The sequence below is a fragment of the Neofelis nebulosa genome, chromosome 10 (genome assembly GCF_028018385.1).
Source record: "Neofelis nebulosa isolate mNeoNeb1 chromosome 10, mNeoNeb1.pri, whole genome shotgun sequence".
Lineage (NCBI taxonomy): Eukaryota > Metazoa > Chordata > Mammalia > Carnivora > Felidae > Neofelis > Neofelis nebulosa.
In genome coordinates, this window is record NC_080791.1 from 100959479 (window position 1) to 101031567 (window position 72089).

General features: G+C 36.5%; 6 protein-coding genes across 7 annotated transcripts in view; 5 read left to right on the plus strand and 1 right to left on the minus strand.

The window, feature by feature from the left end:
* Positions 1–317, minus strand: part of LOC131486655 (olfactory receptor 4P4-like) — a 939-nt gene extending 622 nt beyond the window's left edge. Inside the window, exon 1 of the mRNA XM_058686549.1 lies at positions 1–317. This exon is cut by the window's left edge and continues 622 nt beyond it. Within this exon, the coding sequence (XP_058542532.1) occupies positions 1–317 (317 nt within the window).
* A 15163-nt stretch (positions 318–15480) lies between these two features.
* Positions 15481–23955, plus strand: LOC131488807 (olfactory receptor 5D13-like). The gene is given in 2 exon segments (XM_058690647.1): positions 15481–15496; positions 23033–23955. Coding segments are annotated over 2 exon segments (939 nt in total).
* A 6408-nt stretch (positions 23956–30363) lies between these two features.
* Positions 30364–36625, plus strand: LOC131488808 (olfactory receptor 5D13-like). Of its 2 annotated transcripts, XM_058690648.1 has the most exons (2): positions 30364–30388; positions 35709–36625. In XM_058690648.1, the coding sequence occupies exons 1-2, from the start codon at positions 30364–30366 to the stop codon at positions 36623–36625; spliced, it is 942 nt and encodes a 313-aa protein (XP_058546631.1). The 2 variants fall into 2 exon arrangements, with proteins under 2 accessions (XP_058546631.1, XP_058546632.1); XM_058690649.1 differs by lacking the exon at positions 30364–30388 and having other exon boundaries at positions 35681–36625.
* An 8092-nt stretch (positions 36626–44717) lies between these two features.
* LOC131488809 (olfactory receptor 1165-like) lies at positions 44718–45668 on the plus strand. The gene has a single exon (XM_058690650.1). It carries the CDS (start codon positions 44718–44720, stop codon positions 45666–45668), a length of 951 nt encoding a protein of 316 aa, XP_058546633.1.
* Positions 45669–58278: 12610 nt separating this feature from the next.
* Positions 58279–59220, plus strand: LOC131488810 (olfactory receptor 5D13-like). The gene has a single exon (XM_058690651.1). It carries the CDS (start codon positions 58279–58281, stop codon positions 59218–59220), a length of 942 nt encoding a protein of 313 aa, XP_058546634.1.
* Positions 59221–66273: 7053 nt separating this feature from the next.
* On the plus strand, positions 66274–67245 carry LOC131486656 (olfactory receptor 5D13-like). The gene has a single exon (XM_058686550.1). It carries the CDS (start codon positions 66274–66276, stop codon positions 67243–67245), a length of 972 nt encoding a protein of 323 aa, XP_058542533.1.
* The last annotated feature ends 4844 nt before the right edge of the window (positions 67246–72089 follow it).

Here is a 72089-nt window from a genome sequence, read left to right on the forward strand (position 1 = left end):
CCAAAGAAGTGTGTGGTAAACAGCTGTGCCATGCAGTTTTGATAGGAAATGACCTTCTTCCCTGTCAGTAAGTCAGTCATTAGTTTGGGTGTCACAGTGGAGGTGTAGAGGAGGTCTGAGAGGGCAAGGTAATTAAGGAAGAAGTACATGGGCTGGTTAATTAGCTGACTGTAGGTGATAGAAGCCATAATAATCAGATTCCCCAACCAGATAGTGAGGTAACAGAGTAAGAAAAATAAAAAGCAGAGGATCTGGACTCTTTTACTCTTAGAAAGTCCCAGGAGAATAAATTCAGTAACATTATTCCTATTTTCCATGATCCGATGCTCCAGAAAGGTATCTGAGAGGACAAAAGTAATGAAGCAAATAATTGATGAGACAATGGAAATCTAATATTCAATTAAAATGGCCTGATGCATATTTTAAGACCTTAGCCATTTGGAGATCCACTGAAATCACTCATTCATTTAACAAAATCCTTTTAAATATCTAGTGCCAATACTCGTCCAAAAACTTTGGATAGCATGGTGAATTAAACAAAGTCCGAGTTTTTGTGTAGTTTACATCCTTTTGTGAGAAGACAGGAAATTATGCTCCCTAAGAATAAAAGGGGGATATCTAATAGTGTTAAGTATTTATTCCAGTACTAAGTCAAAGTATATGTATTAATGTAAATAGTGTTAAGTGTTAATTCCATCAATGTTAAGTAAATATAATGCGTAATTTTAGGAGGTAAACTGGAGAATTTACTTGAACAGATGGTTTCTAATGAGGTCACAAAAACGGTGGGAGGGCATGTGAGTGATTTATACAATGCATATAATCAATGTTAAATAGATACTAACTAAAAAAAACTGGAGTCGCTTGGGTGGCTCAGTCGGTCAAGTGTTCTACTTCAGCTTAGGTTGGGTCATGATCTCACGGCTTGTGAGTTTGAGCCCCGCCTCTGGCTCTGTGCTGACAGCTGAGAGCTTGGAGTCTGCTTCGGATTCTGGGTCTCCCTCTTTCTCTGCCCCTCCCCTTGTGCTCTGTCTCTCAAAAATGAATAAACATTAAAAAAAAAAAAAAAGAAACAACTGGCAAGTACACAGTTTGCTAGAGGCTTAAAGGAATAACAAGACTAGAAATGACCATTAATCCACTAATCAAGTAATTCATGATAGAACTAAAGAGGAAGTTATTTTTCTAATTTGCCCTGTAGTTTTGAGGGGTTTATAAGAGAAAATAAGTATAGAAATTACTCCATGAAATTTTTGTATTACTTAAGAGTTCTTTGTAGCATAATGTAGCTATGTTCTGCTTTTCCTATTTCTTTCTCTTGCAGGATTATAAGAAAACCAACCTTACTTTTAAAATTTTCTTGTTGGTTCAATAATTTTTATTTTATTCTTTTAAATGTTTATTTATTTATTTTGAGAGAGAGAGAGAGAGATAGGGAGCACCCGAGCAGGGGAGGGGCAGAGAGAGAGGGAGAGAGAATCCCAAGCAAGCTCCATGCTGTCAATGCAGAGCCTGATGTAGGGCTCAATCTCATGAACCATGAGATCAGGACATGAGCCAAAATCGGGTTGGATGCTTAACCAACTGAGCCACCCAGACGTCTCTGGGTCAGTGATTTTTAAATGAATTAAAACATGTTTATACATCACTGATATCTTCTGCTTTTCTGTTAAATTGGATGTATTCTACTACAAAAGAAATTAAACTTAACAATAATTAAGAGCCATGTAATTGAAAAATATTAATTTTAGAATTAATACTTAGGAGTCAATGGTGCTTCCTTATAAGAAATATATATCCAAAGTGCAAACATTCTTTAGTTTATATCGTTATGTTATATCCAAGATAAATTAATTTAAATATTTGAGTAAATTATTAACAATGGCTATTTCATGATAATTACACTACACAGATTTTAGTTTTCCAATTTATACTTTTTTTATTACCCAAAACTTTTACCATGAACTTCTATTCATTTTTAGAAAAAGATATATTTTATAAATAAGTGTATTTTATACATCTAATGTTTATGATGTAAGTGAGTTTGAAAGTGTCTTTGTAAATTTATCCTTTTATCCTGTCCATTTATCCTTTAAATGTAGTTTAAAATATTGAAGGATTATGCCCACTAGATTCTGGAAGCCCACTTAGATTTTTATAGGAAATTGAGGCCAGGGGTCACACTGAAAATTATTTATCCTTAAGTGAGAATTTATTGAGAAACAAAAATGTTTTGATTTTTATCAGGTTTTTTTTTAGTTGAACGATAACACCCACAAATTTGCTAAATAAAAGGAATGTTTCAATTCTGTGTCAATAATACCAAAGATCTTGCAATGTCAGACAAAGAAATAAGGATTCAGAAAATGCCAAAGCATTACACAATTTTAAATACTGTTGTCACAAGACTGTGACTCAGCATGGGATGAAGAAATGATATGAAGGGCGCCTGGGTGGCTCAGTTGGTTAAATGACTGACTTCGGCTCAGATCATGATCTCACGGTTTGTGAGTTCAAGCCCCGCGTCGGGCTCTGTGCCGACGGCTTGGAGCCTGGAGCCTGCTTTGGATTCTGTGTCTCCCTCTCTCTCTCTGCCCCTCCCACGCTCACGCTCAGTTTCTCTCTATCTCTCAATAATGAATAAACATTTTAAAAAATTTAAAAAAAGAAATGATAGGAAGATCAATATAAATTTCTTTTGAATAACTCCATATTTTTTCTACTTATCAACCCCTTCAAAATAAGCAGTGTTTCAGAAAAGTTATTTGAATTGCCTTTTTTCAGGTGATCAATTATGGTTGCCTAAGTTGGAAATATACAAAAAAGTGGGCTCCTTTTATTTCAAAATACGTCCTCAATACTTTAAAATAATGGAGTTGCTTTCCTCCATCATTTTCTTCCTTACCTTCTTAGAGAATCTGCCCACACAAGTGGCATGATTCTAGAAAATGATTTCTTCACATTCTGTCAAATAGAAGCAGTTATACCACATTCCAGGTAATTATCTGGTAAGTGCACTGTACCAATAGATCTTTCCCCATTCTGTTAATTGCTTATTCCCTACAAATCAGACTCCCATGCATACAATAAAGAAGTTGGATTAGATAATCTTTGAAGATAGATAATCTTTGCTCCCCTGACTTTGACTGTATGACTCCTGATTCATCAGTAGTTTGGGGAAGACATCTGTCTGCCTCCCTCATGCCTTCCCTGCTCCATTGGATACATTGAAACTACAGAAAATATAGTATTAGCAAGTTCACTACCATTTCTGTGCCTCAGTTTCCTTCTCTGTAAAATTGAAGAAACAATAATACCTCCTTATAGGCTGACATTTTGAAATAATAAAGTTAATAAGTGGGAAATTTCTTAGAGCAGTGTCTGGAAAGTATTAGACGTTTAATAACTGTTAGCCACCTTCCACAATGACTGAACGTAAGATCAAAGCCCTAGAGAAAAATGTAAGTAGACCAGATCAGAAACTGTTATCTGAGACTATCCCTGCCTTCACAATATTAGGAATAACAAACTTTGGAGATGGACCCTAGTTCTTAACATAGCCCTGATACTTAAATGCAAGAGTCTTCACTTCCTTGAACATTTTCTTCCTTCTTCCATAAAATGAACATTGCAGTGCCTAACTTACAGAATTACTGAGAAAGTCAAGTAAAATAATGCATATGAAGCTCAATGTTAAAAAACATTCTAGTTGCTCCCGTTTCCTCCTTGCAACTTCCTGTAGTGTTATAAACGTAGGAGATACTCAGGATATTCAAGCGGTAGGAGATCCCACTAATTAAGAAGTTAAGTTCTGGAGCTATATAAAATAAGATATAGGACTTGGCTCCAAAATTCATGGAAAAATCTCGGGAAAAATATGTAACCTCATTTCCTTCATTCACAAAATGAGTAATACTGTAACTCTGAGGTCTATTGTAAAGAGTTGATGAGTTTATTTATGTAAAAGCTTAGTACAGAACCTGGTATGTAAAAGTTAGATATTTGATAAATATTGTTAGCATTAATATTTTCATTTTTGCCATTTCGGTGGACATAAGTATAAATTAAGAATAATAAGTCAGATTATGATTCTTATTACAAATTGTGAATAGCTTATTAAAAGCACATATTTCAACACGGGCAAATGAAGGTTAAGTAGATAAGACATAGCATAGTTTCCCTGCCATAAACAATCTGTTTTTTTTCTTACCTGAGGGCTGGGGTTTCTCACATCAGGGTTAACATTCCCATGACATTAAATACAAAATCTTTCCCACCTTGTCAGCTGACCTTCAACCCAGAAACCTGAAGGTCAACTTCTCGCTCACTACAGTCATTTAATGCTTCTATTTTCTTTCCTTTGGATTCATCAGCCTTCTGTAAATTAGATGGATGTTCAATTCCCTTTTCACCTCGAAAAAAAATGTCTATATTAAACCTGGACAAAAAGAAGTGTACCCCTTAGATATTATACAATGGAGCAGGTTGATTGAAAATTTTGCCATACACTTTTGCTTCTTGAGTCTTAGAATCATATGGGTATTTTAGTGTTTAATCATTTTATATTCAGCTCTTTTACTGAACTTCTGTCCAGGGACCTCCTAAGCCAGTAAACCCCTCTCCATATTCAATTATCCTCGACTATGGAATATCAAGGGCTAATGAATAACTACATTCATGATATTCTAAATGAGGCCAAACAGATAAACCCACAAATACTTTGATAGTTGTTGAGGATGCGGCACTAATGACTAGAGCATCCGACACGCATATCTTCAGCCCACATAGCTACCGTGTGTTATAGATGGAAAACAAGGCGGAACTTTCCCCAGATCGTAGAGGTTGTATTTTCAATGGTTATGGAAGTTTTCCCATGCAAAGATTTCTTAAAAACATCAGATACAAATTGCATTCGGAATGACTGGTGTATTCCCTTGAAGTAAAATGACTGGCGTCTTTATGAGCTGGATTTAACTTACCAGCTGCTTCGCTCAACAGACAGATTTCTCGTAAGCTGAGGCTTCACACCTAAGATAAAATTGGAAGAGAAAAAAAATTAATGTTGCTTTGCAATAATAAATCTTAATTGCATACAGTCTTATGGCATACAGTCTTATGAAGGAACTCTTGTGATATATCAAGAGAGATACCATTGTAAACTGAGCCAGATGTGAGATCTTTGCAAATTATTTTTTCATTTCTGAAAAAGAAATGTGTCTCTCTGACATTCATCTTACCTTCTAAAAACTTACATATATACTAAGTATATATATACTTTTTGATATTTATATATTAATGTATTTTTATATATTGTATATCACATATAATATATATACATTATATATACATTATATATATATATATTTGATATAGGTATCGAATTGGTATTTAAAGCAAATTTTGAGAAAAACATGTTATATAGAATAGCTCTCAACATCTCTGAGGGTTTACAAGTTTCCCATCAGTATACTTTGCCACAAATATAAACCATTGCTTAAATTTCTCTCTAGTAACAAAGTTAATAATTATATTTCCCTCATGCATAGTATCCAAAGCACTGAGATTAGATGTGGGACACGGGACTAGAGGGAAACGTCGAATGCAATGTTCGTATGTCAGTACAGGGCAGAAGTGGGTGACTGAGGGAATAGGAGAGCTAAAATGAGAAGCACCAGAGAACCTTATGACCCAGATGAAAAGTACAGACTGTAGACCAAGGTTAAAGAGTTATTTTTTTTTTCCCCAGAAAAACAAGCCTATTAAGGTGTTGGGATTTCTAACTGATGCTTGGAAAAGACTCCTTTCCTTTGCCACTATTCTTTCATGAAGATTGTCTGCTCCCATGGGTTCTCTTGCTTGGTGTGCATGTAGCTTAGAAGTTTGTCTCTGTATGACAACCTCCTTTATTAAATTAAATTCTTTTATATTGTTATATGATTATATTATTAAAATTTCACATATGTGTATTTTTGAAAACACAGAAGAATATTATAATAAATAAGATGGTTTCCTCAATTTCTTCATTTAAAAAATATTTACTGTCACCGGGGTACCTGGGCGACTCGGTTGGTTGAGTGTTCAACTTTGGCTCTGGTCATGATCTCATGATTCATGAGTTCAAGCCCCATATGGGGTTTACTACTGTCAGCACAGAGCCTGCTTAGGATCCTCTGTCCCTGTCTCTCTGTCCCTCCCTGCTTTCACCCTCTCAAAAATATTATGGAAAGAGCCTAAATGTCCATCAAATGATGAATGGATAAAGAAGATGTGGTTTATACATACAATGGAATACTACTTGGCAATGAGAAAGAATGAAATCCTGCCTTTTGCAACAACGTGGATGGAACTGGAAGGTATTATGCTGAGTAAAATAAGTCAGGCAGAGAAGGACAGATATCATATGGTTTCACTTATATGTGGATCTGAGAAACTTAAGAGAGGACTGTGGGGAAGAGAAGGAGAAAAAAAATAGTTACAAATAGAGAGGGAGAGAGGCAAACCATAAGAGACTCTTACATACAGACAACAAACTGAGGGTTGATGGCGGGAAGGAGGGTGGAGGAGAGAGGAAAATAGGTGATGAGCATTGAGGAGGGCACTTGTTGGGATGAGCACTGGGTGTTGTATGTAATTAAGCTAATTTGACAATCAATTATATTCATAATAAATTAAAAAAACATATATGTTTACTGTCACCTACATCTAAAAAGTGTGAGTTGGATAAAATTCAGTATAAAGAATGTATATATTGGTGGACAAGACAGTCTCTGCCTTTAAGGAGGCTAGAGACTAAAAGAAGAGGCAGATAATAAACCAAACAAATATATGATTACAAACAGCATATTCAAAAGCAAAGAACAGGGAACTGCAATTTTTTTTAAACATATGGAAACTTTATTAAACAGTAAATCTTTGACTTTTCTATGTTTTTTGGCTACTGCAACTTGGTTGTCTCTTGAATTTGCATTGAAGTAATTCTACAAGACAATTGTATTTTCTCATCTTTTTTACATCTAAAAAGTCTTGTCTTTCTATCTGTTCTAAAACTGTGAAGACACGATTAAATTAACAAAAAATTTACTTTCTCCTTACCGTCTGCCTGAAAGCTTAATAGAAATTGTCATTATTATTGAAATTGTTTTAAACAGCATATGTCTATGAATGCATCTATTTTTATAGATTGTTTTTTACTTTCTAACAATATTTTAAGACATCTGCATGCTCCAAATATTAATGTTCATGTTTTCTTCCTCATTTCAAGAAAGTTACGTTCAGTGGGAAATTCCTCTAATCTATTTGTGTTCTGAAAGTAATAAAAGAAAGAGTTACAATTATATTAGTATGTCTCAATTTCTATTTTTGAAATATTAATTATAATCTACTCTATGTAGGAAACAGGTGTATGTTTGAGAGAAGGTGGGAGGCTCTAAACTCAGACTGCCTGGTTTCTTTCTTTCTTTCTTTCCTTTTTTTTTTTTTTATTTATTTATCTATTTTGAGAGAGAAACAGAGCATGAGCAATGGATGGGAAGAGAGCGAGAGAGACAGAGAGAGACAGAGAGAGAATCCCAAGCAGGCTTTGTGCTGCCAGCATGGAGCCTGATACAGGGTGTGACCCCACAAGCCAGGAGATCATGACCTCAGCCAAAGTCAAGAGCCAGACGCCCCTCAGATTGCCTGGGTTTAAAGATCACACGTTCTACTGGTTCTGAGAGACTTTACTATAGGCTTAAAATAATAAATGGATTTGACATCATAGTAAAATATTTTAAAACTCTACAATACAGCAGAGGCTGGTAAACATAGCCTACATTTGAATCACCCCAGACTCCTTGATGATAGGATTAAATTCTCAGTTTCTTCAAGTTTATTTCAACACTCTAAGTTTACCAGGTGTTACATTGTTAAAACGCCTTCCTTGTTTGCCAATTTAGCCTGTAGTCTCTTCCTTTCAAGCTGAAATTTTCCTGGAGAACATTTTAAATATGCCCATATGCTCCACCCGTAAAAAAGGCATTTTATAAAATTACAATATTAGGCTTTCAGCCCAGAAACAATTTATCTCATACATAGCTTTATTTATTTTTTATTTTTTATTTGTTGAGAGAGAGAAACAGAGTATTAGCAGGGGAGGGGCAGAGAGAGAGGGGGGGACACAGAATCTGAAGTAGGCTCCAGGTTCTGAGCTCTTTGCACAGAGCCTGAGGCAGGGCTCGAACTCACAAACCGCAAGATCATGACCTGAGCTGAAGTCGGATGCTTAACCAACTAAGCCACCCAGGCACCCATAACTTTCTCTAAAGCAACCAATGGCTGCAATGATTTCATGAAGCATGCCCCAAACTGGGAATTAAAGATAATTTGTTTGCTATTAATTTAGTGAGATAGATGCTAAAATTCTGCAAGACAGCTTGATTCATCTATAAAATGGAGTAGATTATACTTCTATAAAAATGGAAAATGGGAAAAATGGTAAAAATATCTAGAATTAATAAGAAAATTTGTAAGGTAGCTAAATCTAAGATATGTATACACAAAATAAATAGATTGTATTTCATCTAGGAATAAAAATAGAGAAATAGAAAAATTATTCACAATAATGAGAAAACAATGTTATTTACAAATATATTTTACTAAGAAACTCTGGATCGATAGGAATAAAATCACATGACCTTAAGTAAAGCCATATAATAAACACTGACAGAATCAGATCTCAAAGATTTAGATCAGGAGATATCATAAAAATAGCCATTTCCTGAATTAATATATAAATGTAATTACGTTTTCCATTAACATCCAAGGATATTTTGTTTTCGTTTTGATAACATAATCCTAAGGTTTCTGAAGAAGGATAAGTGCTCAAACCCAAAAACAAAAAACCCCAAACCCAGATCTCTATTAGTTGAAATTTCCCTCAGTTAATTGGGAACTATTCCCAACTGTTAATAGAAAACAGGTTAGGAACTTAAGCAAGTATTTCTTAATGTAATAATAAGTCAATAAAAACAGCATATGCGCACAAAGATTGTATTTAAAACCACGATATAGTTGATTGAACGATGTAGTTGCTGATCTAGTCGGGACCCACAATCCTTCTAGATTCTTGCTCCGCCATGTTTTTTGTGAAGCACTTGTCCCTCTGGTTGTAAAATGGCTGCTCCCCCTATAGCTTTGGAAGATGCCGTCTCTATTTACAGGCTAATAAAAAAGTTTAAGTTCAACAAGGTATAATACATTTGTCATAAATCCCATAGATTTGAAGCTGGCCCTAACTGGAAGGCTCACTGAGTCGAATAGTGGTTTTCATAATATGGATGTCAAATAATGTGCAATTTACACATGAATCAATATATTTTGTTTCTAAACATGAAAACAAAATAAGTCCACTCTGTAAGGAAAAAAAAACAAAACAGCACCAGTGGGGCACCTGGGTGGCTCAGTCGGTTGAGCGTCTGATTTCAACTCAGGTTATGATCTCACAGTCTGTGAGTTCGAGCCCAGCGTCGGGCTCTGTGCTGACAGCTCAGAGCCTGGAGCCTGCTTCGGATTCTGTGTCTCCCTCTCTCTCTGCCCTTCTCCCGCTCGTGCTCTGTCCCTCTCTGTCTCAAAAATAAATAAACGTTAAAAAAAATTTTTTTTAATAAAAAAAAAAAAAAAAAAACAGCACCAAAGACAAGCTGTGTTAACTTTTGACAACTGTTCGGTCGTATTCACGATGGATACTGTAGAAGAGAATTTAAGGGGCTAATATGTAATTACATATACACATACACACAGCCCTCACATTCTATCAAACATTTTTTTCTCGGGGCGCCTGGGTGGCGCAGTCGGTTAAGCGTCCGACTTCAGCCAGGTCACGATCTCACGGTCCGTGAGTTCGAGCCCCGCGTCGGGCTCTGGGCTGATGGCTCGGAGCCTGGAGCCTGTTTCCGATTCTGTGTCTCCCTCTCTCTCTGCCCCTCCCCCGTTCATGCTCTGTCTCTCTCTGTCCCCCAAAAAAAAAAAAAAAAAAAAAAAAAGTTGAACATTTTTTCTCAGCTATTCTGTCTGTGTGCGCATTTGCATATTTTTCTTTTTTCCCTTTTTAATTGTAATGGCTTTGCAACAGTTCTCTCCTTGTCTGTTTGGTTTTGTCCTAGAAATTTGAGGGTTGAGAGTTTCTTTCCCATAAATGTGAAGATATAAAACCTGCTTCTCTTTCAGTTTATAGCTCTTGGCTCATCCCCCAGAGACCATATATTTCAAAATGAACTTTAAAAAAAAACACGTTTATTTTGTTTTTAGAGAAGAGGTGTGAGTGGGGGAGAGGGGCAGAAGGAGAGAGAAAGAATCGCAAGCAGCCTCCATACTCAGTGCAGAGCCAGATGCAGGACTTGATCACATGACTCTGGGATCACGACTTGAGCCTAAATCAAGAGTTGGACACTCAACTGACTGAGCCACCCAGGTGTCCCCTGAAATGAACCTTTAACTGGCTATACTTTCTAAGCATCTGACAGGAAAGCTCACAGTAGCATCTGAAGAAGAGTGTTTTTGTATAGACTTCACAGACCCAGGTGACACAGGAATGAAATGAAAAGGGAACTGACTTGTGTATATACCGATGCGGGGCTCAAACCCACAAACCTAGAGATCATGACCTGAGCAGAAGTCGGATGCTTAACGGACTGAGCCACCTGGGCGTCCCAACAACTGGCTCTATTAATGTCTCTTTGGTATAACCATTAAGCCTCAGGACAGAGAAATACTTTTCTAGTGATAGACTTTCAAGCGCCATTGATAGGCTAAGGAAGAATTATTGAGAAGCAAGCTAAATACACACTTGTTTTAAAGATTATAAACACATGAATGCATCCAATCCAGTTCGTGAGAAAGATGGAAAAAAAAAGATGTGGACAGGACCTACCATTTAATTTACCTTTTGAAATACAAAATCTGTGTAGTGCATGACTCAAAAACTATAATCTATGTTCCTGAACACTTCAAAGTATTAGTTCCCTTATTGTCAAGTATTTCTATAAAAAGTTGAGAAGCGATGACTCCTATTTTCTACAAGACTCATTCTGCATTTTTACAGCATAGATAATAATACCACTGCATCAGTAGATATCCCTTAAAACACTGGGCTGTTTGTAAAACAGAACAAAACATTATCTCCTTCATCTGGATGCATTACTTCTTAACTGGATGATTTTAATATGCTGTATTCCTTTTATTCAGTTTCACCCTAAGTGAACTGGAGGGGCAGGGGTGGTGTTAAACCAGATCTTTTAAATTTTTTTTTTTCAACGTTTTTTATTTATTTATTTTTGGGACAGAGAGAGACAGAGCATGAACGGGGGAGGGGCAGAGAGAGAGGAAGACACAGAATCGGAAACAGGCTCCAGGCTCCGAGCCATCAGCCCAGAGCCCGACGCGGGGCTCGAACTCACGGACCGTGAGATCGTGACCTGGCTGAAGTCGGACGCTTAACCGACTGCGCCACCCAGGCGCCCCAAACCAGATCTTTTAAGGACGCGTCTTCTGGGCCTGACCTGTCTGTGATTCTGACCTCCCTTAGGAGGAGTCAGCAGCTGGCTACTGATGGCTGGTTGTCTTTCTTCCAAACACATCAGAATAAATGAATAGCTTCAGCTGGTTGTCCCTCTTATCTCCTTGAAGGGCAGTTGAGTTAATTGTGCAATCAGAACAAAATGGCCTTTCTCCCCAAAAGAAGCAGGATCCATCATAGTCTGCTACTTTCAATTCCCTAAACACAGTTTTCTTTATGTACACCCGTATGCCGAAATCTCTAGCAGTGTCTGTAAGCTTAAACTTAAGTATCTTTTCCTGGAACCCCGAAGGGCTCTCTGCAGTACCGTAACTGGACCTTTACCATTCCCAATCAGGCCCTGTTCAGTCCTGCTGGTCAATTCAACTCCTCTTATTTCCAGAGAGATTTCACAGACTCCTGCAGCCCACCATGCAACGCACACTCAAATATTCCAAATCTTTCCTATTTAGAACTAATGATGTTCCATTTTGTTTATGTTTTTATTGTTTTTTTTTTATTTTTTTACATTTATTTATTTTTGAGAGACAGAGACAGAGCACAAGTGGAGGAGGGGCAGAGAGAGAAGGAGACACAGAATCCGAAGCAGGCTCCAGGCTCCAAGCTGACAGCACAGAGCCCGACACGGGGATCGAACTCGACAAACTGTGAGATCATGAGCTGAGCTGGAGTCGGATGCTTAACCGACTGAGCCACCCAGGCGCCCCTAAACATTTTTTTTTAATGTTTATTTATTTTTGAGATAGAGAAAGTATGAGTTGGGGAGGGGCAGAAAGCGGGGACAGAGGATCTGAAGCAGGCTCTGTGCTGTAAGCAGAGAGCCCCACATGGGGCTCGAACGCATAAACTGTGAGATCATGACCTGAGCTCAAATCAAGAGTCAGTGGCTTAATCGAGTGAGCCCCTCAAGCACCCCTAGAAAGGTCCTTTTGATTTCCACCACTACCTTATTTGTCAGTAAACATTATTTGGTAATCACGTAAATCTCAGCTCTGTGATATTCCCTCCTTCCTTGCTTAGTCCATTGGCTTACTGTGGAGATGACACGGTTGGATGTAGTCTTATATGTTAACACTTGTGTTACTTTCCCGAAAACCACTGGTCTCCTCCCTTGTGGTCCCCAAAACGCACAGATGTAAACCTGGCTGTGTTTTATTCTCCACTCTTTCACCCATCCTCAAGGAATATTCAGATTTTCTTTATGCACTTCCTATTGTTGAATTTATTGTGTTTTACTCATGGGCTAAAATATACTCAGTTTTTATAACCACAATTGCAACCAGGTGCAATTGAAAAAAATATATTTTCTGTTAACTGGAGTTCTGTGCGATATTTGGGATTGTACAGTTTGCGATTGTAGCATTAGCAAATGCTTGCTGTGTTTCTTTTCTCTTGAATTAAGAGTCTTTCTCTACTTCTCGTCTCTTCTAGTTTCTGCTTTATGGAAATTGTTGCTTGATCATTAGATATATAGATATTAATAACTGCTGTAAAGTCATTGTGAATTCTAGCTTTTGTAACTGAGTGTTTCTTACTTTTACTACAGTTAAAGCTGCACGGGGGCACCTGGGTGGCTCAGTCGGTTGAGCGGCCGACTTCAGCTCAGGTCAGGATCTCACGGTCTGTGAGTTCGAGCCCCGCGTCGTGCTCTGTGCTGACCGCTCAGAGCCTGGAGCCTGTTTCCGATTCTGTGTCTCCCTCTCTCTCTGACCCTCCCCTGCTCATGCTCTGTCTCTCTCTGTCTCAAAAATAAATAAATGTTAAAAAAAAAAAAAAAAAAAAAAAAAAGCTGCACGGCCTGCATTCTCCTTTGTCACGTGCCATCATTTCGATGTGGAAATGTTTGGGGTCAGAGCCCAGGGACAAGAAACAATTCTTGAGATGTCTTCAGTGCAAAAAGTAGTTTTATTAAAGCACAGGGACAGGATCCATGGGCAGAAAGAGCTGCACTGGAGTAGTGAGGAGTGACTCCTTATATACTTTAGAGCTGGGGGAGATAAAGACAAGGGAAGTTTCCAAAAGGATTTTCGTAAGCTAAAGAAGATTCACGAGATCCTGGAGGCCTGGCTATTGTCAAGCTAAGATTGTTTTTCCCTAATGCCATCCTCTGCCAGCCTCAAGTATTTGTCAATGGGCTGCAGGTTATAAGGAAATTTAATTTTATTTACATTTCCCTTTTGCCTTTGTTCCCCACAGCAATTTTGGCACATTGTTTCTTTTTTTTTCTTTCTTTTTTTTTTTTTTAATGTTTATTTATTTTTGAGACAGAGAGAGACAGAACATGAATGGGGGAGTGTCAGAGAGAGGGAGACTCAGAATCTGAAACAGGTTCAAGGCTCTGAGCGGTCAGCACAGAGCCCAATGTGGGGCTCGAACTCACAGACCGCGAGATCATGACCTGAGCCGAAGTCAGTCGGACACTTAACTGACTGAGCCACCCAGGCGCCCCACATTGTTTCTTTTTATATGCTTAATATCTTTATTCAGTTTTAAATGTTTTCTTTTTTTTTTTTTTAGGTTTTTTTTTGTTTGTTTTTTTCAGATGGATTTATTGTTTTTTTTTTAAATATAATTTATTATCAAATTGGCTAACATACAGTGTGTAAAGTATGCTCTTGATTTTGGGGGTAGATTCCCATGGCTCATCGCTTACATATAACATCCAGTACTCCTCCCAGCAAGTGCCTTCCTTAAGGCCCATCACCATTTGTTCCATCCCCCTACCCAACAACCCCACCAGCAACCCTCAATATGTTCTCTGTATTTAAGAGTCTCTTAGGGTTTGCCTCCCTCCCTCTCTGTAACGATTTTAGCACGCACATAGAAAAGGCTACTAATAACACCAACAATTTTAACAAAATGAACACACATCTGTAACCAGCATAGAGACCAAAAGCAGGACGTTAACCAAACGCAGAAAAATACTTGCTCTTTTCTCATTTACTAGCCCCCTTTCACCAAAATTCAAATTCAAATTTGTAATACCAATATTTTCTGTTTTTAACTTTATATAAGTAAAACTGTACAGAATATAACTCTTTTATTTGTTTTCCTTTTTTGTTATCTGGCAGCTTTTGATCAATATTGTGTTTATAACATTTATTCATCTTGTTGTCGCAAATTCCTCTACTCTTTTTGCTGTATGATACTTAATGTATGAATATACCCCAAATTTTATACATAAAGATGTTGATGGCTTTCTAAGTATTGTTTTGTTCCATTTCTTACTTTTCAGGTATTATAAATAATGGCATTTTGAACAATCCTGCATATTGTTTGGTGAACATAAATATTTCTGTTGGTTATATATTTGGGTAAATTTTCTGGTAAATTATGCGTGTGTTCATCTATTTTAGATTTTGAAAAAATATGTACAAAGCAAAGTCTCTCTGAAGAAAGCTCATGCAGCTATGATAATATGAGACATTGTAGGTTTTAAGTAAAATAAAATCACTAAAGATAGAGGATTATTTCACAGTGATACAGGGATTTACCTAATAAGAAGAGATTACAATTCAAATGTCCATTCACTCAACCAGAGGCCTTCAAAATAAGTAAAGGAAAAAACCAGAGCTATAAGAAGAAATAGACAAGTCCTTCATCATTGTGGGAGATTTTAACATACTTTTTTCAATTAATGAATAAATAAGCAATATGATGTCTAAGCTCTAAATGACATAATTTATGTATTTGACCTACTTAACCTATATAGAATACGACTATCAACAAAATCAGAACATATGTGTTTTTCTGTGCATGTAGAAAATTTACCACAATTGAGTATTTCGTGGATCATAAAGCCAACCACCACAAATTTCAAAGAACTCAAATCTTTCAGAATATTTTCTGTGAGAAAATTAAACTAATTTAGAAATCACTAATTTATTCTTTAATTTTAACTTTCCTGAATCTTTTTGCTTATGTTTCTCATGTTGATAGCACAGTGTTAGGTTTAACTTTGTCATTACATCTATTAATATAATCAATGTGTTCTGCTTCCATTTTGTTATATTTTATGTCATACATATGATATTTTACATCATGTATATGCATATGTATAGATATGGCTATGATGTGTGTATGTAAATAGATAAATGTTTTTTTCACCATTTAGCTTTGGCTTGAGTAAGGTTTGTATTTTTGTAAGGATTTTTATCCTTATAATAAAATCCTTATATATTATTAATCCCCTTTTGATTTGTGTATTTACTCATTACAAATAAATTACGATGGATTGTTAATGTTCTTTATTCCTCCAACTGTGTGATTGTGTAAGTGACCGAAAGCCGACCCACATTATTTCTAGCTCAAAATTAATCCATGTGAAAACAAAGATAAAATTAAAGGGGAGTCAGTGTTTGAATGTGGTCAAACGATTTACCATCTTTGAATATTTGTTCCCTTGTCTCTGAAATTAAGGTATGTGGAATGAATAGTCTTCAAGGTATATTCAAGCTATGAATGTGTTTTCTATTGGTTTCCGTTCCTCTCTTTAAAGCAAATAATACACAGGGATTTTAATGTCTTGATTCAAATTTTGGTATCGCCCTGCCATCTAGTGGATATTCTATTTGTATCACTTATAAGAAAAAGACAACTCAGACTATTTTGACCACATGAAAAAAATCTACCAATTACAATGTAATTTCGTTGAAAAAACACAAATAGATGATAATCAAATCTGCGATGTTGGGGGTAATTGAAACCAACATTTCATTCTCATTACGTCAAACTAGGATAAACTTTTTAAAAAATTAACTCTTGTGTAATAAGAAATAATACTGGACTGGGATTTAAGAGATTCATTATGAAGTCTACCTTAACTCTTTCATCTTTTCTGAAATATATGCCATACTGGAGACTCAGCTTAGATCAGGGAAAGATGAAGAAAACTGCCTGTAATTACATTAATTGAGATTTATCTTAGATACAGAATATTAGTCACGGGCATATAATTTATACTTTTTGTTCTATATGCCTGTATATCATAGATGGATATTGGAGGCTATTTTGAACTGAATTTCTAACTTGTTATGATATGCCATATTTATACACTTACATGTGCTTGCTTGAATAGTCCCCTCATTTATAGATAATAAGTAACAGAGATTGAATTGAACCAAATCCTTAAGGTAGCAAGGTTAGAAAGTGTCTATTTAATTATTATAATAGTTACTTTTATTGGAAGGGCAGTTAAGCCAACCTGTGAGATAGGTATAGGTTATGGGTTTTGAGAAGCATAAAGACAATTTAAAAACAACAGAGTATTTTGAGAACTCCACAAATGAAGTGATCTTAGTGAGAGCTCCTACCCAAAATGAGGATTAGTCACAGAATAGGACAAATACAGAAGGACGTTATGGAGTTTTATCTGCATTCTTCCTCTTGAATCACACCCTTCATTCTACTTACATTAAAGTTTATTTATTTATAGTCCCTACTAATACCCTATTAGTGAAATTGAGCAACCCAAGGACTCTAAAAATCATTCATGCTATTCTGGTTTTGGACAGTATAGAAAGTTCTTATTTTTTTTTTGGTTCTAAAATTGTTTTCCCTGTGTTTTTCAAATTAATGGAATTAATTTTCTCTCTTGAAGACGCAGGAAACAAAGCCAGTCTTTTATTTTTATTTTTATTTTTTTACACTTTACCCTTGAAATATATAAACATCATTGGTCAGAGTCCCCTTTTATTTTTCTTCTGTATTTCAGATGTCTTCAAGCCCTTGACTGGCTTATGATATATCTATCTATCTATATATATATATATATATATATATATATATATATACACATACACACACACACACAGGTATGTATATATGTATAGATGATATAGATATAGATTTATAGATATCACTGTTAACTACTTGACTTTGTAGAAACCTATACAAATACCAATGATTATTGGGAAATGATGGCCTACCTGCATTGAAATGCCATCAAGAGCATTCTGCTCCCTTCCAAACTAGAATGAAAACAGGAATTACCTGTATCTGTCTACATGATCTATTAGTGCAGCCAAATTGAATGCTGTGATTATATTAGAACTACGTCGGTTTCATTCACAATGCTTGTACCTTTTTACAACCAAGCTCTTCATTATTACACTCTTGTCCTATCAGCATGGAACCCTATTACAAGGTTCAGTGACCTACAGTGATTCCAATTGCATTCTTTATACCATCTGGCCCCTCTGATTCTCCAATCTCATCTGATACACTACCTGCATAAATTCTATTTCTAATTGATAGAAAGGTAAGCATCCAAATTCCTATCTTGGCTCAGGCTACCTCTTCTGATTGAAAAGCTTTTGGTTTTCTCTCTTGTCCCTTTAATTCTTTTTTTTTTTTTAAGTTTATTTATTTTGAGAGAGAGAGAGAGAGAGAGAGAGCGCCAAGGAGGGGCAGAGAGAGAGGGAGAGAGAATCCCAAGCAGGCTCTGTGCTGTCAAAGCAGAGCCTGATGAGGGGCTCAGTCTCACCAAACGTGAGATCATGACCTGAGCCAAGAGCTAGTGTTGAACGCTTAACCGACTGAGCCACCCAGGTGCCCCTGGTCCCCGTAATTCTATTCTAACATTATAGTTCATCCCGAAGTTCAAATTCCTATTATGATTTTGCCAATCAGTAAAAATCTTGGACTTTATTTAATTATTTCAGCTTCTGAAGAGTACCCCTAATGTACTCAATGAAAGCTTAAAGTAAAAACCAAACCAAACTGAAAGAAAACCGAAAAACCTTAGGCACGGTGATGATGTAGAAAAGTGCAGGGTCTTCTTTTCAAGTTCTTGTTCCTCTCACAATACTTACGTTATAATAACCGCATTATTATAAGCCACAATTTGGAAGCAGCCTAGGTCTATCACTACTCAGAGAACATCTGCTTACCGATCCGGAAATAATTTTGGAACTTACGCAATCAAGCAATAAATTTCTATTGCATGGTTTAATAAACTACGTCCCACAAACCAAATGTGATTTTTTTGTGTTTTTTTTTAAATAAAATTTTATTAAAACAGAGACATGCCTATTGAGTTGTGTATTGTCTATGACTGCACTCATGCTACAACACTGAATAGTGGGGCTTGGGACTATATGGCTCACAAAACCTAAATTATTAACGCTATGGCTTTTTATGAGAAAAGTTTGCTGACGTGTTCTGTTACAACAAGTCACTGAGATTGAGATGTTTATATGTTAAGATATGATAGCTTCTTAAATAATAGATATATTACTCTTTCCATAAACCCAGATTATAAACTGAAAAATAGAGTAATAGTTTTTTTTTTTTCAATTTCAATAATAAGTGTAAACATTGAACAGTATTGTGGTCACATTTGGAAGAGTAAAGCAAACTGTGTCAGCTTAAGAAAACCAATGGTTTTCATAAAAATGAAGCTTGTGATACAATGTTAAATTTTTAAAAGGATAATGAACAATATAACTAATATGATTCTTATTGCATAAATTTCATACCCCAATACATACGGATAAATATATAACCTTATATAGAGAGTAATTCACAAGTACCACAAAGAATAAGAGTAGTTATCTCTGGATTGTCGCATAGCAGCTGATTTTTCTTTTTGACATGGCGGCATTTGACAGGTATTTAAAGACAAAATGTAGGGTCTGTTTCAACATTTTTAAAAGAGCACTGGATTAAAGTTCATGATGAAATGATTCCCCAGTCTTCAGAAGAAATTATATGCAACTAAAATATCACATGGGACATTACTTCATTTAATTGCCTTGTGTCTGCTAAGGCAATACTTCCATCATATTCTCGAGGGTTGACATCCCTAGGGTCTTGGTGGAATATATGCAAGATAAGTTTAGTGTTTGGATTCAGCTTTCTTTTTTTTTTTTTTTTTTTTTAAATTTTTTTTTTTCCAACGTTTTTTTATTTATTTTTGGGACAGAGAGAGACAGAGCATGAACGGGAGAGGGGCAGAGAGAGAGGGAGACACAGAATTGGAAACAGGCTCCAGGCTCCGAGCTGTCAGCACAGAGCCCGACGCGGGGCTCGAACTCACGGACCGCAAGATCGTGACCTGGCTGAAGTCGGCCGCTTAACCGACTGCGCCACCCAGGCGCCCCTGGATTCAGCTTTCTGATCTCCCTTTCTCTCTGTCATCTCTGAACTTATTTTTAATACATTAGAGGAAAATTCTTTTCTCTGAAATATTCATTACAATATACTGTAGACTTCTTTGACTATTTTTTCAGGTTTGTTACTTTTTTTTTTTATTTGAATTCTCAGCAGGAAGTTTTCTGGAGCCCATTAATCACAACAAAGAAGCTTCAGTAAATGAGTAAGCCCAATTATTCTGTGCTCAGGTGAGTTGATTCCATTCTTACATATTTAGTTTAGAAAGAAAATAGTGTGTTCCAATAATCGTTGTAGGAGACAAACACATTTGTAAATCCAAGCATCCTGATATACAGTTCAAGTAACTAACCCAGTTCTTTATCTCTAACCACATTTATTATTATTCACTGACCTACATCACTAAGAAGTTATTTTCAGCTTTATTGCACCGCAGTATTCTCATCTTTCTCTTTATAAACAAATTGAATTTTAATAACAATAAGAATTACACGTTGCAATATATCATTTGTGATATGTGATACTCCTCAAAATAATTCTCAGAAAAAAAGAACAATTTTGAGGACGAGGCCTATATTTTATAATTTTACAGTTGCTAAATGCCTATTATGGTGTCGAGTACATAGTAGAGGTGCAATGAGAAAGCATGATAGATGTCACTAGAGAGGAGGGAGAGGGTGTGCATAGCACCTTATGTGCTCATTCGTCTGAACGTGCTGGACACTTCCTGGAGCCAAATGGGGGGCTGTGAACTTTGACCCCAAGGCTGCTGGTATAAATATAAGGAGTGCGGGAGGTGGAGTGGAAAGCTACATGTGTGGAAAAGATACGTGGGTAAGAATGAGCTAAATATACATCAGAAATCATAGTTATCTTCAAAGTTTTGTATTTGAGTAAATTGACACACAATATTGCATTAGTTTAATTTCAGGTGTACAACAGAGTGATTCAACATCTCTATATGTTGTGCTGTGCCCACCACAAGTGTATTACCATCTGTCACCATACACAAAATATCGTACAATATCACACCACATCATACATCAATGGACCTAGAAAGTATCATGCTAATGAAGTAAGTCAGACCGAGAAAGACAAATACCATTCAATGCCACTCATATGTGGCATGCCAAACAAGACAAAACAAAACAAAACAAAAAGCCAAGTAAGTAAACTAACAACAACAACAACAAAAACAGATTCAGATTCAACAGATTCAACAAAAACTCTCTATGAATACAGAGAACTAACTGATGGTTGCCAGAGGGACGTGCGGGGGCAGGCTAGGGACAAAATGGGTGAAAGGGGGTGGGAGATACAGTCTTCCAGTTACATTTATTTTTGATGGTGATGCTATCCCCCTCAGTTCTGAATTGCTCAGGCTTTCCTACCACAGACAGAGGGAACTAATACAAATTTTGGGAGAAGTGTGTTCAATTCTGGAATTGGCGCTTACTGAGTTTTATATTAAATTGAAAAATACACTCAGGAAATGATAATAAATGTGGTGGAAGATGAAGTCACAAGTATCAAAGGACTCTTAAAAGAGCAACTGAAGAAGAAAAAGTGCAGGGGAATGGGAATGATGTCTTTATATATATGCTTTCCTTCATACTTCTAAGTGCTATATCTGGTCCTAGAGGATAAAACCGGAACAACTGAATGAAAAGCACGGAGAATTTCATTTTGGCTGATAATACGGCATAGAATTTTCACTGAATTCTATGTGGAATGACCTTCCCTGTTGTGCCTTGTGCTATTGTAGATTTCAGTAAGTGGTCAGGAAGTGGGTTTTAGAGTAACTAATTACACTGGCAGAAAAAGGCAGTTTAGGCATTTTGGAGGAACACAGGACAATTTAAGAGAACAATTCATTGCTTCCTTTCTTCCCTCAAAGGTCCTTGTTTTATGCTAATTCAGGAAGTTCAGGATTTTCACTATTTCTGCTTGTTTTGTAGGACTTAAGATGTGTCTCAGTGCATTGTGTGTGGTAGTGATTTAATAGGCATACCTAACTTTTTTACTATTATTATCAACTTTTACCCCAATACGTGTGTATTATATGCCTGAGTTTACTCTTTCACATGCTCGTATATTTATTTATTCAATAAATGTTATTGAGTATCCACTCTGGTTCTGGTGTCCCAAATTTGTTTTCATGAATTTTATTTTGCCGTGGAACAGACGATGATAAATGTTAAATGATTTTTTAAAAAGTAAGATGCAATCATGTCACAAATGTGGATGAAATTTGTATTTTGAGGGCTTATCCTTCTTATAATGGCCCCGAGAGTATGACCATGGCCATGAGAAAAGGGTCAAGTGGAGAGAAAGATTTTGTAAGAGATAAGAAATGCACATATTGTAAATAAGTTTATTTCTATCACACATCTCATGAAATATCTGATATTACAATGCACCAAGAAAGGGTAATAGATTTTCACAATTTTCCATACTTAGGGAAATGTGGCTGACCAAGTGTGCTACTTTTCTGTAGGACATAGCTAAAATGTGGGGACAGAAATGTGTGACGGAGTATAAGAAGTTTCCTGGAAAGGGAATTCAAAAATAATTATAGCAACAATAGTAAAAAAAAAAATGTAATCTGGTCATTTCTCTGGATCATTAATTTTCTTTTGAGTTCTATGTTCCCATAGACAGGTTAGGCAGGAAGAGATTGTAGAAATTTATGATATGTGTGTCTACCAAGAGAAGCATTTTTTTGTTATTAAACATCTTTAAAGTTTATTTATTTATTTTAGAGAGAGAGAGAGAGAGAGAGAGAGCACAAGTGGGAGAGGAGCGGGGGAGGGGGGAGACACAGAATCTGAAGCAGGTGCCGGGCTCTGAGCTGTCACCACAGAGCCTGACGTGGGCTCAAATTCATGAACTGCGAGATCATGACCTAAGCCGAAGTCGAATGCTCAACTGACTGAGCCACCCAGGTGCTCCTAAGACCAGCATTTTAACTAAATTCTGATTCATGAAATAAATCAGACTGGTCTTTCTCATGAAGTCACCTGCCTCTGAAGATACTGGGTCTGATCATTCGAAATATATCAGGGGCAATTCTATTTTTGTTCTGTCTCTCTTGACTGCCGTCTTTTATTATTCTATTTGTGCAAATTTCATATTTACCCTGTAATTGTGATATTAGCAAATTCTAACTTCTTTTTTCTTTTGTTTTCTTTTCTTTTTTTTTAGTAAATTCTAACTTTAAAAATAAAGGTTGAAATCAAGTATTTTCTACAAGACTATTTATGGATAATCACTAAGTTTCTCCTTATTTCCTCATTTTAACCTTCCTTATCTGGATTTTGTTTCTGACTTTTCTGAGTCAATTTTCTTGTTTTGTCCACAGGAACCAAGAAAACCGGAGTGCTGAAGTCACTTTCATTCTCTTGGGCTTTTCAGAATATCCAGAACTACAGATGCCCCTGTTCCTGGTATTCCTGACCATCTACACAGTCACTGTTTTGGGAAATCTGGGCATGATCATGATTATCCAGATCAATCCCAAACTCCACACCCCCATGTACTTTTTTCTCAGCCATTTATCTTTGGTTGATTTCTGTTACTCTACAGTAGTCACACCCAAACTATTAGAAAACTTGGTTGTGGAAGACAGAACCATCTCCTTCACAGGCTGCATCATGCAATTCTTCTTTGCGTGCATATTCGTGGTGACAGAAACCTTCATGTTGGTCGTGATGGCATATGATCGATTTGTGGCAGTTTGTAACCCTCTTCTGTACATAGTTGTCATGTCTCAGAAGCTTTGCTCCTTGTTGGTGGGTGCATCATACTCCTGGGGTATAGTGTGTTCCCTGACTCTTACTTACTTTCTACTGAAATTATCCTTCAAAGGAAATAATATCATAAATAACTTTGTCTGTGAGCATGCCACCATCATCTCTGTGTCCTGCTCTGATCCCTACATGAGCCAGAAGGTTATTTTAATCTCTGCCACATTCAATGAAATAAGCAGCCTGGTGATCATTCTGCTCTCCTATGTTTCCATTTTTATCACTGTCATGAAGATGCCTTCCACTGGGGGGCGCCACAAGGCCTTCTCCACGTGTGCTTCCCACCTGACCGCTATCACAATCTTCCATGGGACCATTCTCTCCCTGTACTGTGTTCCCAATTCCAAAAGTTCATGGCTCATGGTCAAGGTGGCTTCTGTCTTTTACACTGTGGTCATCCCCATGCTGAACCCACTGATCTATAGCCTCAGGAACAAAGATGTGAAGGAGAGAGTCAAGAAGTTAATCAATACCAAATTATCGTGACACATAATGTAAAGTGGCTTGTCACGTAAAGACTTTTGAGTTAGTACACATGACCATTTGACGACCTACGTACATCTTCGATTCCTTTTTAAGTCATTGAAGATTGAGTTTATAGAGTTACCCTGAAAACAAATGGTTTATCGTGGGGAAGGTTACATCAAATGTAGTCTAGTCAATTAAGAGCTGATCAACACTCACACACTAATTTTAAAAGTAATATTTCTTCAATTTTACACAAGGAACATTGATACATTACAGATACAAAGAAGGAGTATCTCCGCCCCACTAAAGTTCAGAACACTGCTTAGTAAAATTGTATTTAATATAAATTTTATTTTCTCTTTTTGTATACAAAATATGAAAATAAAAATTAATAACTGTATAGTTCAGAAACAGCTTTTGCTAAATCTAAATTTATCATTCCTCCTCATCTTGCATTGTGAGTTAGCTATTGATGCATAAACACAATGACATAAGATTTTAGTCATATGTCATATTAGGTAATTATTTATTGGTTGATTGATTGGATAGCCCTGCTAATATCAGCAAAATCATCTTGGTTAACTTGATATCGTCTTGTCTAACTGGACAACTTACTTCCAGTTCATAGATCTGCATGGTGATTGGGTAGCTGTGCTCTGTGGATCTATGGTCCCCTTTGAACCACGGGGCTAGTTAGAGGATTTTCTTGCAGTGTTCACGGCTGAATCACAAAAAAGAACGCGATATAACAAAAGATGCTTCAAGTTCCCTTGTGTATCATGCCTATCAACATTCTATTAGCCAGTGCAAATCACATAGCTGAGCACAAAGTCGATGGTTGCCAAGGTATATCTAAGCTGCAAGACTGAAAAGTTTCATGCCAAAGAGCATACATACAGGGAGTCATGAAGAACTGGGTCCAAAATTTCAATATTCCTGAAGTTTATGGTAAATCTTACTTCATGGAAAATATCCTGCTCCTGTATTCCAGATAAATATAATATAACTGTCTTAATTTGACAGAACTTTTAAATACATTGGTGCACCATTTGATTGGCTTAACTACATGACTGTGTTGGTTATTGCTTGCAGATTGTGATTGATGACTCCCAGGAGAGGTAACGTCTTGGTAAATTTCCAAGTAGCATAGTTTCAATCCAACTGCACACTATATTACTGGCTTCACCCAAATCATGAGGTTTTTATTTCCAAATAAAATATTCCAATTTCCTTTATATAAAGCTTTGCTCTTTATAAACCTATTCATCTGATTGTTTAGCAATACGTAACAATATACGAGCAAATCATGATATATAATTATGGGCTTTTGTGATTTATTTAACTTTTAATTCTCTATTAACCAAGTATCAAAAGCATTCAACCAATTCCAGTAGAATACCTTTATAGGCTGTGTGTGTATGTTAATACAAATATTTTAAGGATAGAAAAAATGTATTTAGGGAGTGTGCGAAAACAGTATAGAATTAACTATATGTGGCATATGATATAGAGCTTTGGATTTAAGATGTTAACATTTAAAAAATATCATAAATGTGAGGTAAAATGTTATTTTGAAACTAATTGGATTTGTGCCGTGCAGGACAAAAGTAAACTCTACAGAAAGATCTCTGAATAACTGCAAAATCTTTTTAAATAGGTTACTGGTTTATTCTGGAAAATGCTTTTGAATGGACACTTATTCACACAAATGTAATACAGAAGTTCTCCAAGAATTTCAAAATTATAATTTTAATCTGAATGTGCACATTTTAAGTGATAAGTGTATGATTACTAATGTATATTATTTCATTGGGGGTTCTATAAAGTCATAGTAATGAGCTATTTATTTCTATGTATGTTATACTCTTCTTTAACTTTTTGTTAGTAGTTTGGATAGAGGCAAATTTTTTCTTTGGTTTCTGAAGGCCGTGGCAAGACTCTTGGTAAAGATATTCACAAGATCATCTTGTACAACAAAAAATGTACAGAAGTAATAGCCACTTAATGGAGGAACTGTTATAAGTTGAATGTTGACCACGTTATGTACATATTAATTTTCATATTGTGTTTAGTAATAAATAAGAGTTCAGGAAATTTACTAATGTTGGACAGTTGGCTTATGATATGAATATTTCAGTGGCGATAGGTGATATTTTTATTGTGTATCTGGTATTTCCTACTTCATCATCTTAGAAATAGATGGAACCTGAAAGAGAAAAAGGAAAGCTACATGGACAATTAGAGGAAGGGATTGTGGCTCTCCTACATCAGTGCTATGTTTTCTGGATATTACTGCTTAGTTACTTAGTTCATTCAAGTTGAGGATAGTCTTGAAGAAAAAAGTTGCATTCAAAGCACAAGGGATGTGAAAGCAGTCCTGAGTTTGTGCCTCTGATAGAAGCAAAATCCTGGAGTGATTTTCTAGTTGCATTTGGTGTTTATTTCCCTACTGCTATAATTGAAATTCCAGGAAAGCCTTACAAAAATAAAAAAATAAAACCTTATCTCCAATGTAAATAGCACATTAGAGAAGATATAATTCCAACTTTACATACATTTATCCCAGCAGGCAAAGAAGGGAACACTTTCCAGTTCATTGTAGGCCAGCATCCCCAGATAAGGAAATTATAGAACAACATATCACAAATATGTATGGACAAATATTTAAAAGAACAAATAAAATTTAGTGATATATAAAAAAAGTAAATACATCACATACAAGAGGGAGTTAATCCGGGAATGCAGGAATGATGTATAATTTGAGTCCATTATTATAATTTGTCCCATGGACAAAATAATGTAGTGAAACATATAGTTACCTCAACAGATGTAGAGAATGCTTGATGGAATTAAGCAACTATTCATGATAAAAATACTCAGTAAAGTAGGAATAGAAAGGACAGATTGTTAGAAGGAAGAACTCATTTACTTCTTTCTGGACAATAAGGCATCAATAGTGTGTCAGACTGGAGCACTAGAATTTTAGTTAGGATGAAAAAAAACTATTTTCCTTAGATATATTTGAGCTAATTACTGCAGACACTTGAGGCAGAGAGAAAACATAGGGTCAAAGTTCATTTCCTTTTGATAGCTGGTTTCCTTTATATTGAAACAAAATTTTCATAAAATTAACCATATTAGAGTCAAAAATTCAGTGCCATTAAAAAATTCACTGTATTATTCAACCAACACCTCTACCCAGTTCCAAAATATTTTCACCATTTCAAAAGCAAATGTCATACCCATTAATCAGTTTTTCTTCATTCTGCCTCTCCACCCAGAACCCGATAGTGACCATTCTGTTCTCTGTCATAATGTATTTATCCATTCTTATATTTCATATCATGCATTTATCCATTCTATATATTTCATATTTCACGAGTGCCTAGCTTCTTTCATTTGTCATGTTTTCAATGTTCATCCACGTTGTAACATACATCAATACTTTATTCCTCTATATGGTTGAACAGTCATCCATCATATGTGCATATTACAGTTCGTACATCTGTTGAAGTACATTTATTGATAGATATTTGGATTGCTTGACCTTTTGGCGATTGTGAATAGTGCTATTATAAACATCTATGTGCAAGTATCTGTTTGGGTGCCTGTTATCAACTGTATTCAGCTACACCTATTCAGTTTTTGCCTAGAAGTGGAATTGCTGGGTACTTGGAATTACCCAAACTGTAAGGTTAAAAGGCCCCATACCCAAGACTACACTCGCTTTTGACACAAATTGCAAGTTAGAGGAATCCCCAAAACCACCCTTAGGTTTATTAATTTGCTAAAAGTTTTCAAACAACTCACTGAAACTCTGTTTATCCAGTGATAAACCAAATAAACCAAAATAAGATCAATCATCTGAAGGAAGAAACACACAGAACAGAATCTAGAAGAGATCCCAAAGAGGAGCTTCCAGTGTCCTTGGACATGTTACCATTCCAGCTTCCACGTGTGACAATACACATGGATCATTGGCAATTAGGGAAGATCACACAAGCCTCAGTGTTCAGCTTTTATTACGGTTCTATTACATAGGGTTGATTTATTGACTGTCCACATGGTTGATCTCAGCCTCCAGGTTGACTGTAGACAAAAGACCACTATAGGCCAAGATTGACATATGTGGTCAGCCCCAACTTAAGATCAGGTGTGGCACTGATCATAAAGAGACCCTCTTATCAGGTAAGAAATAGATCACCTCTAAGAAACTGAGACTAAAAGCCGGACTTGCATTTGTGCGAGACCAATTTTTTTTTTTTTTTTACTACACATTGAGTCTAATAGTCTATTTATGTGAGGAATAACCAAACTGATTTCCACAGTGCCTGAACCATTTTGGGCTTCCAAGAACAATGTACAAAAGCTCCAGTTACTCTATATCATCACCAATGTTTGCTACTGTGCATTTTTTTTCTTTTTTAAATTATAGCTCTCCTAGTGAAGAAGTGGCATGTCATTGTGGTATTGATTTGAATTTTCTTAATCACTAAAGACTTTGAGGATCTTTTCATGTGCTTGCGGGGCATTTGTAGATCTTGGGAGAAATGTCTATTTAAATCATTTGCACATTTTCTAACTGGAAAGCTTGACTCTTGGGTGTTTGTTGTAAGAGTTCTACATATGTTGTGGATTCTACTCCATTATCAGATATATGATTTGGAAATCTTTTCTCCTATTCTCTGACTTCAATAATAATGTGTGGTTGTTTTTGTTTTGTTTTTTGGGTTTTTTTTTTTGATGCACACAAATTTTAAATTTTTATTAAGTCCAATTTATCTATTTTTTTCTTTTGTCATTTGTGCTTTTGGTCCCGTATTTAAGGATTCATTGCCAAATCCAAGGCTATAAAAATTACAGCTAAGTTTTCTTCTAAGCGTTCTATAGGTTTTGCCGTTACTTTAGGTCTTTGTTCAATTTTGAGTTAACCACTGTATATGGCATAAAGTAGATGTCCAGGGATGCTGGGTGGCTCAGTCAGTTAAGTGTCCAACTTTGGCTCAGGTCACGATCTCACCGCTCGTGGGTTCAAGCCCCACATTGGCCCTGTGCTGACAGCTCAGAGCCTGGAGTCTGCTTCAGATTCTGTCTCTGTCTCTCTGCTCGTGCTCTACCTGTCTGTCTCTGTCTCTCAAATATAAAATAAAACATTAAAAATATAAAACAAAACAAAGTCGATGTCCAACCTCATTATTTTACATGTGAATATCCAGTTGTCCTTGCCATCACTTATGGAAAAAATTCCTTTCTCCATTGAATGTTCTTGGGATACTGTTGAAAATCAATGGTTCATGGATATATGGGTTTATTTCCGGATTCTTAATTCTATTCCTTGTATCTGTGGAGTAAGTTGTGAAATCAGGAATCATGAATCCCCCCCCATATGTTCTTTTCCAAGATTGTCTTAGCTTTTGGACTCCTTTTAATTCCATATGGATTTAAAAATCAGTTTCCATTTCCACAAAATTACCTTTGGAATTTTGATAGAGATTGAGTGCCCTGAAACTGTATATAACCTGTGATGCTATGGCTAACTTAACAACATTAAGTGTTCCACGCTATTGCAGGAGGGACAAAACTTCTCTGCTCATCTTAAATTTTCAGCTAGGCTTTTTTAACAAAAAAGGTTAACAAGAGGGAAACAAAGTTTATTAACACATGCAGTGCACATCACATGAGAGAAGTTTAAACATAAAATAACGCAGAGACAGCTTAGAACTGCAGCTTTGATAACATCTTCAACAAAGAACAATGAATGTGTAGAGAGTCGACAGGACAAAGGAAAACAGTTGTAGGCTTCCAAGGGTAGCAAACTGTGGGAAGGTCATGGAGAATATGTGCAGGAAAGGGAAGCATCTTCCATTGTTGGTGGGAATACAAACTGGTGTAGTCACTCTAGAAAATAGTAGGGAAACTTCTCAAAAAGTTAAAAATAGAACTACCCTGTGGCCCAGCAATTGCACTACTAGCTTTTTACCCAAAGGATACAAAAATACTGATTTGAAGGGGCACATGCACCCCGATGTTTATTGCAACATTATCACCAATAGCCAAATCATGGAAACAGCCCAAATGCCCATTGACTGATGAATGGATAAAGAAGAAGTGGTATATATACATACAATGGAATATTACTCAGCCATAAAAAATAATGAAATCTTGCCATTTGCAAAGATGTGGATAGAGATGGAGAGTATTATGCTCAGCAAAATAAGTCAGTCAGAGAAAGACAAATACCATATGATTTCACTCAAATATGGAACTTAAGAAACAAAACAGATGAACAAGAGAAGGGGAGAAAAGAAAGAGGGAGGCAATCCAGAAGAGACTCTTAAAAATAGAGAATAAATTGACAGCTGATGGAGGAGAAGTGGGCAAGAGGTTGGGCTAAATGGGTAATGGGCATTAAGGAGGGCACTTGTGATGGGCACTGGGTGTTGTATCACAAGTGATGAATCACTAAATTCTACTCTGGAAACCAATATTACCCTATATGCTAACTAACTAGAATTTAAATAAAAACTTGAAACAAACAAAAAAAAAGGAAAGTAATGGAGTAAGATTGTTTGCAGATTTCTTTGGGCTGATAAGTGTCTGTCTCTAGTAAAAAGAAAATTTATATTCTGCTTTTTGGCAGAAAAGGGGACGGTACAAAGAGCTTTCCCTGCATTTGTTGCTCTGCTTGCCTTCAGCTCAAAAAAATTTTTTTTAATATCAAAATGCATATTTTAGCAGGGCATATTCTGGATTCCTTCCCTATGAATGCACCGTAGCTTTTCATTTATTTAGATATTCTTTAATTTGTTTCAGCAATGTTTTGTAGTTACAGTATACATGTCTTTCACCTCCTTTTAAATTTATGTCTAGGTATTTGATTCTTTTGAGTGTCATTTAAGTGGAATGTTTTTCTTAACTTCCATTGAGGATTGCTCATTTCTGCTATCTAGAAACACCGCTGATTTTTGCATGTTTACTGTGTGCTGTGAAACTTTGCTGAAATTGTGTCGACTGAGATGATCATGTGGTTTTACTGCTTTGTTCTTAATGTGGTACATACGTTAGTTGGTTTTCCTACGTGGAACTACACTTGTATTTCTGGAAAAATGTCACTAAGTCATGTGATATGACCCCTTCAGGATGCTGTTGGATTCAATTTGCTACCCTTTTGTTGAGGAGTCTACCAAACATTTTAAAAAGCGTTAACACCAATCCTTTTAAAACTCTTCCAAAAAGTAGAAGAAAATCTTCCAAAGTAATTTAGTCCAGCACTATTACCCCAATACTGAGGCTAGACAAAGACACTGCAAGAAAATTACAGATCAAGATCCCTGATGAACATAGATCTATATCGTTTTTTATGTGTGGATCCTCAGATGTATTGTTTCAGAGACTGCTGACTATCTTTTATCCTTGATTTTCTTATGCATTATATAAGTTGGACTTGATAAAAATTGAGCTTCTGAAGGATGTATTTACAGAGGTTTTAACTGCCTCTTCTATACTTAGAAAAGAGAATCATAACCTCAGAAGCACCATGTTGAAGGTGAGCCAGGGGTTATAAGAAACCTGAGCCCCGAAATTACTATATGGAGCATAACTGCCTAATATTCAGGAATGCAATTTGAATCTTCCATTAGTGAGAAAGAAATATGCTCTTACTGCATCTAGCTACTGGTATTTTTGATTTGTGTCTTTCATGCATGTTGGATAGAATTACCAAATTAATGAATATATCATCCTTTCCATAAATTGGTATTTTAGGAAACCTACAATCCAAAATTATTTCAGAGTCAATAGTAAATATAAATATCCGAGGACACCGTACCTGTATTTGACAGGCCAAAGCAGATTGTCTTCTATTAATAAAACCCATAGTGTGACTAGAAAAGGAAGTTTTCAGTGTATTGCTAACTAACTAATTAAAAATAGACAATGTAATTTATTATTTAGAAAGCTCTATATTACCATACACAGGGACATAAGTATACTTTCATAGGAAAATAGAAAATATAAATTCAACATGAATTACAATGACTATCTCTAGACTATTACCTATTTTTTTTTTTATTTAAGAGACAGAGAGAGAGAGAGAGAGAGAGAATGCAAGTTGGGGAGAAGGCTAGAGGGAGAGAGAGAATCTTAAGCAGGCTCCATGCTCAGCATGGACACCAATATGGGGCTCGATCCCAAGACCTTGGGATGACGACCAGGGTGGAAATCAAGAGTCGGTGCTCAACTGACCGAGCCACCCAGGTGTCCTGCTAGACTACTGTCTTACAGGTTATTTTTTTCTCATGCATTTATTTTTTTTTTAATTTGTTTAGTGTTTATTTATTTTTGAGACAGAGAGACAGAGACAGAGCATGAGTGGGAGAGGGGCAGAGAGAGAGGGAGACACAGAATCTGAAACAGTCTCCAGGCTCTGAGCTGTCAGCACAGGGTCTGATGCGGGGCTCAAACCCATGAACCATGAGATCATGACCTGAGCTGACATCAGATGCTCAACCGACTGAGCCACCCAGGAGCTCCTTTTTCTGACATATTTCTGTATTTTACATCAATGTAAAGATATATAGAATCTTGTTTATTTTCCTTAAGCTTAATGTTGATAATGCAAACACCTCAGGGCTTCAGGAAAATAATACACAACCAAGATATCACATGGGACGTGTTACAACTAATTACTTGAATTACAGTCTGCAAGGCAGTACCTCAGTGACATTCTCTAGTCTCTGCATCCCTAAGGTCTTACTGGCATATATTTGTGACACAGTTTGGTGCCCGGATTTAGTTTTCAGGTGTGACCTTATCTCTGTTATTTCTGAGTTGTCTTAATAAATTGGAAAAAAAACAAGTAACTATCTGAAACATTTAATGAAACATACTGTGGACTATTCTCGCTTTCAGCTCTGTTTCTATTAATTAAATACTTTGCAGGAACATTCCTGGAGTTCATTCATCCAAGTGAAGAATTCTTCCCTAAATGACTCACGCAAGTCTTTCTGCATTTAAGTGAGTTGATTTTGTTTTACTTTAGAAGGAAAATATGGAGTTCCAGTAATCTTTGCAGGAGACGAGCACCTGTGTAGGATAAAGTGCCCACAGACCACTTAGTTCTGTGCGCAAAGGGTTTGTGGTATTGTATTCTAATTCCTTCTTTCTTTCAAATGTTATTCATCCTGTTTTCCCTATTTTGTAGTCACTCTACAGCCAGCAAGGCAACAAACATTTGGCAAATCCAGAATAACAATAATAAAAAAAAAATACAATCTCCAAAGAAGAAAGTAATAATAACAACCTTATTTTAAATGATAAGCTACAGCATATGGCACTCGTCAGTTATAAACAGTAGAGTTTATAAAAAGGCAAGAAACAATGAGCAATGTCTCTAATAGTAGGTGGTAAAATAAAATATGACAATAGTGGGAATAAATTGGGAAAATAAACTATGGGCAAATGATCACCTATCATGTAACAGGTCTTCATAAGTCCGCCATGACTGAAGAAAAATGTGTCAGGTGGCAATGAGATTGAATTTCTAGATCCAAGAAGTTTTGGAAAAGCCAGCTGAACATTGTAAATTGCCTGCATTCACTTTTAAAATGTATTTGGAGTCTTAGAAGTCACTGGTTGTCAGGTTAAAGTAATCGTGGAAAATTATTCTCACAGTATTGCATGGAATATTTCAAAGTGAAGGAATGCTCCTGGGGTATATGTCCATAATCTAGCTTTGCAGGGCTAAGACTTTTTAAGGGAGTGTCACAGTGGCTTTGCTGTGGGATCGGTCTTTGAGATATATCTTTCCTATAGGAACGAACACATGGGAAGCAGAGAAAGCAATAGTGTGTTAAGAAAACCTATAGCAGAATGGGGAAAATATAATTATGCATCTTAGATTAAATGCCCCAATGAAATTCTATAGCGTTTCTATTGTATGGGTTCAGGAGGAAAGAATTTCTATATTGTATGTGCCCACCCATTGATAGATGTCCATACTTGGGCCTGATTTTTGTAACAATGTAAGGTTTTTGGAATCCTACCCATTACTCAAAATTTCATTAAATAAGAAAGCTGAATATCAAGTATGCATTGCACCATGTCTTGTAGCCTTGAATTCATTACCAAAGTATCTACATCCATTGTAGTGATTTAAATTTTATATTACAAATATTCTCATTTTACTGTTGAGAAAATGCCTCGTGGCAGCAAGTAATTTTCAAGAAATATCGTGTGTTGTTTGAGATGGGTCTTTGTCCTGACACTTGTCCTTGGAAAAGCTTTAAACTTAGTTCAAAACGACAGAATGCATTTTTCACTGCAGCATGAGATTTATGCACACTGTCCAGTATTTTGAGAGTTTTCACTGTGTACCACCTACCTAGTTTCCACAATTTACCACACTGGAGAAAGAAGAGATTTTTGTTCAATATCGTTTTAACTGTCTTCCCTAGAAATGCAGCACATATTTTGCTGTGAACCTATCCCGATGAATAATATAATATGACATGAGGGATAATATTAAAAAATTTCAAGATTAGTTCAACATAAGTGTGTAAGTTTAGGATACTTCTACAGCACAGCTGTAGCTGTGTTGAGAATATCGGATTACCAGGAGTAACAAGGGCATTGAAAGGGAGATGAGACAACCAAGAAAATCTTAAATTGACCATTTTGCATGAATGCTAGCATTTAAACTTTTTAAAACCAGTTAGAAATTGATTTTCTCACAGTTTAAGGGGAGAGGCAGGTAAGAAAGTAAAGAAAGTCATGTAATTCTTTGCTTCTACTGTTGACCCTTGAACAAGATGGAAGTCAGAGGCACCAACCTCCATGCAATCAAAAACCTACATATACCTCTTGACTTCCCAAAATTTAACTATTAATAGCCTAGTGTTGACTGGAAGCCTTCCTGATAACATACACAGTCGATTAGCACGTATTTTGTATGTTGCCTGGTTTATGCTTGTATATATGTATGTGTGTTTTGCATTAAATATTGTATTCTTTCCATAAGGTAAGCTAGAGAAAAGAATTATTAAGACAAGTTGTAAGAAAGATAAAGTACTTTTACAGTACTATACTATATTTATTGGAAAAAAATAGCACATAAGTGGGCTTGCACAGTTCGAACCCTTGTTCAAAGGTCAACTGTATTTTTACTAAGCTCAAATTCATGCAAAGAGAGTGGCTTATGAAGTCAGCTGCCTATGATAATACTGATTTTATTATCTGAAATAGAGCAAAGTCTAGTCTTTGTTTTATGTTCCTGTTTTAACCTTGGTTTTGATGATTCTAGTCACACAAAGTTTTTACTCACTGTGTAATTGTTACATAAGTCAATATTCACTTTTTAAATGTAACAGTGGAAGGAAGTCTACTATTTTCAGCAACACTCTTTTTTTTTTTTTTTAATTTTTTTTCAACGTTTTTTATTATTTTTTTTTGGGGACAGAGAGAGACAGAGCATGAACGGGGGAGGGGCAGAGAGAGAGGGAGACACAGAATCGGAAACAGGCTCCAGGCTCCGAGCCATCAGCCCAGAGCCTGACGCGGGGCTCGAACTCACGGACCGCGAGATCGTGACCTGGCTGAAGTCGGACGCTTAACCGACTGCGCCACCCAGGCGCCCCTCAGCAACACTCTTAAGAGACCCATTGAGCCTCTAAACTTGTCTTTTCTTCTCTTATGTATTTCAGATTCTGGAACTTACTTTCTGAATAAACTTTTATATTTTGTCCACAGGAATCAAGAAAACCAGAGTAGTAGAGTCACCTTCATTCTGTTGGGCTTCTCAGAATATCCAGAACTCCAGATGCCACTTTTCCTGGTATTCCTGACCATATACATAGTCACTGTTCTTGGGAATCTGGGTATGATCATGATCATCAAGATCAATCCCAAACTCCACACCCCCATGTACTTTTTTCTCAGCCATTTATCTTTGGTTGATTTCTGTTACTCTACAGTAGTCACACCCAAACTATTAGAAAACTTGGTTGTGGAAGACAGAACCATCTCCTTCACAGGCTGCATCATGCAATTTTTCTTTGCGTGCATATTCGTGGTGACAGAAACCTTCATGTTGGCCGTGATGGCATATGACCGATTTGTGGCAGTTTGTAACCCTCTTCTGTACACAGTTGTCATGTCTCAGAAGCTTTGTTCCTTGTTGGTGGGAGCATCGTATTCTTGGAGTATAGCCTGCTCCTTAACATACACATACTTTTTGTTGACTTTATCCTTTTGTGGAACTAACTTCATAAACAACTTTGTCTGTGAGCATGCTGCCATTGTCTCTGTGTCCTGCTCTGATCCTTACATTAGCCAGAGGGTCATCTTAGTCTCTGCCACATTCAACGAAATAAGCAGCCTGGTGATCATTCTTCCCTCCTATGTTTCCATTTTTATCACTGTCATGAAGATGCCTTCCACTGGGGGGGGCCACAAGGCCTTCTCCACGTGTGCTTCTCACCTGACCGCTGTTACAATTTTCCATGGGACCATACTGTTTCTGTATTGTGTTCCCAACTCCAAAAGTTCATGGCTCATGGTCAAAGTAGCTTCTGTCTTTTACACTGTGGTCATTCCCATGCTGAACCCACTGATCTACAGCCTCAGGAACAAAGATGTGAAAGAGGCAGTCAAGATGTTAATTAATGTTAAATTATTCTTTGATAAAATGTAAAGCCAGAAATATGAATTAGTCCTTTTTTTAGAGTACTGGTAAGACTTGTCCAATAGAAAATCAGTCCATAAGCGTATGATACACTTGTAATTGACAGTCCATAATCCGTTCACTCTAAAGTTTAGTGAAATAACTTTAAAATTACATATGATGTTAGGGATAAAAGATTAAACCAAGTGTTTGATTCATAAATTGAAATACAAAAGTGTCTGTGTCAGTATACATGATCATGTAATTGCTCAGACAAATTTCAGTTCAGTTTAAGTCATGGAAGTGTGGGATTTTTGAGATGGTCTGAAGAGTTATGGCTTATTACAAGGTAGTTTACTTCTTAATATAAAAACAGTACCTTAAAAGCTCTTCAACATAGGAGCTCCCGGGTGGCTCCATCAGTGAAGCCTCTGACTCTTGATTTCAGTTCAGGTCATGTTCTCATGGTTCCTGGGATGGAGGCCCATGTCGGGCTCTACACTGCCATCATGGAACCTGCTTGGGATTCTCTCTCTCTCCCTCTCTCTCTGCCCCTCCCTTGCTCATGCTGTCTCTCTCTCTCTCTCTTAAGTTAAATAAACATTTAAAAAGCTTTTCAACATAAAACTCTAAGGTTCTAAAAACAAAAATTATATTTAATTCCACAAGAATCATCTTGGTACTGGAAGATTCCCTGAAAAATAAAAATAAATAAAAGTATATCTCCCTTAAAAGGTCCAGAATACAATGTAAATTATAACTGGCAGTATGAGCAAATATAAAATATTTTCTATGTATGTCGTAGCACAAGAAACCAATATACATTTTGGAGATACATGCCCATCACTGTAGTTTTTCTCTTTGTGTCAATGTAGTTGTACTTTTTTCATTTATTCAAAATTTTATTGTAATAGTACTAGGTACATTTTAGGTTGTAAGAAATAATTTAGAGAGATCCCAAGTAGTTTTTACCGATTTTCCCCTATGATCATATAATACAACAATCAGGATATTAATAATGACACAATGTACAGATCTTACTCAGGCATCAATTATTTATTGATGAAAAACAATCATAAATTCCAGAAGGATGCAACAATAGCAATCCTTTAGAACCAGTGAATTGACGAAGGTACCTCGGCTGATAGCAGCTGGGTCACTTGAGCATCAATACTGAGCTAACCAGATCAGCTAACCTCAATCTACAGGCCTGTAGGTAGGTCATCTTTATTGGACTATTCGGTTAATGGTCTACGTTGTAAGCTGAGTCACAATAAAGTATGCATAAAGCAAAGGTATATTATAAGTGCCTGTTTGGGTCTCACCTGTTAACATGTTAGGAGTTAAAGCAAATCACATGGCTAAGCCCAAGGCCAAGGGGTGAGAACGGTTATCTACATCTTGTGGAACTGTTAAGTTATAAGTCAACAGGGTACATATAGGGAGAAGTAAAGAATCTGGCTCAAAATCTACTGAAGATTGACCAAAGCATTTGCCTCATTGAACATATTCTTTGATAATGCCAGATAACTTTATGGCAGATAACAGATAACCCACGACTGTGGTAGGTTTCAGCCAAGTTTTCTAATAATTGACTGGTTATTGTATTGCTTTAAGCAAATGCCTGGGATTAAATATAATAACTCACGTTTTCTTTGTTGTCTTAATCATGATTAAAGTTTATAAGCAAAGACTAGAGAGACATTCATGTGTGGTTGCTCTAATTCAACCACTTAAGCATTACTTGTTTCTCTCCATTATTTAGAGTCTTATTTTCATATGGAAATTAAATGCTCTTTACCATAATGCTTTACGTGGAATCAGGTATCTTGTGTCAATTAGGGATATATAACAAAATTATAATCACTCATTGTTTATCATAGCAATAACAAAGGATTTACTTTAATTTTTAATTGTTTGTCAACCAAGGGCCCTAAGTAAATGTTCCATCAGGTTCTTTCACTGTGTGCATGCCTCTGCGTGTGTGTGATCTTTTAGGAACACAAAAATAAGTTAGGAAGCTTGAGCGTGTTATCATGGAATATATGGTATATTCAGTAAGGTTTCTAAGGTTAAAAACTAGAATATATAATTTTTAAATATTGATTTTGAAGTTATGTAACTTGGGGTTTGGTAATTTAATTAGTTTTGTGTTTCTCAGTGGAAAACAAAATAAAAACAAGAAAAAGTGAAGAGCTGAAAAATCCTTTTAGAACATGATATTCTTTTATGTTGGTAAATGCGCTTACATATGCAGCTTATTTACACAAATGTAATGTAAAGTGATTTTCAAAAAGCCTCACGTTGTACGTTCAACCTGAAAGTAGACGTTCTAACAGTGAAGCTAAACACGTTAGATAATATATTAATTCACTAGTGGTTGTGTTACGTGATGGCTATGGGCTATTTTTTTTCCTACCCATGGATTTATATGCTACTCTTCCTTTAAAATTTTAGATGTAGTAGGCATAAATGTGACTTTCTTTCTGTCCAAGGCCTGTGATGTAACAGGTCCATATTGAACACAATTTTCTTTCTTTCCTAATATGTGGCCTAGAAAATATTCCTAGAGGTACAGGAATAACATAGGTGGACTTAAAATATTAGCACTATGACCTTTCTGGCTGAACTAAAGAATACAGCTGGCTTTATAGCCAAGATGATGATTAACTAACATATCCTAGCCCCCAGCTGAAGGCAAGCATGTTCAGCATATAAGAAACAATAAGCCTTAATAGTTGAATGTAAAATATATATACGTGTGTGTGTGTGTGTGTGTGTGTGTATATATATATATATATACACATATACATATATATACATGTATATATATACATGCATATACATATGTATATACATATATACATAGTATATACATATATACATAGTATATATACATATATAGTATAATATTAAGTGTTATATATATTATATATATGTATATGTATATACATATATACATAGTATAATATTAAGTGTGTTTCTATATAAATTCATGTAGGAACAGATAAGCAAAATTAAGAGACTAAAAAAGCATATCATAGCAGCTATAAGTATGCTGGAGTCAATGGGATAGATAGGACTATAATTTTTCATGATTTTAATAAGTATAACCTCTATACAGAGGCACATTATTTTTTAAGATGTAAAGATCAGCATGTCAATAATTTAAAAGAAATTATAGTCTAAGCTGAGGAAGAGGAAGTTCCCTCTAATTATTTTGTTTGTAGCTCATTATAGCACACACTGTCAGGATTCCCTGAGGTCTGTGCCCCCAAGGTTAGGCACTTAGAATAAAACAAACACCATCATGGAGTATAGTTTCCAGGTCTATCTACTCCTGAAGGACATCTCTATGTTCCCTCCAAAATTTCTTGACAATTGCAAAAGTGGCATTTCTTGGGATCTTTATTGAATAAAATTTTGCAAGAAACATCAACTCTGATCAAAGAACTGAAACATTTAAACAAAACTTTCAGTTTTGAGACAGAAAGTATAGGCAGCTTATTAATAGTAGCAAGGAAGTCAATAAAAATGCATCGGGAAAATCTGGCTTTTGGTGAGTTGATTCAACCTAAGATTATCTTTTCATTCTGATGTGAGGGACATTGGAACCCAGCATGTTGTTGGCCGGAGCCACCTACGTGAGCTGAGTAACAGCAATTTCCACTTGGTTTATGTGTATATTCAACTGGCTGCATTCTACTTGCGTTATTCCCAGAACCGTTGTTCTGAGCTGGAAAGTTCGTCTCCAATTGCTAAGCTAAACACATTGTGTGGTTTGACAAGAAATGTTAAAATGCAAGTCTTCTCCTAAAGAAGTGATACTCTTCACGGAAAAAGCTAAGGCGCACATGCAAACATGCACACACACACACATGCCCATAAATGTAGCAAACGTGCCAGGCACTACACATACATTGTGGTAATAGACGTGGAAAGAACATAGAAGAAGAGAAAAGACATTTCTATTAACCATCAGTTTTTTGGAGGGGCTATGTGGTACTTCAGGAAATGGTGGCACAACGTACAACAACAAGGGTAGAGGTGCCATTTCAGAGGGATGAATGGTGGAAGATTAAGAGTTACAAATGCTTGTTTTTGTACAATAAGGATTTAAGGCCCCACTGTGAATGAAGCACTATGGTCATGGCAGACGATGTGGTTATATAGTGCCTGGAGATATTAAAGACATCTGGGCAGAAGTTTCGATTTGATTCACTTAGTATAAAATGCTCTCAAAAATGCTTACACCATTGCATTCCAGGCTAAGTGTGAGTCAACAAAAGTTAATCTCACAGACTGGACTCCAGTTGGAAATCTTATATACAGGAGAGAGGATAGTTGGTGATAGTAAAAATGAAGAGGGAGGGTGCACTTAGACTATTTCTCTCTTTTCACCTTTCCCTGATTGCCTTTCCCACAGTCACACATACGACACGGCAGAAGAGACAAAAAGAACCAGGCAGGGTTAGGAAAGCAAAGGAAAATGAAGATTCTGCGTTGCTGGATTAGAAATGGATATGACTGTGAATCCAAGACTCAGTGAAACATCTCAAATTAAAAAGAGTCCAGGAGATACAATTCTTTTTAAAATAGCTTTCCGAATATGCACCACAAGAACGTTTAAAAACTTGGAACTCGTACTATTTTCATAGAGATTAATGGCAGTAGAAAATTAACATGGAAGGAAGCCGATATCTGTGGAGATCTTAACCAAGTGTAGGATTTGTTGGATATTTTAAGGTCATACGTCATTTAATATGTTCGCGCTCAACATTAAATGAGCTAGCGTGGTGTTACCATCCACATTTTGTAGATGAGAGTATTGAGGCTCATATGATTAAAGAATTTGTTAAAGTTGCTTATGTAATATACAACATAGGCTGAAACTGAACTAACATCTGTTTCCTAAATTCACATTCTCTATAAAATAACATGATGTAAGGCTGTCTTTTCTCCACCCACTCAAATTAGCCCCTTCTCTGAATGGGGCTAATTTTCAAAAAAGTTGATAGTAGAATTTTATAAGAAAAGTTTCTGATATGAAAAGGTAAGTGAGATATTTTATTTTCCTTTTTCTGCACTGTGAACAAAGATATAGCTTCTTTATTCAATCCCAATCATACTCCCAGTACCAAGCTAAGTTAGTTAAAAACAATACCCTACTTAGTTTGACAAGCTTATCACCACAACATTACCTTAACAATTATTGCCTTTATGCATTTTTTTTGTACCTGTAGAATTGGTGAACTAATAAATCTACAATGGGAGCATGTTCCTCACAAGGGGTGTGGAATGGGCGAGGAAGTCTCACATTCATTATGAGTAACCTGGAACTCTTAACTCTTGAACTCCTTAAGACTTCCTGGCATTTTTTCCTGACCTTGAACTCCTCTAGGTCGTTAAGGCATCCTGGAATTCTCTCACTTAAAGTTTATGTGGGACACGTATTGAACACAACATGTGCACTCTTGAGAAGTGGCGGAGAAAGCATATTTACCAACAATTTAACAAATAGCCCAAGTAGTAATGAGAATGGAGTGGGCACTGGTGATTGGTGATATGAATGGAACCTGAAGACCTTCTGGGTGGACAGAGTGGCTCGAGTAAAGGCAAGAAGTAGTGAGATTAGCAGCAATTCAGTTAGACTAAAAGGCCACGCCAGGGGTGAAGAGAGAAGTAAGGAGTCAACAGTGCATGAAATTTAGTAATAAATGCACAATCCTCAAATTTGTACAAATGTTTCAAGTACACGTCTGAGATTTGTTGCTTACTGGTAAATCCTGGACAAAGCTTGGCAGGGCAGTAAATTGACCTAACACAGTTCAAATATTTGAGTACAAATACCCAGGCTCTATCTATCTATCTATCTATCTATCTTTCTATCTATATATCATCTATCTATCTATATCTATATCTATCTATATCTATACCTATCTATCTATATATCTATATCTATCTATATCTATATCTATATCTATATATTTAAAAACTTGGAACTCATACATATACATACATATATATACACATACACATATGTATACATATATAGCAAGTGCAGATTGCAGAGTCCATTGCCTTTTGGCACTCCATTGATATCTCTGAAAAGATTAGTTTAGTTCTTAGTGTCAATATCAGCTCAAAGGGGTCCATGCTATACCTAGAATATTGACTAGGTTGTCTGAAATATTTAGAAACCCATGTGAGGAAGAAAATGGAAAAACAAAGCACAAACAATAAACCAACACTAACATTGTTTACCTAGAGAAGAAAAGAGCAAGAGATCTACCTTAATGTCTTCAAACATTTGAAAGTCTCTTTATAGAGAGGATTAGCTTCAAATCCTGTGAACTCCAGAGAGAGAGAAAGATCCATTTGGACTTTGAAAGCACTAGAAAATACGATAGGAGAATACTACTCAGGATAAACATAGAATTGAGTATGATGGTTACTGCTTTGATAGTTTCGCTGATGAGTTTGAAGAGAGATCATTAGGTGTGAGGACAGGAGCTTTAATGTAAGGAAAGGGCAGTGGAAGTGTTACTAAAGAAGTCTGAACACAAGACATATGAAAATACTCAGAAATTCTTTGCCTTTCAACTGTACTAAGTCTTGTCTTATCTTGGTTTAGAGTCCTCACAAAGATCACTTATTCTTTAGTAGGTAGAATATGACTAACAATTTAGGGAGTCTTTCACTTGAACTAGACCAAGCTCTACAACTAAACCATGATGTATTGGGTTTATCTAGCCTTCTGGCAATAATAGCAGACTGTATCTCAGAATTCTTCACTTGCATGAATGTGACCCAATAAAGCAATCTAAGTTCCTGAATTTAGAGAGGATTTTTGTTTAAATCAATACATGTAACTAAATATATGAAGTTCACAACAGGTAGACCCAATCTTCTATGTGATGGAGAATGTGACTGCATAGCTAATGCTCTGTTCCTGGATTAGTGGTAGATTTAGTGATATGCTGTTGTTATAGACAAAGCTAAAGTTGTGCAGGTTCACAGATGTGTCCAAGATGGCAGGATCATGTTCATTATCTCTCCACATCCACTTCTAGAATCTGTTCTTTAGGATTTGACCTTGTGGAATTGGTAATATTTAAACTCCTGCTGTTTTACAGAAACCAAATGTTTATATTTCTTAATCTAACACATTTTTTTAATTCTTCATTGACCACTACAGATAGACTTGCCACATTAGAACAAAGTTTTTGGTTGTTGTTGTAAGTGATACTTCTTTCTCAGTACCGTATTTTGTGTGTGTGTGTGTGTGTGTGTGTGTGTGTGTGTTATAATCACTAATAAATAAGCATATTTTTTTTCATTTTAATACAATAAGCACTACAAACTGTATAGCCAACAGAAGAGGGTTGATGTGAAATTTTCAAGACTATATGCAAAATACTCCCTTAGAAAACAGTTATAAATCATTGAGTAGTTTGGGCCTTCAAAATAACCACATGGTGGGTATGTAATTGACAGAAAATAGTCATCCATGGAATTTTTGACCAGACCACTTAAAGAAACTCTTAAGTCCTTGATAATGGGCTATATCTAGAATAGGGAAACACTCAATATAGCAATACAAAAATTGTGAAGGTCTGATGATACATTTTCCCCCAAAGATATTTACATAAAGTTATGTTTTTCTTTATGTATTAAAAGTGTTTAATTTTCCCAACATGGCTTCTGACATGATATATGAGTACTATGATGTGCTCAGAGGTTTTTTTGTTTGTTTTTTTTAATTTTGCTGTATGTCTCCTTTGTGCTCATATAATTATATTTTATCCTGGGATATTCAACGTTGTAAGGATCATATACATCTACAGGTTATTTATATAACTTAATACTACTGATTAGTCCCATTTTTTTTCTTATTTTCCAGATGAGGAAATTAAAGTACTGAAGGATACAGCTAATTGCACATAATTAAAAAGTCAAGTAAGACTCCAAAGTGAAACAGAGCACTCATGTGTACGCACTGACCCCATTGTCTTCACTGGCTTGCATTGACCTGTCCTGACTTCCTTTTACTCTTCCTTCTCAAGTTCCACTGCTCAATTCTCTTTTCTTCTCCTTTATTTATTTTTTAAAATCAAGAACCATGGCACTGGATGAGGGAAATCAGAGCTCTGTGACTATATTTATCCTCCTGGGTTTCTCGGAGTACCCACACCTCCAGGCACCCCTCTTCCTCATGTTCTTGACCATCTACACAGTCACTCTGGTGGGAAACCTGGGCATCATTGCGGTTGTAAGGATCAACCCCAAACTCCACACACCCATGTACTTTTTCCTCAGTCATCTATCCTTTTTGGATATTTGTTATTCCAGTGTATTTACACCCAAACTGCTAGAGATCTTGGTCACGGAAGACAGAAGTATCTCCTTCAAAGCATGCATGATGCAATTTTTTTTTGTTTGTGCGTTTGTGATTACAGAAATGTTCATGTTAGCGGTTATGGCCTATGACCGGTTTGTGGCTGTTTGCAACCCCCTGCTCTACACAGTGGCTATGTCTCGGAAACTCTGTGCCCTCTTGGTGGCTGGAACCTATGCATGGGGTGGAATATGTTCCCTGACACTCACATACTCTCTTTTGGAACTATCCTTCTGTGGTCCCAACATTATACATCACTTTGGCTGTGAGTATTCTGCCATCCTTTCTTTATCCTGCTCTGACCCCTCCTTTAGTCAGAGGATGTGTTTAGTCATTTCCACATTCAATGAGGTGTGTAGCCTCCTGATTATCCTCGCCTCCTATATTTTTATAGTTGTCACCATAGTCAAGATGCCGTCTACTGGAGGACTCCAGAAAGCTTTCTCCACCTGTGTCTCCCACCTGACCACCATCACCATCTTCCATGGGATCATCCTTCTTCTCTACTGTGTGCCCAACTCCAAAAGCTCATGGCTCCTGGTCAAAGTGGCCACTGTGTTTTTTACTGTCATGATCCCCATGTTGAACCCTCTTATTTACAGTCTTAGGAACAAAGATGTGAAAGACACAGCCAGAAAGTTAATTCATACCAAACTGCTTTCTCACTCAATGTAATTTGGATTCTTTTTTTTTTTCTTTTTTATTTTAGAGATGAAGAGAGTTGTGGAAAGGGGCAGAGGGAGACAGAGAGAGAATCTTAAGTAAGTTCCATGCTTAGCATGGAGTCTGAAGTGGGACTCGATCCCACAACCCTGGGATCAACCTAAGCCAAAACCAAGAGTTGGACACTCAACCAAGTGAGCCACCCAAGCGCCCTTAATTTTGATTTTTATACACATACACATACACAATTACTTTTAAATACTTTTTATATGTTGCACTAAGGGTTATTAATTTTTCTTCAAATAACTGGAGAAAATGTATTCAGATAATTAGTTCATTCATATACATCTGTGACATTAAATCTCACTGTGCTTTAAAAAATTGCTTACAGGTTAAAAGAAAAGAAAGAATGAAAATTCTTCTCAAGTTCCAACCCCAGAGGGTAGTGTGCCAAATAATGGTCCTCCAAAGAGGTTTTCATCCTAACTCTCAGAACCTGCAAAGATGTTGCCCTTCCCTGCTCCCTTTGTTCCTTCTCACCTTATTCTTCCCTTCTCATCCTTCCTCTTGAATCATGAAATATGACAAACACATAGAGAAGTAATTCTGAATAATTATCCCATGTGTTACTTTCTGTAAGAAAGTAAAGGCAGAGCATTATCAGCATTTTTCAAAATTTCCATAAGCACTTTCTCATCACTGCCTCTCCAGCACCTCTAGGAGCAAACTCCTTTGTGGAATTTGTGGTCTTCAAAACTTCTTCTTTTTAGTTTAGCTACAACTCCTAAGTCTGAGAGTATAAGTGCTAGCTTTCCCTCCTTTTGAAATTCACATAAATGAAATCTTAGAGTATATATTCCATTATGTCTGGCTGCTTTGGCTCAACATTTGTTTTAAGTGAATGTTTCAATTTATTAGCTGTAACCGTAGTTCATTTTTTCTTGTTGAAGAATGTCCCATAAAATAAATATGCCATCATTGGTGTATCTATACTATTAATGGCCTTTAGTTATTTCCTCTTCTTGGCTTTTATGGAAACGCTGCCATGAATGTTCTTGCACAGGCATTTGCACATAAGCAAGCACTTACTCTGTGGGATGTGCCTATGTGTGAAAGTTCTGGATCACAGAGAGCTGGTTTCTTCTCTTTTACTAGATCCAATCAAACAATTTTCCAAAGTCAGTGTACTAATTTACATTCCTCCTATATCGCGTGTGATTCTAATTATTGCCCATTCTTGCCAACATTTAATATGGTCACACTAGACATGTTAATATCTTCAAAGTTCATAGGTGAGTATTGGTATGTCATTTTGGTTATAATTTAAATTCCTCATAGTTTCAATGTGGTTGAATTTCTTTTAATAGGGTTATTAGTAGCCCTTTGGTTCTTTTTTCTTTGTGAGATGCCTATTTCGTTTTTTTGTCCATTTTCCTATTGGGTTGTATTTTATTATAAATATGTAGTTCATTATGCATTTTAAATAAAAGTCCTTTTTTTTTGGTAAAATTGCCATGACTATTTTCTCCTAAACTGTGCTCTCTATCCACTCTCTTGACGATGTATTGAGGGACACAGATTTCCTTATGTTTAATCAAACAGGGTTTATCAAACTGTGCTTCCAAGGTCCTATTCAAGATATATTTATTTCCTCTAAAATAATGAAGATATTCCCGTATTTTATGGGTTAAGTTGTCCTAAATTTAGTAAATTATTATGTCTTTTATATTATATTCTATTTACTCTTGGATTGTAGACTTTAATTTTCCTTTTACACTGACTTTTCAATGTATTTCTAAGATAAAACTGGAATTAAATTTTGGTGTGATATGAGAATCAGCTGATTTTGTATTTTTATTTGTGGATGCATATTTTCCCAGCAATATTTATTGAAAACCACTCCATTAGCACTGATCTATAGTGCCAGGTTTTTCATAACGTAAATGTCCCTATATGTACAGTATATAAATTTTCTACATGCTTCTCTGTTTTATAGTTACAACCATCCATAACTAATAAGATATGGTATCCAGTAAAGCCATTCCTGAAAATTTAGTTTTTTTTCTTACAGGTTAAATGAGATTTATTTATTTATTTATTTATTATTTATTTAAGAGAGAGTCTCAGGGGAGAGAGGGAGAGGGAGAGAAGGAGAGAATCTTAAGCAGGCTCTACACTCACCACAGAGCCCAATGCAGAACTAGATCCTGGGATCATGACCTGAGCTGAAATCAAGAGGCAAACACTCAAGCAACTGAGACACCCAGGCTTCCCTAAAATCTCGCTTTCTATAGGTTTTTTGTATATTCCTCCTGCTTCCAGATTAACAAAGTTATCTGCTTCATTTGTCTGTGTTTTTGTGTGTATTTTGGGTTTTTGTGAGTGGATGTGGAATTTCATTAAGCTATTTTTTCTTCATCTGAGTTTCTTTAATATTTTCATATGGTAACTTACATGTTTTGAATTTTCTAATATCAATTCAAGTGATCTTTTCCTGAGAACATGAATTTAAAAGTTATAGAATAGAATATTTTTTTCTATTAGCGGATCAGTTTGTGTCAATATTTTATCTGTAATTTAAAATCCTGTGTTCATAATTGCTCTGCAATTTTCTTTTATTGCATTGTCCTTGTCAGTTTTGTACATCAAAGTTGTATTGGCCTCTCTAGATGAAATGGTAAGAATTTCTCCTTATTCAATTCAGTGAAAAATGTTTCTTAATAGAATTCACTGAAAAAGAAGAGAATTTTTAACTGCATAGTAAAGTTTTAATTACTAATGCATTTTTTAAAATAACGGTAAGGAAATTATAATCTCAATTGCTTCTTGAGTCAGTTTCATTGTTTTCTTTTTCCTTTTTCTAAGTTTTTAATTTAAATTCAAGCTGGTTAACATACAGTGTAGAATTGACTTCAGGAGAAGAATGTAGTGATTCATCACTTATATATAACACCCAGTGCTCATCCCGACACGTGCCCATAAGATACCTAGGAATAAACCTAACCAAATAGGTAGAATATCTGTACCCTTAAAACTCTAGAAAGTTTATCAAAGAAATTGAAGAAGACACAAAGAAATGGAAAGACATTCCATGCTCATGGATAGGAGGAACAAATATTGTTAAGATGTTGATACTACTACCCAAAATAATCTACACATTCAATGCAATCCCTATCTAAATAACACCAGCATTCTTCACAGAGCTAGAACAAATAATCCTAAAATTTGTATGAAACCAGAAAATATCCCAAATAGCAAAGTAATGTTGAGAAAGAAAACCAAAGCTGGAGGCCTCTCAATTTCAGACTTTAGGATGTATTGCAAAGCTGTAATCATCAAGACAGTATGGTACTGGCACAAAATTAGACACATAGATCAATGGAACAGAATAGAAGACCCAGAAATGGACCCACAAATGTATGGCCAACTAATCTTTGACAAAGCAGGAAAGAATATCCACTGGAAAAAAGACAGTCTCTTCAGCAAGTGGTACTGGGAAAACTGGACAGCGACATGTGGAGGAATGAACCTGGACCACTTTCTTAAACCATATATTGTTTTATTTTTCTTGGAGCTCACCCACTCATCATTGCCAAGTTTTCAAAGTTGGTGGCACAACTTTTTTCATAAAAGTTTTTTTATAAAGTTGAAATGGTCTATAGTTATGATCCGTTTTCATTACTGACATTAGTTATTAGTGCTTTCTCTCCCTGTCTCTCTTTTGCTTGTTTAGATGTATGAGAGCTTATTATCAGGTTTCTCCAATTTTGGATTTGTTGATTGCTTCTATTTTATATTTGCTATTTATTAAATTCTTCTGTCTTTGCCTTTTAATTCTTTTTTCTTTCTTCAGATGCTTTCCTGTTGAAAATACCTGTGACTCCTCTGAAGGCTCTTTTTCTCCTGTTTCTGGGAGTGCCCTCAGTCCATACATAGGCCAGTGTGAAAGTGCCAAACAGTGAACATCTACAGGAATAGCTTTCAACCAGTGGTAGTATATGGTAGTGAGAACATAAAGATCCCATCTTCTTCATTCCTTGAGGGGGGAACAAGTCTAAATTAGGTTTTACACAGTCTTCTAGGGGCCCTCAGTGGAACTGACACCCAATTATCCACACAAATAACCTGGTCATTTTTGGGTTGTCTCTCTTCCTTACTTAGTTACTGTTGCTTCCTAAGATCATCTTCCAAACAAACTACTTGCATCCAAATCTTGTTTCAAGGTCTGCTACTGAGGAAATCAACCTTGGATAGAATGGAAAAAATCTTCGGAAGATCTGTAAGAGATATATGTAATAACTGTATAGAAAAAGCTCCTACTTACAGTAAAGTACAAAAACCCCAATAAACATTTGCAAACAATCTCATAAACACACATTAAAAATAAATTAAAACAAATAGCAAGAATATGGATTAAATAAAACTTTCATAAATGCTGAGTCTGATTGCAAAGTTGAACAAAGGTTTTTTGAAAACTCTTTGGAAGTATGAACCCATAATTCCAGTCCTTGGTATTAACCAACAGAAATGCATATATATTTGCACCAAAGACAGGGACAAGAATGTTCACAACCACACTATTTCCAATTGCCCCCAAGTGAAAATGATTTATATATCCTTAAAAAAGATAAATAATTTTTGGTTGTGTTTATTCAATTGGATACTGTATAGAAATGAAAAAAAAAAAACCTACCGATACTCAGGACAACATTATGGAATTTCACACTCATGATGTTAAGTAAGAAGAATGCAAACATCAGAGTGTATAAATCATATTATTTTATTAACATAAAATTCATGAATAGTCAAATTAGTTTACAGTAATGTGTCAGTATAGTTGCTCTCTTGGGCTACTCACTGGGAAGGCATAGCAGATGCTTCTAAGTGATATTTTGATAATAACTGATATCATGATCTTGTTGGTAGGTATGCAAGGTTTTTTAAATTAAACAATTCATTGAGTTGAACTCTTAATTTTTCACGTCATTGGATTTAAGTTCTGAGTAGGGAAAGGGTTAACAGTGGGCAGGGATAGATAAGGGATCCTTGGGGAGGCTGTCTGCAGCTGCAGCTGGGTTTGGTGAAAAAAAAAAAAGATATCTTGCCATTTGCAACAACATGGTTGGAACTAGAGTGTGTTATGCTAAGGGAAATAAGTCAGGCAGAGAAAGACAAATATTATATGATTTCACTCATATAATTTAAGAAACACAACAGGTGAACATAGGGGAAAGGAGGTAAAAATAAGATAAAAACAGAGAGGGAGGCAATACATAAGAGACTCTTAAATACAGAGAACAAAGTGGGGGCTGCTGGTGGAGAGGTGGGTGGGAGGATGGGCTAAATGGGTAACAGGCATTAAGGAGGACACTTGTTGGGATGAGCACTGGGTGTTCTGTGCAAGTGATGAATCACTAGGTTCTACTCCTGAAACCAATACTACACTGTATGTTAGCTAACTTGAATTTAAATAAATAAATTTATTGAAAATAAATAAATAAATAAATAAATAAATAAATAAATGATAAATGCATTCTAGACCTGCCAGGTGCTAAGCACCATGAATGGAGTCTCACAAACTGTTCCTGATAAGGTCCCAATAAAAAGTCAGAGAAGATTCCTTGGCGACAATCCAGTAGGGACCCTCTCACTCTTGAGAGCTTTGTACTTTCACTCCATAAACTCTATCGTTTTGCTCACTATCCACTTCCACGAGATTCATTCCTTGACTCCATGAGACAAAGACCAGTGTCTCTCCCACCCACTTGTAACAGTTCTACTTCAATAAAAATGTTCTCAAAGAATTTGGGGAAAAAAATGTAGAGTTGGCAAAGTTGTAGCTGAATTCTCCGGACATAGATGTCGCGACGGAATTTGGCATGCAATTTTCATGGGATACATAGCAATAGAAGGAAAGGGAAGGAGGCGGAATGGAATTCAGGGACAACTTAGATTGTGATACAGCCACCAAAGTCCTGCCTACCCTATGGGGAGTTTTGGCACACATATCATATATCAGAGTCGATCCACTGGGTCAGGTCCCCTACCCATGCATAATCTGTCATATGGGCATGATGGCTCTGTAGAGCTGAAGTCAATCTTGGAATTCACAGCTGGGAGAACATATCTTTCCTTGAAGAGGGATCTATCTGTACTGTGCGTCTTTGTCCCACCACACCAAGGTGTGGGGAGTCAAGGACTCTCACATTGCTGGTGAGCATGAAAACTGGTAGAGAGCAATTTGGTAATAGCTATCCTAAGAAAATATACACAGCAGTACTGCTTCTGAGAATTTATACTAGAGATACTTTGAAAAACAAAGTAGAGGTATACATTCGGATATTTTTAAAGTATTATTTAGAACAGCAAAAGACTAGAAAACCTGAAATGCCCATTAATATGTGTTTGGCTTCTAAGTGATAGTATTTTTTTTAATGTTTATTTATTTTCCAGAGAAAGAGTGCAAACGGAGGAGGGGCAGACAGAAAGGGGGACAGAAGATCTGAAGCGGGCTCTGAGCTGACAGAAGCAAGCCCCTTGCTGGGCTCAAACTCACGAATCATGAGATTATGACCTCAGCTAAAGTCAGAAGCTCAACCAACTGAGCCATCCAGGCACCCCGCTAAAATGATAAGTTTTTTTTTCTCTATTTAAACTCATTACCTCAAATATTTTTTTTTACATTTCTTTTTTTATTCTTTTTTTAATTAATTAAATTTTTAAAAATTTACATCCAAGTTAGTTAGCATAATGCAACAGTGATTTTAGGAGTAGATTCCTTAATGCCCCTTACCCATTTATCCCATCTCCCCTCCCACAAGCCTTCCAGTAACCCTGTTTGTTCTCTATATTTAAAAGTCTCTTATGCTTTGTCCGCCTCCCTGTTTTTATATTATTTTTGCTTCCCTTCCCTTATGTTCATCTGTTTTGTATCTTAAATTTCTCATATGAGTGAAGTCATATGATATTTCTCTTTCTCTGACTGACTAATTTCATTTTGCATCATACCCTCTAGTTCCATCCACATAGTTACAAATGGCAAGATTTGATTCTTTTTGATTGCCACATAATACTCCATTGTATATACATACCACATCTTCTTTATCCATCGATAGTGTTTTTTTTTTTTTTTTAATTTTTTTTTCCAACGTTTTTTCTTTATTTTTGGGACAGAGAGAGACAGAGCATGAATGGGGGAGGGGCAGAGAGAGAGGGAGACACAGAATTGGAAACAGGCTCCAGGCTCCGAGCCATCGGCCCAGAGCCTGATGCGGGGCTCGAACTCATGGACCGCGAGATCGTGACCTGGCTGAAGTCGGACGCTTAACCGACTGCGCCACCCAGGCGCCCCGATAGTGTTTTTTTTTTTAAAGAACATACCATGTAGCCATTCAAAATGTTAGCTCATTTTTATATATACCTACATCACCAAAATAAAATGTTCCAGAAAAACTGAGCAAGAACCACACAGTAGTCTTAATTCAGCATCATTTATGTTAGGAGTGCATATACGTTTCTCTGTACATATGAACATATTAAATGCACTGCAGTTTCTTGATGATTCAAAACAAACAAATAAACAAACAGAAACAGGTAACACTGTTTACCTCAGGTAGAAAAACTAATGGGTTGACAGGCAGAAGCATGTGGGAGATTTTTTTTAAACTTATCTTTGGAATCACATTAGGAAAATGCATTATCTAAAGGAAGACCATTTCATGTAATTTATCATAAATATCTTTAATGCAGAAATTGATGATTAAAAAAACGTTGGCATGATCTCTCAATGTTATAATCACCAAGGTATCTGCTTCTATCTTTCTCTTTTTGAAGATTAATTGATAGATGCCTATATACAGAGATATGAATACCCACATATACAGATAACATACAGATACAAATATATATTAGTATATTTGTATTTAGTTCATTTCAATATTTACATATTTGATCTATGTATTTCAGGTTGTAAATATATTATATTACAAATATCAGTATGCCACATTGAGAGACAGATTATACAAATATCAGTATGCCACATTGAGAGACATACAGATACAAATATATATTAGTATATTTGTATTTAGTTCATTTCAATATTTACATATTTGATCTATGTATTTCAGGTTGTAAATATATTATATTACAAATATCAGTATGCTGCATTGAGAGACAGATTATACAGATTATACTGAACCTATAAAAAATGAACTAAAATTTCATTGAGATTCATCCCACTCTTTTATTCCATAATTTTAGAGGACTTGCTATTGCCTTCTTTGAATTGTAATATGATACATCGCTTCTGCTTCAATAATTACTTCAACCATTTCTGACAATGTTCATATTTTATTCCCTTTGCTTGTTTCATGAAATTATAAACTTTCAATCTATTTTCAGATTTTGATTATTCTGTTACTTATAATTAGCTTAGACTTCCAGAAATTTTCCATTACGATGTATTGTGTACAGGGAGTTTCAAATACTACAGAGAGTTAATGATCTGGGGAATGGTCCAATTTCTATTTCTAATTAGCAACACATGCTTGGAGTACTTACAATAACTCCCAGATCATTAATATCCAGAATGCAATTATCTTTATGAAAGTACATTCTCTGACAAGGTAGACATTAGAATCTCATGACAATCCCATTTTTATTCAAGAAACAACTGAGATGATATGCAGAGATGCTTTGTAAATTATAGTTGTAATTTGCAAATATAAATGGCTAAATCTATATTATAAAGTCTTGAGTTTCTTCTTTTCATAAATATTGAAAATAGGTATTAAAAATAGCCAATAGGTATATGAAAAAAAATTATCGATGTCACTTAGTCATCAGGGAAATACAAATTAAAATGATAAGACTCACCTCACATCTGTGTGTGTGTGTGTGTGTGTGTGTGTGTGTGTATACAAGTGTTGGTGAAGATAATGAAGAAATTGGAACCCATATGCACTGTTGATGGGAATGCAGTATGGTGCAGTTGCTATGGATATAGTTACGGAGATTCTTCATGAAATTAAAAATTTAACTACCGTGTGATCCAGTAATCCTATTTATCCAAAAGAATTGAAATCAAGATTTCAAAGAGTTACTACCATTTCTGTGTTCTATTGCAGAACCATTAGCAATAGTCAAGATGCAGAAACAACCTAAATGTCCATGGACAGATAAATGGATAAAGACAATGTGGTATGAATATACAACGGAAGACAATTCAGCCCTAAAATTAAAGGGAATTCCACAATATGTGACCACCTGGATAAACCTTGAGGACATTATGTAAGTGAAATAAGCTAGTCAGAAAAAATAAATTCCGCTTATATGAGGTTATCTAAAATAATCAAACTCATAGAATAAAAGAGTGGAATGATAGCTGCTGGGGACTGGGGGAAGGGAAAAAGAGGAGTTACCAATCAGTGATTATAAAGTTTCAGTTAAGAAAGATGAGTACGTTCTAGAGATTTGCGGTACAAAATTGTATTTGTAGTCAATGATACTGTGTTGCACACTTAAAAACCTCTTAAGAAGGTAGATCTCACATTAAGTGTTCTTACCACAATAAAATGAAAATTTTAAAAAGAAGTATTAGTATGTTATGATCACTAAAATCTAAACTTTATATATGTTCCTTATTTTTCCCGTTAATGCCTTTTTCGTTTTCTGAGGTCCAATCCAGGATACCACACTGCATGAAGCTGCTGTGTGTCCCCAGTCTACTTTGGTCTGTGACAGTTTTTTTACTCTTTTTTTTTTTTCTTGACTTTGACAGCCCTAAGGAATATTGGTTAGGTATCCCATAGAATGCTTCCAAATAAGAGTTTGCATAATGGTTCTTTTCATATTAAGCTGGAATTATGGAATTAAGAGTGTCAGAAAGGTGAACCCTTTCTCATCACATCATATCAAGGGGTAAATGATATCCGCATTGTTTCACTGATAATGGTCACCTTCTTTTTCCTTAAGGTAGCGTTGGGGCAGTATTCCACTCCAAACTTACTGTGGAATTTAAAATGCAGTTGAGTTCCTAACAGCTGTTTCTCAATTGTTCTTTTTTCCCCTTACTTATTTCAAACTCAACAGTTGACGTTTTCTTCAGTTAATACATATTACTTCAATAATTCAAAATTTAAAAGCAATTAGTGGAATAGATGTGGTGATGTAATTATCCTTAATGATTTAAGAGAAAATGCATATACCACGATGACCCAAGGGACGGTGTTTCAACAAACTGTAAGATTTGTGGTGCACTGAGGAATACTCCAATTGTAATTCTCTGTAATCTATATCTTCAGAGTTATGGAGGCAGATATAAGACCCAGAGTTTGGCAGAGTTTAGATTGTGGATTCAGCTTTTGGTTTTTTCTTTGAATACCCAAAGATTTCTTTGGTCCTGGAAATAAAATGCCTTTTGACTGGTTATACTTATTGAAATATACTACCATTGTTTTTCAAACCTCAAGCCTGTTGCTACTGTAAAGAATGTTTTATTACTAAGAAGAAAAATGCCTGAGATTCACTAATCATAAAAAAAAAAATTCTCAGTAAAATAATCAAGAGCTTCTGGTGTCAGGTCAGTTCATTTCTTTTTCAGTAGCTTTCAATTTAGGAAGAAAACATGGAGCTCCAGCTCATATAGATTATTCCAAAAATTATACGTGGACCCCTTTCTCTGGTCAGAGACCTTTTAATTTTCATTCACGAGGCATGAATGCTTTTGAGCATTAAATTTCGTATGACAGAAACTAGCAACAGTGAGCAATGGGAAAGACACAGAAAATCATGGGGTATTTGTTGATTTTGTATTTCCATAGGCCTGGTCTCTGTTTGGATACAAACCTAATCCGGTCCCATTGGTTTTCACCAAAACCTTTGAAATTGCTAGGGTTGGGATACCAAGTCTTTTTCTGAATAACTTTTTGGTATTGACCTAAGAAGCATGCCAAAAGGCCAGAACAGTAGTAGCAACAATGTCCCTAATAAGCCAGGGATTTGCAAATAGTTTCACATGTTGAAGGGAACTCATTTATTAAAAGAGCCTGAACAACAATGGATGTTTCCAGTGTATCTGCCTGGTCCTTCTTAATGTTGGAAAAAAAAAAATGTTGCTGCTGATGGATGCTCTATGTGTGGAGTTGCTTGTGGCACATGGAAAGATAGGCAGCCATGTTGCTGAGTCTGGAGCTTGACACTTCAGAAGATGGAACAGATCACCCTTCTAATTCTGTCATAGTCTCATGTCTAAATCTTGGGACCATTCATTTTATGGGCTTACTGTTCTAACTTCCTTACCTTCCCCAAGTTTGCCTCACCGTAGAAGAGGGCTTACTTCTATTGGTTAAGAAAATGTGTACTTTCCATTGTAACACAGGATATGTTTTGTATGGAACTATTGTTGGTGAAAATAAGATACTTCTTCTGTTTCTCAAAAAATATACAATTTAATTATATATTTATGATTTTATAATATATAACAAATTTAGTTAATCTAAATTAATTAATGAATTAAAATAATACATGGTAAGCAAAATGTCAGTGAAAGGCCTACAAAATTACCCCTGTAGGCCAGGCACCTTAGTGGAGGCTTTGATGGAAGCCAGATGATTATTTCATGAGTAAGAGTTTGTAATGGATTCTCAAGCATTAGGCAGATGGCACAGACTAGATACATTTTAAGGTTTATTCCGACTCATAAATTCCGTGCATATTTAATTCTGTACAATGCCTGGAAAATGTTAAATATATAAAAACAATGAATACTAAGTGTTATGGGGCACCATTTGCAATGCCAAGTGATCTTGATCCTTAGTATGGTTCTTAGGACCATAACAAAGTACTCCGTGCTTCTTGTCTGCCTGTCCCGCTCTTACAATTTCTTTTTGTGTCCTAAGTTTATATTTCAGTCTAATAGTAATAATACTAAGAGGGCTGAATTTTAAACAATAGAATTATATATATAATATTATATATTAAATATTGTTTTATAATTATATATTATATTTTATAATTATATTATAATAAAATATAATAATAAATATATATATATAAATAATAAATACATATACTTATTTATGTGCCTAGTAGTTCTCATAATTTAGCAGGCAGCAGAATCACCTGGAGACCCAGTCAAATCAAGAATTGTGAGCCCGGGGTACCTGGGTGGCTCAGTTGGTTGAATGTCCAACTTTGGCTCAAGTCATGATCTTGCGGTTTGTGAGTTTGAGCCCCACCTTGGACTCTGTGCTGACAGCTCAAAGCCTGAAACCTGCTTTGGATTCTGTGTCTCCCTCTCTTTCTGCTCTCTCTGTCTCCTCTCCCCTGCTCATGTTCTGTCTCTCTCTCTCAAATTTAAATAAACATTTAAATTAAAAAAAAAAAAAGGAATTGTAGGCCCCATCCCAGTTTTTGATTCAGAAAGCTGGTGATGGGGTTGGAGACTTTGCATTCCTAACAACTTCTCAGGTGCTCCGGCTGCTATTGGTTTGGGGACCGCACGTTGAGAGTCACTGTTCTGTGTCAACTTCACAGAGGCATATGAAGCCTCTTTCTTCTTTCTGTTTCTCCTTTCCATTCAGGTCTACGTTTAGAAATAACTTTTCAATCAACAGGAATTGTGATGTTATCTGAAGGAAATCGAAGTATCATACCTTTTTATTCTTTTGGGTTTTCGGAATACCCAGCCCTCCAGGTTCCACTCTTCCTGGTTTTCTTGTCTATCTATATGGCCACTGCCGTGGGCAACGTGGGCATGATTATAATCATCAAGATAAATCTGAAATTCCACATGATCATGTACTTTTTCCTTAGTCACTTGTCCTTTGTAGATTTCTGTTATTCCACCATAGTGACACCTAAATTGTTGGAGAACTTGACTGTGGAAGACAGAACCGTATCTTTCTCCGGTTGCATTATGCAGTTCTGCTTTGCTTGCATATTTGGAGTAACAGAAGCTTTTATGTTAGCAGCAATGGCCTATGACTGTTGTGTGGCGGTCTGTAACCCCTTGCTCTATCTTGCTATTATGTCTCCAAAGCTCTGTGCTCCGCTGGTGGCTGGGTCATACTCATGGGGTATAGTGTGTTCCCTGACACTCACATATTTTCTCCTTGCATTATCCTATTGTGAGTCTAACATCATAAATAATTTTATCTGTGACCACTCTGTAATTGTTTCTGTCTCCTGTTCAGACCCCTATATCAGCCAGATGCGCTGTTTTATTACTGCCATATTCGATGAGGTGAGCAGCTTGATGGTTATTCTGACATCCTATACTCTCATTTTTGTCACTGTTAGGAGGATGTCTTCTGCAAGTGGGTGCCGGAAAACCTTCTCCACCTGTGCCTCCCACCTGACAGCCATCACCATCTTCCATGGGATCATCCTTTTCCTCTACTGTATCCCTAATCCTAAAACTTCTTGGCTCAGAGTTAAAGTGGCATCTGTGTTTTACACAGTAGTGATTCCCATGCGGAACCCCTTAATCTACAGCCTTAGAAACAAAGATGTGAAGGACACATTGAGATTAGTTGTTGCAAAATCGCTTTGTCGCTCAATATAATCTTGTTAGATTCATGATTTTATTCCTGAAAAAACAAACAAACTGATTTACTATGCTAGAGATTGTTCAATCCTTGTCATGCGGTTGATGATTCAAATCATTTTGCAATTAATATGTTTCAGCGAATATATTTATGGCAAGGCATTTTATGATGATTGATTTTGTACACATTCATTTTTAGGGAAATATCTCCAGACATGTAAACCAAAACTTAAACAAATAAATAAATAAAACTCTTGGATCGTAATATTTTTGCAATGTTTGTAAGTTATTTTAAACTATTTTATCATGTAGTATGATTTCATATGTATGTTTCCAAAATAAAACTAATCACCAGTTCATCAAATATGTGCAGGTCGAGAATGGTTCCCTCGAATCACAATCAGGTGGCTCATGTTCCAGGGACGGCTTTGGCGGGGTGTGTCAGCTCACTGTACCTTTTACAGAAGCCAACCTTTTGCTATTTGTTGTATTGAACGGCAGAAGCTGACTTTTACTCATGAAACTTTAAAAGGACCCAAGCATATCTGGTCACTTAAAGATAAGACACAAATAGGATGGATCCTCCAAAAACTGATGAAAAGAACTTCACCAACATTAAAATCTGTTGCAAACGTTCCTTGGTGGTAAAAGACACTGTTAAGAAGTAAGCCACAGGCTATGAATAAATATTTGCTATATATACATCTTTGCCACATGTATGCACGTGCACATGTTTGACAAAGGATTTGTTTGTAGAACATATGAAAGAAAGCTCTTTATACTCAAGACAAGAAGACAAAGGATCTAGTAAAAGGTGAAATATTTAAGCAGACACTTGACATAAATGAATAATCGTTACGCACATGAAAAGATACTAAGTATTATTAATCAGTGAAATTCTTATTAACACTGAGATAGTGCTGCACATCAGAATGGCTAAAAGAAATAAAACTGAAATACCATGTACTGGTGAAAATGTGGAGCAAGCAGATTGCTCACACATTTCTGATGGGGGTAAAACATAAAATGACTTTGGGAACAGTTTAGCTGTGTCTTCTGAAGTTATGTGAACACTTCCCATGGGCCTCAACAATTCTCTTTTTCAGTATTCATCCATAAGATACGAAATCCGACTTATTTATTTTAACTGAAGAAAAAATTGTTCTCTCTGGTACATGCAATAATATAGGAAATGGAAAAGAATAGGAAAAATAGTGTGTGAGGGGTATTTTTGCCTTTTATAAACTTTTTTTGACTTCTTTCCTTTAAAAAGTGATTTTTCTAGAAGGAGTAGTTTGTCTTTCATGAAGAGCTCTTTCTATAAACCTATCAAGGATAAACAAGAGTTGGCAGGAAAGATATGACAAGTTTTTGTCAGTTTAACATAGAGAAACTTAAATTTACGTAAATAAATAAAACATGCTACTATATAAACTTGTTAATATACTTAAATCTTTTGCATTGTGCCTTTGGTAATCTTATAGCATCTATGTTACCAAGACTTTGAAAACTGTACTGATGAGGTATAATCATCCTGTCATGTAATTGTCCTTTTGAGATTTGAGGTAAGGGTGACGCTTGTTTATGGAAGAATGGTTTTCAAATTGTTATGAATTCTGAGAAAAGACAGATGCTGTATCCATGAGTAAATGTTTGGTGAGGACAAGAAATGAAGTACTCTTGGCTCTAAACGGAGGCAGATTAGAAGAATGATTTGTCATAAAAGTCATAGAAGTCTTAGAAGTCTTGCTGATATAAGAGGGGGAAGAGAGGTTCTCCGAGAATAGGAAAGAAACCATTAAAATCATCCCATGATCCATCCCTGTTCCTTTAGTGTAGCTGGCTTTTGAGAGAGACCTAGCTCCTATGTAGCTCCCTCAGATCTTAAAATGTGTAGTGTTTGTGTTCTGTCCTTCTCGTGTTGGAGTTTAACTTTCTCTTCTGCAGCTTAATAGCCAAATACTGTGAGAGGGGAGAGATGGTCAAGCCTTTGAGCAAGGTCTCAATTCTCTTGTGAGATATTTTTTTCTTAAACACCATGACATTTCCGTAGGACATTTCAATCTGTCTCTCTGGTTCACATACCTAGCCTCCCACAGCAACCTAGAACATAACAAAGCCTCTGTAGGGAAAGATTGCAGAGTTTAGGATTTCTTTACTTTTCAATTTACCAGTAAATTCTTTTTTTAAACATTTAAAAATGTTTATTTACTTTGAGAGAGAGATGGGGAGAAGGGCAGAGACGGAGAGAGAGAGAGAATCCCAAGCAGGATCCATATTGTTCATGGCAGAGCCAGCCAGACACGGGGCTCCATCTAACGAACCATGATATCATGACTTGAGCTAAAATCAAGAGTTGGACGTGTAACCAACTGAGCCACCCAGGCACTCCCACCACTAAATTTTTAGACAACTTTATCAAATAAATTTCATGTGTCTCCACAAAGCACTGCTAGATTATTTTCTCAGTATTGACCCTCTGCAAAGGCCAAATCTCCTCAGCTTGTTCCCCAAACCAGCAAAAAATGTGAATGTGAAGGAACAGCTGGTGACTGCCAGTAAAAGAAGTCATATGAAGAGTTCTTCAAGCAAGAGGCAACCAGATGGATCTTGGAGAATAACCATAGACCATGGAAAACTCAACCAAATAGTAGCCTCAGTCAGATGAATATGGCTTAAGGCACACAACATGCAAACATTGATTTGGCAAATGTATTATTTACCTTTCTAATTGTGAAAGGAAATCAGAAAGAATTCACATTTCCAGTGTGCAGAGGTGTAGTGGTGGGGAGCAGAGGCAGAGCGGAACTGATGCCTATCCCAGTGTGAGAATGACAATGCAGACCTCTGGGATTCATGTCACTTACCACAAATGTTTCTATTCCTTGTGATACATAGCCTCTGTTGTGTTAAGGTCCCTGCAAGAGTAGGGTAAGAGATAGGTTTTCAGGGGCCCAGGGAGAGTGTTGAATGGATCTAATTGGGTAGTATTCAGGTAAAGTAGAACCAATGGATTGGTTGGCACCCATTGTTTTTAGAGAGTTAAACATGCTTCCAAAATACATTTGTCAGGTGAGTAGGTGGCTCAGTTGGTTAAGCATCCAACGTGATTTTGGCTCAGGTCATGATCTCGCAGTGATGAGATCAAGCCCTGCTTCAGGCTCTGCACTGACTGTGTGCAGACTGCTTGAATTCCCTCTCTGCCTCTCTCTCTGGGCCCCTCCCTGACTCCTGCTCCAGCTCTTTCTCTCTCAAAATCAATAAATAAATAAATAAACTTAAAAAAATTTAAAAAACCAAAATACTTAGTCATTTTTAAAAACGTATGGACACAAAACGATTATAATATTCAACTGTATTAGTACAAACTTGGAAGAATAGATTGCCCATATTTGAAACACACACACACACACACACACACACACACACATTTATCTCAATGAAGCCAACCAATATTTCCAAGGACAAAAATGATTATTTTATGTTAAATGAAAAATCCAGAATCCAAGTTCTGTTGTTTACACATCTCACAACAAATATATTTTGCAGAGAAAAAGAGAAAAATCATACAGTGAATGTTAATAGCAGTTATCTCTGAATGGTTGCATATTGGCTGATTTATCCTTACCTTTGTTTACTGTAGTTACCGTATTTTCCAAGTCAGTTTGTATATTTTCTATAATTACATTTTTAAAAGAAATTCACGCTGTAGACTTGGTGAAACATTGTCTCCAGTGATTTAGAAGAAAGTGCATTCTTGTAAAACGCCGCACAAGCTAGCACGCAATCTCATTTCTGAGTTTGTGATGTAAAAATAAAAGTTGAGTACTAATTCTCTAGGGTCTAAATCTCTGAGGTCATGGAAGCATACATAAACCCTACATTTCGGTCCTAGGAGTCAGATTCTCTCTCTCTTTCTCTCTCCCCTTTCTCTGAGTTTCTCTGGATACTAAGAAATATATTCCTGTCACACTAGTTAAAATTTTTTCTCTACTCCCGCAATATTTACCAACTGCTTAATATGTTTAATAATGTTTGAATTCTGAGTTGGAACTTCCTTGGAGACTGTTAATAATAGCACAGGATCTTCAGGTGAGTTGGTATCAGGCTGGCTGATCTATTTTGTGTAATCTTTCATTTATATGGGGGACCTGCAGCCTTTGAGACAGGGAATACTCTTTGCTGGTCTAAATGATGTAATGTCTCTGAAGTCGGTCTTTCTAACAGCTCCCGCTGATGAGCTGTGATTTCTTCCCCCTTCGCTAGGGTATCATCCCAATTTTTACTTCGAGAAGAGCTATCATGCTCCTAGCATAGTAGAATCACACTGAAAATTTCAAAAGAATATTGTAAAAACTGAGACTGTCCTCGACATCTCAAAGTCCTATAGATAGGAGATAAGAATAACATGTATAAAGTCGTAGTTGAACGCAACAGATCATGACATTTTGGTTTCCTGAGAATAATGTCCGTAAGTACAGCAAGAATGTAGAAAATACTGCTGGAGTGAAAAGGGAAGGTTTCTTTGTGATAGTAGTTTTCATTGAATGCAAGTGCTGCATCAACACACGGGAGAAAAAGAGAGTATTTCAGGTCAAAGGAAAGAAAAATCACATAAACCATAGAACAAATGAGCACGTGTTGATGATCAGCCATGGATATTGGCATTAAAGGAGGCAAGATGTTGGGAAATGGCTCGGGTCAGGCCTTAGGTGGAATTGAGCATAGAAATTTTGATTTGATAAATTAGTCAATCGGAAGAAATCCAAGTTGTCAGAGCTAAAGGCTGTCCTAATAGCCACAGTAATCAAGGGAAGAAGAATTTGATGTTCTTCCAGTGCAAGCTAGAAGCACTCCAGGGAAGCTAGCTGTGTTTAAGCTACTATAATCCAGCTGGGTAATGATTGCACTTTGCCAAGTCTCCATGGGTGCCAACCTGATATTATAAAGAGAGGACAAGAAAGAATCAGATAATAATGAGAAAGCAAAGGGGAAAACACAGGGAATTTATTGAAAGACAGTAACTGGAAAATTCAGATGATCAGGGTCAAGTGGAGATTCAGAAAAGAGACCTGGGCTTCCCTGTGGCATCCCAGATGTACCCACCTACCTGCGGCTGCCCACTTTGGCCCTTGACCTATTTCTTAGATTTAAAAAAAAATAATACAAGGGCTTTAAAATAATATTAATTAGTGATAGCACTAAGAATTTTTTTTTTAAACAGTGAGGGTGTGGAAGCCCATACCTACTGGATTCCACAGTTTTCAGACTCAGTGCTAAGTACGTTAACATCATTCGCTAAAATAATGTTGATACACGCATGCAACATGTATCATCATGTCATTATTGCTGTCAAAACTGAGGTTCAGAAAATTTAATTCATCAAAGATCACAGAGTAAGTGACAAAGCCTGAAATTGAATTCAAATCTAGGTTCCCAAGCTCGGGCTTCTTTCATTATGCTGGACTGTCATTAGCTTTTGTCCCTTTCCCACCCATTCCTTCTCTGCACATAGAAAGCACATGTTGTTGAATATCAAAAACCAGCATTTAGCTATGAGGGAAATAATAGTTTCTTTCTACCTTGACCTGGTCAGACAAAACTAAAATGATGTCTTTGTTTATGAGATTCATGCTAATATATTTTAATTAACCTGAATATTTTAGACATGTGCCTGTTACTGGCTAACTTATTGTTTCAAAAAAAACAAAAAAAAATGTTGTTAAATGGTTAAAGATACTTCTGTGGCTAAGGACTGCTTGTGAACAAAAATGCTTCTGCTTTCTCAAAATAACAGGTACAAGTAAACAAAGATGGCATAACTCAAAACAAGATAATCACATATATAACGTTAATCAAAACCAATGGCCCCACCAGAAATTTTCCGGGTCATAATGTAACCATTGCTGCTTATTGCTGTAACGTCTAGCTTGAGAAGCTTGAGCAAAACATGTTGTTTTTAATTTAATTTAGATATTCTATGAGTATTTAATATCATACATGCCTAGTAAAGTTATCAGATTAAAAATAATAGAAAGTTAAAAAGATAATAATTAAGGGATCTAGATGAGTATTGTTGAAAGCAGCAAGGGGCTTGCCAGCAGCAAGCCACCTGGGTGGCTCAGTCGGTTAAGCGTCCAGCTCTTGACTTCAGCTCAGGTCATGATCTCACTATTGGTGAGACCTAGTCCCATGTTGGGCTCTACGCTGACAGTGCAAAACCTGCTTGGGATTCTCTCTCTCCCTTTTCCTCTGCCCCTCCCCTCATGCTCTCTCTCAAAGTAAAAAAAATAAATAAATAATAAACTTAAAAAAAAAGGAAAGCATTAGTGACACTAAGTGAGAAAATAGTTAAGTAGGAAAGAAAACACAGAAGTGGGGGGAAAACATGTCACAAGTGTGACTTTATTATTTTACCAGGTTGCTGCATTGTTTTTGGAACACTGAAGTAATTATTGTAGCATTTGGATAGAATCAGTGGAAAGCTTGAAGATATGTGGGGCTATGTTCTGTCCACATCCACATATTTTTTTCAAAACATGGAAATTCTTGCGGTGCCTTATAAATGCTGCCTTCCCTGAGCCTGGTGTTGAACATCATAACTATTGAAGTATTATTGCCTCTAATGTTTTACATCTGATCCTTGCTTTATAAATTTGAGTGCTACATTTAGCTGCATTGTTATATTAACCCCCTGAAAAAGGGCAGATCTTCAGAATGATGGAACTGTGAAAAATACATGTGGTCTACAACAATGTGGTGTAGTTTTCTGTCTGTTCCCTAAATTTAATTGGAGTTCTGCCACTCAGGATCAATTTCAAAACCGAGCTCATCACTGGTAAGCTGTGCGATCTCAAACGAGTTCCTTAACTTATATATGCCTCCCCATCCTTAAGTAAAATATGAAGCTCCTTGTTTTACGATTCACAGTGCTATTTGAAGATTTCAATCAATGCATTTTAAGGTTTTAGCACAATGCCTGCCACGTGATAAGTGCAATAGAAATGCGTGATCACGATGATCATTGCTACTGTTTTTAGTATTATTTCAGATTCTTCTCCAACCACAAGCATGTTGCTCCTGGAAGGAAACCACAGTGCTGGAGCCACATTCACCCTCTTGGGCTTCTCAGAATATCCGGATCTGCAGATTCCCTTGTTCCTGCTATTCCTGACCGTCTACACCGTCACTGTGGTGGGGAACCTGGGCATGATCATGATCATCAGGGTCAGTCCCCAACTCCACACCCCCATGTACTTTTTCCTGAGCCACTTGTCCTTTGTCGACTTCTGTTACTCCACTACAGTTACCCCCAAACTGTTGGAAAACTTGGTTGTGGAAGACAGAACCATCTCTTTCATAGGCTGCATAGTGCAATTCCTCTTGGCTTGTATATTTGCAGTGTCAGAAACGTTCATGTTGGCAGTGATGGCCTATGACCGCTTTGTGGCAGTTTGTAACCCTCTACTCTACAAAGCTGTCATGTCCCAAAAGCTGTGTGCATCGTTAGTGGCAGGGCCCTACTCATGGGGTATAGTCTCTTCCCTGACACTCACCTATTTTCTCCTGACATTGTCCTTCTGTGGCTCTAACATCATAAATAATTTTGTCTGCGAGCACTCTGTCATTGTCTCTGTGTCCTGCTCTGACACCTACATCAGCCAAGTGCTTTGTTTTGCCATCGCCATGTTCAATGAGGTGAGCAGCCTGGTAATCATCCTCACTACTTATATTTTTATTTTTGTCACTGTCATAAAAATGCCTTCTGCTGGTGGGCGCCAAAAAGCCTTCTCCACTTGTGCCTCCCACCTGACTGCCATCACTATCTTCCACGGGACCGTCCTGTTCCTTTACTGTGTACCCAACTCCAAAAACTCATGGCTCATAATCAAAGTAGGCTCTTTATTTTATACCGTGGTGATCCCCATGCTGAACCCTCTAATCTATAGCCTCAGAAACAAAGATGTGAAGGAGAGTGTCAGGAAATTAATTAATCACTCAATGCAATTTTGTCAAAGGTGTGCATTTTCAAAAGAGATTTGATTTATTATACGGAGAATTACTCAATGCTTCTAGTAGAGGTGACAGTTCAAAGTATTTAGTCAATTCACCACATTTTGAAATCTACTGTTGTAATAAACCAGTTATTTGATCATTGATTTCTGGTCACTTCAATGTTTTGTAAAAGAACTATGAGCAACAGGTAAAGAAACATAGTGTTGTGGGTTGAATAGTTTCCCCCCAAATATCCAAGTCCATCCAGAAGCTCAGAATATGACCTTATTTGAAAACAGGATCTTTACAGATGTAATAAAGGTGAAGATTGAGATGAGATCACCCTGGATGAGGGTGGGCCCTAAATCCAATGAGTGTGTCCTTATAAGAGACAGAAAAAGAACCCACGGAGAGGTCTTTGTGAAGACTAGTGCTCTGCTGATACTGAGTAGGGGGCTCTAGGAGGATGCAAGGAAGGCTTCTCCCCTAGCATCTTCAGAGGGAGCATGACCCTGCCAGCACCTTGATTTCAGGCTACTGGTCTTGAGAACTATGTGGAAATGCATGGCCCTGGTTTAAGCCACCACATTTGTGGTAACTTACTGCAGCAACTCTGAGAAACTTATCTAACAGTAAACAGCAGACCATAAAATTCAAATCTCTTGGATTACCATGCTGGCATGGTAAATCATTTTTCAATTCCATTTAAACATTGGGAATGTTAGGTGATGAGATGTTTGTTTATTTGTTGGTTGGTTGGTTGGTTGGTTGGTTGGTGGTTGGTTTTTTTGGTGGTGATGGGGGCGTGGTTTCCCGGGATCCTGAGCTGATGGCCAAGAAAGAATTCTTGAAGACGTCTTTGGTGCAAAAAGGTGATTTTATTAAAGCACAGGACAGAACCCGTGGGCAGGAAGAGCTGCCCCAGGACCACAAGGAGAGACTAGTTATATACTATGGAGTTGGGAAGAGGTAATGTCCAAGGGAAGTTTCCAGTGAGATTTTCAGATGCCAAAGAAGAGGCCTAGCTATTGTCACGCTAAGGTTGTTTTCCCCTCTAGCAAAGCATTAGCATTAAGACAGTAGGCAGTTCCCTGAGGAACATTTTGCTCTGGCTGCCTCAAGTTATTTGTCAATGGGCTGCAGGTTATAAAGAAATTTAGTTCCTTTGCCAGTTCCTTCTGCCTTTGTTTCATGCATCATTAGGGTCATGGAGGAATTCTACAAAGTGGTGGCTAATTAGGAATGTAAATATGGAAGAATTAGTAATAAGCAGAGAGGCACTATTTCTAAGACCTGGCAAATTCTTTGTTCCTTCTTCCAAGGGCTTTTTGTACTTTTATTATAGTATTGGAAGTGATGTGAAACATGATGATGGAGTATCAAGTTAAAAGTATTTTATATGAGGGGCACCTGGGTGGCTCAATCGGTTAAGCGTCCGACTTCAGCTCAGGTCACGATCTCGCGGTCCGTGAGTTCAAGCCCCGCATCGGGCTCTGGGCTGAAGGCTCAGAGCCTGGAGCCTGCTTCAGATTCTGTGTCTTTCTCTCTCCCTGCCCCTCCCCCCACTCTTGCTCTCTCTCTCTCTCTCTCTCTCTCTGTCTTTTTCTGTCTCTCTCTCTCAAAAATAAACACTAAAAAAGATTTTTTTTCAAAAAGACATCAGATATGTTTAAGTTTAAAATTTTTAATTTAGATACTAAAAAAGAAAAAAAAGATAATAAATCATTGGCTACTACTGAAGGTTGCTGGGGTGTCAAGGCATTGCTCTGAAAACTGATAAATAAGGGAAATAAATATTTATTTTGTCTTTCTATTATGAGTTGCATTTCAGGGTTACCTAACAGTTTGTGAGGGGAAATTCAGGGAGAGTAAAAGCAGAAAAGAGGATGGAATTAGAAAATCGCGATTTCAGAACTCCTAATGTTAAAACATGCACCAAGGCAATGGTTTCAAGAAATATTAAAATCATTACGCAAAATGTTGGTGGGGAATGCTAAAATGAGGTGGTCTAGCTGACAGGACCTGCATCCACAGACCGAGGATCCCTAGAAGACGATCAGTTAACAGGTGCTTTTGTGATCCAATGCCACGGGAGGAGTCAGAACCACGTCTGAACAATGCTTGCCGAAGGGAAGCTAAAAGAATGAATCGGAACTAATAAATCTTCTTGAGGTGTCAGTTTATAAAACCCAGGGCAGGAACAAGTCAAATGACACCAATTAAAGCAGTAAGCCCAATGCAGAGAATGCAACCTTCTGCAAAGGGTCCAAGTCTTCCGCAAAATTACCTGAACGCACATACCGGTCCGCATGTGTGTGCATGCCCAAGCGCCCCGCCCCCAGGGAACTGTTACATGATACATTGAGCATTTACATAATAAAGGAAACTGAATTATAACAACAGAATATGTGTAGAATTTTGTAAGGATATATTTTTTGTTAGATGAAATTTTGACGACGGTATTTACTCAAATGTTCATTTTACCAACTGTCACACTTTTCATAAGTTCCTATTAATGACTCACTTGTCTTAGCAGGTGGATTGATAGAGAAATATAATATTCTATAAATATTATTATATTGTAGAGGACTCAAATTAATAAGACTGAAGTCAGGGACTCACTGTCCATTAAATGTTCTGGCCCTTCAGGACAAAGAGCAAGCCACATTAGTCTCGTTTTCCAGGCTGCACACAGGACTCTTGGCCAAGAAATACATTTGGGACGGAAAAAAAAACAATCAGCATGACCAGCAGTTCTTGTGGATCTTGTTTTGAGGCTTGTAACATTGGCTCAAGGGCTTTTTGTTTCCTTGAATATTTTCAAAAGAAAAAAAATTAACTTTTAAAATAAGTTTTTCTAATTTTATTTTGAGAGAGACAGAAACAGGGCAAGTGGTCAAGGGCAGAGAGAGAGGAGAGAGAGAAAATCCCAGGCAGGCTCTGTGCTGCCAGCACAGAGCCTTATGTGGGGCTCGAAGCCATGAGATCATTATCTGAGCAGAAACCAAAGTCTGACGCTTAACTGACTGAGCCACCCAGGCGCCCCGCCGTTAGTTAAACTTTTAAAAATTACATCGATAAACCTTTTTTATTCTTAAACTATATCATCTCAGATTATTTCTGCAGAGCAGAAATTATTCAATGATAATTTCTTAATGAAAATGTACTATAAAAGTATTCCACTAATGGCATCCCATATTTTGTTATTGTTCCAATACCCACTTAGTAGCATAAATAGAGCTTTAAAGAACACCCATTGATATACCCAAGTAGGCTTCCTTCTTTTCCTTTCTGCCATGAATAATGTCACTTGGAAATATCCAAGTTATAATTTTGCAAGCAGATTTAGAAAGCACAAAACATCACAACGAACTGATTAATTATTGGGATGCGTAAAAACACAGTGTGTATTTTTTTTTAAAGTTTTTACTTAAATTCCAATTAGTTAACATACAATGTATTATTAGTTTCAGGTATAGAATTCAGTGATTCATCACTTACATACAACACCTAGTGCTCATCACAAGTGCCCTCCTTAGTACCCATCACCCATTTCACCCATCCCCCCACCCACCCCCGCTCCAGCAGCCCTCAGTTCCTTTCTATAGTTAAGAGTTTGTTTTCCTGGTTTGCCTCTCTTCCCCCCCCCTCCACATTCATCTGTTTTGTTTCTGAACAGAAACAAAAAAAATAAAATAAATGAAATCATATAGTATTTGTCTTTCTCTGACTTATTTTGGTTAGCATAATACTCTCTATCTCCATCAACTGCAGGTGTTGCTGAGGATGTAGAAAAAGGGGAACCCCCTTACACTGTTGGTGGGAATGCAAACTGGTGCAGTCACTCTGGAAACAGTATGGACGTTCCTCAATAAGTTAAAACCAGAACTACCCAACGACCCAGCAATTGCGCTATTAGATATCTATCCAAAGGACACAAAAATGCTGATTTGAAGGAATACACATACTCTGATGTTTATAATAGCATTATCTAAAAGAGCCAAACTATGGAAATCACCCAAATGTTCATGGATTGATGACTGGATAAAGAGGAGTATATATGTCTAGACATGTATCATAGACATAGACACTCACACAGTGGAATCTTGCTCTGCCATAAAAAAGAACACAATCTTGCCATTTGCTGAGTATGCATTTGAAAATAAGTAGTATTTGCTGTTTCCTTTGCCCCAAACTCCACACTCTTCCCCCCAATCTTTGTACGTCTTCCTCTCTCACTTCATCATGGTACAGGCTCAAATAGTACCTCACTGTGGTCTTGTCTGGCCTCCTTATTTAAAATGGGGCACCTGGGTGTCTCAGTTAAGCTTCTGACTTTGGCTCAAGTCATAATCTCATGGTTCATGAGTTTGAGCCCCGCATCGGGCCGGCTCTGTGCTGACAGCTCAGAACCTGGAGCCTGCTTTGGATTCTGTGTCTCCCTCTCTTTCTGCCCCTCCCTTCCTCACACCATGTGTCTCACTCTCTCAAAAATAAGTAAACATTAAATAATTTTTAAAAAATGATATCTTCAATTGTATACTTATAGCATTTATAATTACTAAAAAATGATCACATATTTATTTATTTGTACTCCCCATTAAATAGAAATTTGTTGACAAAGGGACATTCTTTCTCTTTTTCCCCAATATCTAAGATAGTACCTAGCTCATTATAAACTTATAATAAATAATTACTTACCCTCATCAGGTACCCAACCACTTTTCCCTGGTTCCTGTAGCAAAACACAAAATTCACAGAACAGTCCCTGCTTTAATTCTCAGCATGTACAACCTTCAGTCTTTATTCAATTGTATTGCTTGTTACTACAGAGAAATTATACATCTTTTGAAAGAAAAGTTTTAATGTGATCCACTTTCTTATTATTCTTA

What these genes read in the sequence shown, in the direction of transcription:
- LOC131488808 (XM_058690648.1), top strand. Translation starts at nt 30,364, where the DNA reads ATGGGCACTGGGTGTTGTATCACAA. An exon ending in CACTGGGTGTTGTATCACAA is followed by an intron (nt 30,389 to 35,708) that starts GTGATGAATCAC and finishes AGAGTAGTAGAG; the next exon opens with TCACCTTCATTCTGTTGGGC.
- LOC131488809 (XM_058690650.1), top strand. Translation starts at nt 44,718, where the DNA reads ATGGCACTGGATGAGGGAAATCAGAGCTCTGTGACTATATTTATCCTC.
- LOC131488810 (XM_058690651.1), top strand. Translation starts at nt 58,279, where the DNA reads ATGTTATCTGAAGGAAATCGAAGTATCATACCTTTTTATTCTTTTGGG.
- LOC131486656 (XM_058686550.1), top strand. Translation starts at nt 66,274, where the DNA reads ATGTTGCTCCTGGAAGGAAACCACAGTGCTGGAGCCACATTCACCCTC.